This window comes from Acomys minous (assembly GCF_964271855.1).
Source record: "Acomys minous genome assembly, chromosome: 5".
NCBI lineage: Eukaryota > Metazoa > Chordata > Mammalia > Rodentia > Muridae > Acomys > Acomys minous.
In genome coordinates, this window is record NC_140494.1 from 108,358,102 (window position 1) to 108,425,573 (window position 67,472).

The following is a 67,472-nucleotide window of genomic DNA, read 5'->3' on the forward strand; positions in this document are numbered from 1 at the left end:
TCCACAAAATCAAGAGGAAAAAAGAGATGCAAGAGAATAAGAAACTGTATTTGCTATAGACGCAGCAGCATATTTAAAGTTGCCATCTAAAATATATTGAGCTAGTTTGAACCAGGTTCCCAGAGGGGCTGGGACACACACAACCAGCTTCAAACACCAGGAATGCCGACATTAAGCCAACATTTGAAATGCTAAGCTTCGAAAGTTAATTAAAGAAATTTAAATGCAAACAATTAGAAAGGGCCATTTAACACATATCAGATAAACAAGTATAAGGATAAATGATAAAATCCAGCACCAGGGAGACTTGGGAGATCGTTACTGGTAAAGTATAAATTAGTTCATTTCTGCAGTAGAGCCACAAAAAAACAATCCTGCCAGAAAAATGCACCCCATATAAGTAACTCGTGAGAACAACAGAACTTTAATTATAAGAATATTTGGAGCAGGGTTATTTATGCTAGCTACAAATGAAAGTGCCAAATCCCCAGTAGTACAGTAGCAAGGCGGATAATGCCACACAAGCCAATGTTCATTCCTTAGGAATGAGACGGTATGGAAATTCTGCAACCAACAGAAGCATGCCTACTGCCCGGACACTGTAGGCAGAGAGGACTTGGGCTCAGGAGACCTGAAACGAAGTGACCTTTACTAAGGACTCAACATGCACGCCGACCCTGATTTCTAACAAGATAATTTTCTCTTTAGTCAAGCAAAATAGCCTTAATATAACATCTAGCCTCTTTACAATTTGTGTGTGTGTGTGTGTGTGTGTGTGTGTGTGTGCGTGCATCTGTTCACTCAAGTGCATGTGTAACTACGTTTGCAGAGGCCAGAAGCTGACACTGAGTACCTTTCTCAATCATTTGCCACTTTTTTTTTTTTGATAGCCTACTTGCAGTTTCCTGATTCAGTCCAATGGACACTGTGCTCCAAGGATCTACAGAGGCATACCGCAGCGCCCTGCTTTTTATGTGGGTTCTGGAGATCTGAAACTCAGATCCTTGTGCTTGCAGGCAAGTACTTTACCACCTCCGCAGCCCCTCCCTTCACACATAACACAATATGGCTCATCTAACCCTGTCTTATTCAGGGGGTCTCCAGCACGCAGTGATCTTGCCTAACTGAAGTTTTGTCCCCTTCGACCAACACCTCCCCATTTCCTCTTCTCCCAGCCCCTAGCAACCAGCATTCCACTTTCTGTTTCTCTGACTTACACTGCTTTAGACTTCACATTTAAGTTAAATCAATCATACCTCAACAAAGTCGTTAAGGCGGAAAGAAAAAAAAAAACCCGAGGTAATTTTTGCATCTGGCTCACTGTAAGCAGGTGCTCACACCCACCCACACTAACAGTAATATTTGCTGATCTATTTTATTCTCTTCTAGTCTCTATCTCATTCCTTTCCAATCGGGTTAAACGTGCTTGCCATTAAATTGATTTCCAACCCACCAATATATCACAGCCAGCCATTCACACAATAATGACCTAATTTATAGAAGTGCTTGAAGCCTATTGCCACTGTTCTCCCCTCTCTCTCCACCCCCCCCCCCGCCCCCACAATATACCCAAAGAGCCTTAATAAAGGCCAGGTCCGAAAAGGAGCTATAGAGGAAAGTAATTACAGTGGGCAAGCAGTTTTATAGGACATGCACACTGGGAGGAGTAAAAGGATTGTTAATATAACTAGGTCAGTATGGGCATTTTTTCCTTCGATAGTATCAACAGCTCTCTTGAACCTCTCCTAAGCGATTTTATCCTTCCCTCAGCTCACCCACAGCTCAACCCTTCCCCAGCTCCAAGAAATCAGAGCAGATGCATATAAGTCACATGACCAAGCACATCCACCCCTGCTGGTTTGGCTGTGGGTGGGACAGGCCTAAAGGTGCCATGTGTTTAGACAAAGAATTGGCTGCTCTTCCTACCTCTGTCTTGGCCAAGTCAGCAGTGGGCCAGCCAGGCTCAGAAGCCAGAGTTGACTGTGCATGCTCAACATTTGCCTGCAGGGACTCTATGATGCAAGCACTCCAAAGCCATGGCTCTCAACCCTGTTTGTGGGTGACCCACGTATCCATTAAGCCGGCAAATGTTAAGTCTTATTATAGAAGAGCAACTTGAGGTTTGGGAGGTGTGGTAGTGTTCTAGAAACTGTGATTTGAAACACAGACCCTCACTTGAGGAAACTTCCCTGTGAGTCTCACTTCAGAGGCAGGGGATTAACCGTTATTTGAAATTGTTTGTCTTTGTCACTTCAGCCTTCCATATGGCATAGGTGACAAATCTTAGGGGTTTTTGTTTTGTTTTTGTTCCTTTTGTAAAATACAAGAAATATATTCAATCTTCGGGCCTCCTTGTTCTTTGTCTTATGACTGTCTGAAGAGCAAACAGTCAGGGAGACAGAGGCAGGCGGATCTATAAAGGGAGTCCAGGGCAGCCAAGGCTGTACAGAGAAACCCTGTCTCGAAAAACCAAAAAGAAAAAGAAAGAAAGAAAGAAAGAAAGAAAGAAAGAAAGAAAGAAAGAGCAAACAGGTCTTTTGAATACTGTTTCCAATGCTTAAAAAAACATACCAGTACAATCCAAGCATGGTGGTGCACACCTTTAATCCTAGCACTCAGGAGGCAGAGGCAAGCACATCTCTGAGTTCAAGGACAGCCTGGTCTACAGAGTAAGTTCCAGGACAGCCAATGCTACCGAGAAACCCTGTATCAATACATATAATGGAGAGAAAGAGAGACATATATATTGATGCATATATTTGTTTCCCCATTGTGGTAGAATTTCAGACTTTTTTTAAAAAAAAATATTTTTGAGACTGGGTCTCTCTATGTAGTCCTGGTTGTCCTGGAACTCCTTATGTTAATCAGGCTGGCCATAAATTCACAAAGATCCGCTTGCCTCTGCCTCTGCCTCTGCCTCTGCCTCTGCCTCTGCCTCTGCCTCTGCCTCTGCCTCCTGATTTCTGGGATTGAAGCCTGTGCCACGATGCCTGGCTCAGACACTTTTTCAGTGAAGCTATTGAAATAGTATTTTATCTTGAAAAAAACAGTGAATGTCTGTTCAGGGCCTGAGGCAGGAGGATCACTATGAATTTGAGGTTAACCTGGGCTACATACAGAAAGTATCTCAACACTTTAAAAGGTGAAAGTAATCATCGAAATATGGAAGAGGTGAAATAAGATTAGGCCTTTGGGGCTGGAGAGATGGCTCAGTATTGAAGAGCATTGCCTGCTCTTCCAGAAGACACACAGTTCCCAGCACCCATCTCAGGTGGCTCATAGGCTCACTGCTCTTCTGGAGGTCCTAAAGTTCAATTCCCAGCAACCACATAGTGGCTCATAACCATCTATAATGTGATCTGATGCTCTCTTCTGGCCTGCAGGTGTACATGCAGGCAGAGCACTGTATACATAATAAATAAATAAATAAATAAATAAATAAATCTTAAAAAAAAAAAAAACCTTGAGAAGAGAACTTTGAATTTGAGTAATGATCATCACAGCATTGGTGGCACCCCAGACTGATAGTACAGCAATGGACACAAAGGTCATTCTCATGCTAAGGCATAAGCAGATGATAGCAAAGGGAGTGAAGAGCCAGCACAGCAGAGGGCAGAGCTAAGACACGAATTGTTACTTTTATTCTCCCCCCCATGCCCCTGTCTTTTTCTCCCTACCCTGGGGTGTGTGTGTGTGTGTGTGTGTGTGTGTGTGTGTAGGTCAGTGGACAGTATGAGGGCATTGGTTTTCTCCCTTCATCATGTAGGTCCCAGGAATTGAACTCGGGATATCAGGCTTGGCAGCAGGCGCATCATTACCCATGACGTCATCTTGCCAGCCCAAGACACGCGTTCTTTCTTGCTAGAGTTGCCATTTGGAGAGACTAAAGTCTAAGCACATCATAAGTAGGCATCCTTAATCAGATAGCTTACTTTTGACAGGAGGAGAAAAGGACATAGGAATTTTTATGCACTGTTTCTTCACACGAAGAGCATCAGTCAGCTCCTAAAGACAGGCCGACATTATAAGCATTATCTTCAAAACGAGATAGGGTGGGACTTCCTCATGCTTCTGCCTCATTACCACCGCCCCCCCCCACACCCTCCACCCCCTCAAGTCTTCTCCTGCAAGGTCAGAGAAAAGAAAAGATTCTCTCCAGAGGGAGTGTAATGGTCTGGACACTGGGCACCCAGTTCCTCAATTCAGCCCCTTGATTACACTGTGTGTCCTTCCTTCCCTCACACAGTGGATCTCTTGATGGAGGCGGGCTTCACACTCCGTTCTAGAGATGAACAATTGGTCCAGCTCTGTGGCTGGTGAAAGAAAGGCAAAAGACCCGCGAATGTAGACGACAAACGCGTTTTCAAGGGATTCTGAAGAGAAACATCCTTCTTCTTTCTCGACCTAGGGACCTATTATCTTCAGTATGCGCCGGTGTGCCCCTGTGTGGAAAGCTACTGGCAGCCATCTTGTGGCCACTTGAGGAAAGACATATCCAAGGCAGAGGGAAATAGGAAAAGCAACCCAGACCTTGTTGGCTGAGTTGCTGTGTCCAGCCTAACAGAAAACAAGTTCCTCACGTGAACAAATACATTCCCTTTAGTGTTTAAGCCCAATTCCATGATTTCGTCTTTCTAATCGCCTTGAACTGTAACACATAAGCGCATTTCTTAGGCAGCCTTGCCTCTGCTTTCCTTCTTACCCGTCTAGATTTCCCAAAGACAAGGAGATGACCAGAATAGACATCGGATTTTTCTTCTGTCAATCACTACTTAAGCAAACCAAATGATCAAACATGCCACTTCTTCTCCCACAGACTAAAATGAAAAAAAAAAAAAGGTAAAGTGTTTGATATAGAGTAATTCAGCAAATCTGAATGGTATTACTATTGCTTTTCTAAATAGGCTTTGGTGTGTGTGTGTGTGTGTGTGTGTGAGAGAGAGAGAGAGAGAGAGAGAGAGAGAGAGAGAGAGAGAGGATAATTTTCAGGAGTTGGTTTCCATCTTTTCATCCTTTACCTTGATGAGGCAGGGTCTGTCTTGTTTCTGCCGCTGTACCACAGTCCTAGCTAGCTGGCTCGTGAGCTTCTGGATTGTTCTTTTGTCTCTGCCTCCTACCTCTGCATCTGGCTCTTTATGTGTGCTTCCAGAAATCCAACCTACATGTTCAGGCTTATGCCCAAATGAACCACCTTCCTTCAGACTGTATTTTTATTTTAGAGAAGCTTTAAGTTTACAGAAAATTTGAGCGAGTTGTACAGAGATTTCCCATATTCCCTGGCTCAAACACAGGCACAACCTTCCTTCCTCCCTTGGCATCCTTCCCCAGAAAAATACTGCTGACACAACTGAGAGAAATACATGCACACACCATCATCAAAGACCTTACTTTCAGTGGGGCTTAATCTTGATGTGCACTGCATTGTAGGTTAGACAATACATAATGCCTGCTCCCCATCATCACGGCGTCTGCAGAGTATTTTCACTGCCCCAAACACTGCGCATGCTCTGTCTAATCATCCATTCTTCCCACCAGCCCTTGGCAACCACTTACATTTTGATTTCACTCATACTTTTACCTTATCTAGAAAGATAAATATTTGGAATCATATAGGATATAGTCTTTTCAGGTCTCTTCAACCTATTATTTGTGTGTATGTGGTGTGTGTGTGTGTGTGTGTGTGTGTGTGTGTGTGTGTTATTAAAAATACACCACATGCATGCTAGGCAAGTGCTTTACCTGTGATCTATACCCTGAAATCAGTAGTATGTATTTTTTTCTCCCCGCCCCCTCCCTCATCTAGATACACTACAATGACTTTATTCACCAACTGGGAGATATCCTGAGTACTTTCAAGTTTGGAAAATGATGAAAAAAATATGCCATAAACATCCATGTGCAGGATTTTATGTGGACCCCAGATTTCCTGGGTGGGGTGAATGCCAGAGTGTGATTGCTGGCACTACTCACCTGCTAAGAGTAGTTGGGGTTTGCTGATTGTCTTGTAAATGACTCTGCGGCTTCAATTCCCCGCCAGCTCCAACTGAGAGCTCTCTCCTGTCATGCACCTTTGATGCTATCAGGGTCCTAGGTTCTAGAGGTGGGCTCTTCTTGTTGATGTCTTAGTTTGCCTTTCCTCGGTGCTATAACGTGGAGGATCTCTCCTAATCACTTGCTTCAAGGATCTGCAGTGTAAGCCCCTGAACTCGCTTTTATTTGGGTTGTTTCTTCTTGTTGACCTCTAAGGGTTTGCCCTTGTGTTTTGAACACCACTCCCTTATCAGATCATCTTTGGCAAATGTTTTCTCCTAGCCTATGGCTTTTCTTATTGCTCTTTTGATAGGGTTTCTCGAAAAGAGCAATCTTTAATTGTAATGAAGCCTAGCCTGCTCTCTCTTTACAATTCCAACAAGTCAACACCAACCTCAAGGGCACCCAGCCTTCTTCTTGTGTTGCTTCCAGGAACATCATGGCTTTCCTTTTCCCTGAGACCTACATCAGGTTACTTTTAGGACAAGCAGAGGGACCGTATCATGACATTTGGATGCCTGCGTGGTGTACAGGCTGCTGGGAGAACATTGCTGGTTTCTCACCAGTAAGGCATTACCTGTTGGGTTTTATATACACAGGATCAAGTTGAAGACCTTTCCCTCTAGCCTTAATTTGCTAAAAGTATTTCTCATTATCAAATGTGTATGTGCCTATTAATATGCTGATGCCACTGTTTCCCCCTTTACCCTGTTGTAATGACGGACTGATTTTCAAATGTTGAACCTGTTTTGCATATCTGGGATAAATCTCACTTGGCCATGATACCTAATTTTTTTTTGTATGTTGTTGGGTTCAGTTTTTCAAAATATTGTTGGGAATTTCTACAGCTGTCTTCCATCGATGACTGTGATTAATAATTTTCTGTTTATGGAAGGTCTTCGTCTGGCCCTGGTACTGAGGTGATGATGGATCACAGGGCAAGTTGGAGGCCTTCTCTCTGCTTATGGCTTCTGAGTTTATGAGGCATTTAGTAGAATTCCCCCTTAAATATTTGATAGAATTCACCAGTGGACCCCATCATAACAGATATGTCACTAAGTATTGATTAAGTTTCCTTTTGTAGATATGAGCCCATTTCAGAGCACCTATTTCTTCTTTGGTGAATCCTGACAGACCGTGGTTTTCAAGAAATGAGTCAATCAGCTTCCTCTTGGTCATCAGACTTGCAGGCAGAATGGCTCATGATATGCCTTGAAAGTCCATGCATTCTGTAATGACATCCCTTCTTCCATCTCTGATGTCACTAATTTGTGACACCTCTGTTGCAGGATATTTGATCACATTGTGACCCTGAGATGCTGAACTGTAAGAACATGTCTCTTGTTTGGCATGGTTCGGCCCTAACACACATCTTTAACCCAAGAGCTTTCTGTACACACGATTTAATAAAGTTAACCCTAGATCAAGAGGCAGAGCAAGAAACCAGCTGACAGGAACTGAAGAGTAGGAGGGACTTTGAGTTGAGGGGTATTTAAGACAGCGTGTAAAAGTAAAGGGGGCTTTTAGTTTTTATCTCCTTAGCTCTACAGCTCCTTGGCCTTTGGCTTTTTGGGCTTTGAGCTAGCAAGCCTTTGGCCTTGTTTTTTCATTTTTATTTTTATTTTTATTTTTATTTTTTGGTGTTTTGTTTTTGGGCCTTTCCTCCTGGCCTGTCAGCTGAACTAGTAAGCCTTTTGGACCTTTTCCATCAGGACATGTGCTAAGTAGGAAGGCCAGCTGGGTTCTTTCACTGCCTCTCTGAGCTAGCAGGATTTTCACATAAGTATCTGGCTCCTGAGTCTTTACTAGTAAAATAGAACAACTGGGATTTTCTTTAAAAACAACACATCTATCTCTCTTAGCCTAGGTAGGAATTTGTCAGTTTTAGCAGTCTTTTCAAAGGATCAGGTTTTGGTTTTATTGATCTCTCTAGATTTTTGTTTTCAATATCATTGCATGGTGCTCTAGTTTTATTGCCTTTGTTCTGCTTTGAATTTAATTTGTTCTTTTCTTAGTTTCCAGAGGTAAAAGCTTAATTGTTGGATTTTAGACTCTCCCAGTCCTATTTTTTAAAATGCACTTTTCCCTTTTAGTTTTGTTTTTCGTGCATCCTGTACAAGTTGGTAGGCTGTGTTTTTTTATTTATAGTTATTTTGAAATATTTTTGAAAATTCTTCTGAGATTAATTCTTTGAACTTTGTGTCACTTGTAAATGTGTTTTTTAACCTCAAAGTATTTGGGGGATTTTCCATCTGTTTTTCTTTTTGCTAGTTTAAGTTCAGCTGAGATTGTGGGATTCATATTTTTTTACATTTGCTAAAGCATATTTTCTGGATGAGACTATGCTGTCTGGGCGAGCATTTCATGTAAATTTGAGAAGAATGAACAGTCTGCCATGTTAGAACAGGTGACCTCTAGCTGCTTATTGTACCCAGCTGATTGAGTTCAACTAACTTCTTACTGGTTTTTCTGCCTGATCCAGCTATGTTTAATAGAAGGGTGTTGAAACCAACAACCACAATCACAGAATCATCTTTCCTTTTCCTTGAAAGATTTTTATTTGAAAAATGTGTGCGTGTGTGTGCATATGTGTGTGTGTGTGTGTGTGTGTGTGTGTGTGTGTGTGTGTACACGTGCACGCATGCATGCAGAGGACATCACATTTCCATAAGTTGGAGTTGCAGGTTCCGGTAAGCCTTTGGATCTGGATGATGGAAACTGAACTCAAGTCTTCTGCAAGAGCAGTGAGCCCTCTGAACAGCTTGGCCATCTTTCTAGCCTGTCCTTTCACCTTGTACATATATTTTGGTGCTCTGCTTTCAGGTGCACAAGCATTAACAACGGTTACATCTCCCTGAAGAACCGACTGCTTCCACTCTCTTTGTAATGGTCATCTTTGACACTGGTTACTTTCACCCATTTCCTTTTCATCGATATGTGACTTAAAGATTAAAGTGGGTTTGTTATAGCGAGCACATAGTTGGTTTTCTCTTCTTAACTCTCGCTTACAGACTCTTAACCATCCTTTTACTGCTGAATCTAGGCTGTTGGCATTCACAGTGACTGTCCTCATTGTTGTATTGACTTTTGTTTTGTTCTGTTAGTATTTCTTACTCATTACTCTTGTTCCTTGTTCACCTATGTTCTGTCTTTCCTGGGCTTGCCTGATCATTTGTTATTATTCCATTTTTCTTTTCTTTCTTTTTTTTTTGTATATCAGTTATACTTAGTGATCATCTTAGAGTTTGCTATGTACATGTTCAAAAATCAAATTCTGCTTCCAAATAGCTCTCTCTTACCTTATGGGTAGGACAACTAAGTAATTACTTACAACTAAGTAATAATAGTTCTTCCCCTGCCTTGTGTCACAATTGTTTCATTTATGCACAAACATCAGTATACATAATCAAATGTACTTCTAGTGTTGTTTTATACAGTTATCCCTTACATCAATTAAGGTTAAGAAAAGAAAGGCCTTAGGCCAAGTACAGTGGTTTATACTTCTAATCCCAGCACTCAGGAGCATGAGACAGGACAGTGACAGCAAGTTTGAGGTCAGCCTAGTTTACAGAGTGTGTTCCAGGTCAGCCTCATAAACATCTTAAAAGCCTTGCTGAAGGAGGAGAAGCAGGAGGAAGAGGAGGAAGAAGGCTGAGGAGGGAGAGGAGAAAGAGAGAGGCAAGAAGAAGAGGAGGAGGAGGAGGAGGAAGGAGGAACAGAGGATAGGAGGGAGGGAAGGAGATAGATGGTGAAGCATGAAAGAAAACTTTTCATTTTACCTTGAGGAATTGCTTTGAGCATTTGTTTGTTTGTTTGTTTGTTTGTTTGTTTGTTTTGAGACGATATCTCACTATGTAGCACTGGATGTCTTGGAACACTCTAGGTAGATGAGGGTGGCCTTCAGTTCACAGAGATCCACGTGCCTCTGCCTTTCAAGTGCTGGGATTAGAGGTGTGCACCACCATGCCTGGCTTTTTGAGTATTTCTTGACGGCAGGATCTACCCATCGCACGCTCCCTCCTTTTTACTCTACTGATGATTATTTTTGCTTTTGAAGAAAAATTCTGCTGAGAGTTTCTGTAGGTTGATGGATCTACTCCATCAACACTTTTAAAAACTTCACCCCACTTTCATGCTTACCTGGTTTTGGAGAAATTGGATTGACTTTTCAACTTTCATTAAAACAGAAGCAGCCATCATGAGTGTGTCAGGTTGGGGCGGAGACAGCAGGGGTAGACAAACACCTTAGTGACTCTGTGAAGACTGGCTGAGGCCTCTCCTTTTAATCAGTGATTTTCCTCACCCTAATGAAACCCAGACGCTTCCAATAAAAGGAATGGCTTGTGTTCAAGTCATTTGCTAATTCTGCCTAGAGGTTGAGGGAGAGAGAAAGAGACAGAGAAAGAGAAAAAAGCTGTGCTTCGCACCATTAATTTTAAATATCCCATTTTGTTTTATTTTCAGAATGAAATGGTACGGAACAGTGTAATGAGCAATAGAAATATGGAACCAAGAAGCAATTATATCTTCAAAAGAGCAAAGTGAGAGCAAATGAAAGGCCTTGCACAAGTTAGCATACAAACAGGCAGATCAGAACATCATTTACAGAGTCCAAATTCATGCCTTTTGGTTACGTCTGTAAATTATCTTCTGCAAACATCATGTTGTAGCACTGGGGACTCATTTCTGGGCTATAGTTAAAATTGGATTTCTTGAGAGGCCCAAAACATCTCAAATTTAATTTCTTCAGTATTAAGTATCTTTAGTTTGAAGCCATTATGCTGGGCACTGGGGCAGCCAGATAAATAGGGAATAAAATCTACCTTCAAAGTTCTTACAGTCTAGCTGCAAAGACATGGATAACTGTGATAGGGTATGTGTGCCAGGTGACAAAGATGGTAGCACACTTAATTCAATAAGAAGACATAGGTCAGGCTTTCTAAAAGGTACCAGGAATCGAGATATGCAGTACAAGAAGGAAAAAAATAGGGCCCACTAGATGTGCAGGCCAAGTCATCAGTCATTATGTGATAAAAAGTGGCCAAGCTCCCTGGGAATGAGTGTGTAATAGAAGCCAGAGCCCTGGGTAAAAAGATTGGCTAAGCTCAAGCTCTCCACAAGTGAACTTGGGGCTATCTCAAAATTTTATGATCATTTTTCTGGGACAATGGGAAACACTGACTATGATGTAAAAATGGGAACAGCGCCTTTGCTGTGCATAAGGATACCATTCAAACACAGTGCTCTACAGTGGAGCAAAGTGTCGAATCTCTGATAGAAAGGCACGTCTCAGATTTGGCATCTCAGAGGCTCTGTCTGAGGTGATTCTGAAAGCATCTGGCAGAGGGGAACAGTATGAGAAAAACACTCCCACGCGTGACCAGTTTTCAAATAAAAACTACAAGGCACATGATGATATCTACACTATTAAGAGCTGGTTGGCATATCCAGCAGACAGGACACAGTACATCTAAAGAAACAGGAAATAATGAGGCAACTTGTTAACAGACTTAAGGACAAATGTGTTTAGAATCCTCAGGCACAAATGAGAAAACATCATTCTTAGATAGATAGGAGGCTATTAAGTGTTATATATTCCAAACAATAGAAATTTGATTTAAAACTTAGTAGGTTACATTATATATAGAAGAATAAGTCTATTGGAAAAAAATAAAGCAAATATGATAAAAAAAAAATCTGGTTACATGCTAACCTCTTCCATTTACCCTCCAGAGCACACATGAGAATTCTATTTCCTGGATGTCTCGCACTGAGATTGAGGAAATAGGACTCAGCTGTGAGTGGAAGTGAATTTTAGTCCTGGCCACTACACAGCCCAAGTTCCCCGTCTTCCTCCCTGAAGGCCGTGATCCCCACCTGTTGACAGCAGCACCAACGAGAGAGGGAATGGGTCTGGAGTCCTCTGCCCAGAGCTCTGAAATCTGCAGCAAACTATGATGGAGACAAGAAAGAGACTCTCCTTTTGCTCTCTGGGCTTATCTGCTTTACAGCACAGCTTATCTTGAACATAGACAGACATCACCCTGAATCCAATGAGAAAAATGTACGGAAGAGTGAAACAAAGTTGGAGAGGCCCAAGCAAGAATCTCTAATCCAACGTATATAGAACTGGTGTTCCAACGGGAGAGGAGTAGTTAGGCAGGAGGATGCATAACAAGAAATACTAGGAGAATTCCAGAACTCAAAGAAGACAGAAATCTGTAGACTGAAAAAAGAAAAAGAAAAAGAAAAAAAATCTATTAGGTGTATTGACTCACCGGCAGTAGAAAATTTCACCAAAATTATTATTTTTTAAGTAACCAAAGCTTAGAAATACACCATCAAATTTTTTTTTTAAAAATTCATTCATTCATTTTTTTTCATTCATACAGATAAGGAATGCTTCAAGAATTCAGTATATTATGTTGCTTGTAAAGAACTGACAGTTTGTTTGTATTCCTGTAGTTCAGAGAAGGCACCGCTTGGCACAGTGTAGAGAAGAGAGAGGCTGGATGAAGGGCTCTCTGAAAGGATGCACTGAAGTCATGTTAGAGCAAAAGGCACACGCAGACAGAGAGCTAGAAGCAACACTAGAGCAGTCGTGAGCTGCCACCTGAAGATCTGGACAACAGCGTGGAACCCCAGTAGTGTGCTCGCTGCTCAGAATAGGGCATTGCTTTCTTTAAAATTATCTCTTGATTCATGCGACTGTGATTCATGCGACTATCTCCATCAACGCAGCTCTAAAGAGCCAGAGATTTTGACTGTGCAAAACATGCCACGTTCCTCTCCCTGACAGATGCTTAAGAAAAGCAGACCGGGCCCTGGGGTCCTCCTCAAACTATGGCACCAGCCAAGGAAAATATAGGCAGTAAACTTCAAACCCCTACCCAGTCTAGCCGATGGACAGGACATTCTCCACCGTTAAGTGGAGAAGGAGATCTGACTTTTACACAAACTCTGGTGCCCCATATTGGGCCATGTCCCTTGGATGGGAGGCCTGGTGGCACTCAGAGGAAGGATAATAGGTCACCAAGAAGAGACTTGATACCCTATGAGCATATACAGGGGGAGGAGGTCCCCCTCAGTCACAGACATAGGGGAAGGGAGTAGGGGAGGAAGCGGGAGGGAGGGAGGAATGGGAGGATACAAGGGATGGGCTAACAATTGAGATGTAATATGAATAAATTAATAAAAATAAAATAAAAAGAAGGAAAAAGAAAAGAAAAAAGAAAAGCAGACCGGCAATACCAACTCACTTTCATGTCTGTGACATAATGCCTCTATAGCAGCTACTTTTTGCATTGCTGTAATAAGATGTAAAAGAAGGAAGTTAAGAGAGGAGAGGGAGGGGAGGAGGTCAAGGGGATGATGGGGGGAACAGGTCAGAGAGAAAAAATACAATGGCAGAAATGGGGAGGAGCAGTTGGGTAGCCAGGCTCTAAGGAGTAAAGGGCAGTCAGGTGGGCAAGGCAAAAAGTGATAAGGAAAGAAAAACAAAGAGGGGAAGAGGGAAGTACTCGCTGCTGTGAGGAGTGGGAGAGACTCGCAGACACAAGTTTTAGGGCATCAAGTCATGCTGCACAACAGGTCACATGGATGCCCCAGATCTACAGTACCTGTTGGTGCGTCTGGAGTAAGAAGTTGTCTGCTTCATTTAAAGGAATAATGGTGCAGTTGCCTATACAGGGCCCCAGTTTTACTTGAGCCACATATTTGCACGCTGTTTTCTGATCATAGAAGTCCTGGGATACAGTATGCCAAATTATAAAAGGAACCTGTTGCTGTTGAGGAAGGAGAAGGGAAAGGAGGAAAGGGAGGAGAGGGGAGGAGAGGGGAGAAAAGGGGAGAGGAGGGGGGAGGCGAGAAGAGGGGGAGGAGGGGAGAGGAGGGGGGAGGGGAGAGGAGGGGGGAGGCGAGAAGAGGGGGAGGAGGGGAGAGGAGGGGGAGGGGAGAGGAGGGGGAGGCGAGAAGGAGGGGGAGGAGGGGAGAGGAGGGGGAGGAGGGGAGAGGAGGGGGAGGAGGGGAGAGGAGGGGGAGGGGAGAGGAGGGGGGAGGGGAGAAGAGGGGGAGGAGGGGAGAGGAGGGGGAGGGAGAGGAGGGGGGAGGCGAGAAGAGGGGGAGGAGGGGAGAGGAGGGGGGAGGGGAGAAGAGGGGGAGGAGGGAGAGGGGGAGGAGGGAGAGGAGGGGGGAGGGGGAGAGGAGGGGGGAGGGGAGGAAGAGAGGGGAGGAGGGGAGAGGAGGGGGAGGGGAGAGGAGGGGGGAGGGGAGAAGAGGGGGAGGAGGGGAGAGGAGGGGGGAGGGGAGAGGAGGGGGAGGCGAGAAGAGGGGAGGAGGGGAGAGGAGGGGGGAGGGGAGAAGAGGGGGAGGAGGGAGAGGGGGAGGAGGGGAGAGGAGGGGGGAGGGGAGAGGAGGGGGGAGGGGAGAAGAGGGGAGGAGGGGAGAGGAGGGGGAGGGGAGAGGAGGGGGGAGGGGAGAAGAGGGGGAGGAGGGGAGAGGAGGGGGGAGGGGAGAGGAGGGGGGAGGCGAGAAGAGGGGGAGGAGGGGAGAGGAGGGGGGAGGGGAGGAGGGGGAGGGAGGGGAGAAGGGGGAGGAGGGGAGAGGAGGGGGGAGGGGAGGGAGGGGGGGGAGGGAGAAGAGGGGGAGGAGGGGAGAGGAGGGGGGAGGGGAGGGGGAGGAGGAGGGGGGGAGAGACAGAATGCCATAATTCAGCAGTAATGATCTAGAGGAGAGTTGTCGAACTCAGGCGGCTGTGGAATTAATGGAGACAGATTTCAGCCACTCATCATTTTGATCAGCCCATGTTTACTGCACAAGTGGTCTTGGGAAAAATCAGACAAGTGCTACCTAATACAAACCAGGATCAAGGGAAAATTTGCTTAACAGGAACACGGTAGCTGTGGTGCTGTGCGAAAGCTTCAGCATCCGGTACGACGGGGGTGGGGGTGGGGGTGGGGGGTGAGTTGAGATGTGGATCTTGAAGAAGCTAAGTGACCTTAGAAATTCTGCGGGTAAGGGAGAAGTTTGGCTCTCTCCAAAGATGAAATCATTATAGCCAGGCCAGCCAGGCAGGCAGGCCATTAGGGGAAAGCAGAGCACAATCTTTAGTCATCTTATGTGAGGTGACCGAGTCAAATGCCCGGCAGGCCCTTGAGGTATAAAAATGTGCACATAGGCAGCAGCCAACCCCTCTCTGGAGAGTCTGTTCTTTCTGTGTTTGGAAAAGTCTGACAGCCTGCTCTGAATTATGGAAACAGCTTTCACTGGGGACATCCTTGTGTCCTTCCAGGCACAGACATTTTAAGCTGGCCTCCTTGTCTCCTGTGGCCATGAGGAGGACTCATGTGGGGCTGGTAAGCAGCTGGCCCTGAGAACTGGCTACAGCTCTATTGACAGACAATCTAGGCCTCAAATAGAGCTTTGAGAGGGTAAGAGTTCTCTGAATGTCCCTGAAGCTGAGGTGATATTTCTCTTTGTGCTTCCTCAAGCCCTGTGCACGCAGCCATCTCTCCACGGTTCAGTACTGAACATGCCCACCAAATTATGGCGAACAACTCAACGGCTAGTGATTTGGCCCATTTCCGAGTTAGCCTTTGCTTCAATGCTAGTTACACTCCTAGAGGCAAGTACTGCCATTACTGCCTAGCCTTGATTCTCCACTTGCACATGAGGAATAATGACTCTCCAGGGCTCTTGCAGGCATTGCATGGGAAAATGCACATGGAAAAACCACTCCGCGGCATCTCCTGTGTTAGTGTGTCATTGACGTTGTTCCATGGTCTATGCTACCTCTTCAAGTGCACTGGGTAACCAATAAATTCTAGGGGAAAAAGGATACAGGAGTCATTCACTTCAATTCAGAGTAATAAATGCTACTGCAGGAATCCAGTTGGTGGTCATTATTCATGGATTCAGTATGTGTGGATTTACTTATTCATGAAAACGCGTAAGCCGTACATCAATATGCCACCATCACTGCATGCTCATGGACACTTGCAGAGCGCTGAAAACTTTGAGTTGCCCATTCTTAGCTGAGATCAAAGAAGGCAGCCTGTCACTTCCAATCCTAGCTCTGAAACTGTAAACAAATGTCTTGTCATGGTCTATCTACTGACATGATTTTCACTTTTTTGTCCTTTGTGACCCCCTCGAATAATTTTATTTAAAGTAACATTTTTAAAGGCTCAACATCTATTAGCAATTTTTTTTAAACCACAGAAGATACCTAAGTGCTGACCGTTGTTAGAATTTGCGTTATTTCTTCCCAGTCTTCCGTAGCTAACTCCTCCTCAGAGCCATCCTCGGGATGGTAGATATTCAAAGGGCACAAGATTCAACACACCTAAGAAAACACAGCCACAAACTTGTAAGGAAAATGGCAGCTTTGGCATGGGAGCCATGACTAAAAAAGACTTTTCTGTCTCTAATACACCACACACACCAAGTTTTTTACAATTTAAAATAAGTCCCCAACCATAGTTCCAAAATGATGCCTTCTTCTTCTTCCTCCTCCTCCTCCTCCTGTTTAAAAAAAAATGTGTAGATACATGTGTCTCTGTGTGTTTGTGAATGTAAGTGCAGTGTCCATGGAGGGCAGAAGTGGGCACTGGATCCCCTGGAACTGGACTTAGAGCAGGTTGTGAGCTACCTAACATGGGTGCTGGGAACTTAACTCAGGTCCTCTGCAAGAAGCTCCTGTCTTCACCACTGAGCCATCGTTCTATCCCTATATGCCACCTTCTGTTCTGAAGCACAAGAAGGCTGTGGTGTGCCCTATCAGGGACACAGGTTTGTTAGATAAGCTTCCTTCAAGTGTGTGTTACAGTGCTGTCATCAGGAGCTCAATGTTAATGAATCAACACTGCGTATTAAGTTATGGAGAGCAGTAATGCGGTATTTGCTGACTCACCCTTGTGGTGAACAGAGATTCTCAGTGGAGCCAGGAACAGGTCAAGCCCAGGGAGCCACTGAGGTAGACCCCCAAAGGCATCCCTCTATTCTTTTCACTTGACAAATAGTTATGTGATACTTTCTAATTGTCAGGTACATTGAATGAGGGCTGAGGTTTGGGGCGAGGTGGGTGGGGCTGTTAAGAGGGGATGTGGAAGAGTGGGGAGACCATATAGTTGGTAAAGCTGATTGCTTTACAAATGAAAGGATGTGAGTCAGATCCCCCAGGAACTGAACTCAACAAATCCATGCATGGTGGTGGACACTTGGGATCCCAGCAATGGCAAGATAGAAGAGAGAGAGAGAGAGAGAGAGAGAGAGAGAGAGAGAGAGAGAGAGAGGTGGGACCCTGGAGCTTGCTGCTTACACTATTTTGGTAAAGTTCCAGGTCAATGAGAGGCCCTGATTCAAACACAAGGTAGACAGCACCTGAGGAGTGACACCTGACTGCTGACTTTGACATGGACACGCATTCATGTGCACATGAATCTATACACAAATGTACCCATGGACATGAACATACACCCACTCCCAGACATACACACCGGGGCTATGGATGCTGAGTCCAAAAGCCTTCAGCCTTTGTATCTCTTTTTAGAGCCCCTTCCTCAGTTAAGCCCTGCAGAACAGCTCCAGAGAATGCCGTCCTTCCTTTTTGAAATCGAGCCATGCTCTCTGGTTGTCAGGTCCTTGGTGTATTTCATCTGGGAATGAAATGCCACCGTTCACCTCCCTGCCCCATCTGTGCACCCTGCACCCCCCCCCCCCACCTAACTGCACACCTTGCTAGGTTTTACTCATCCCAAGATCTGAGCTCAAAAATCTTCTGGGGAGGATTGGAGGTGGGCGGGAGCAAGAATGAGCACCATCTAATGATATGCATATGAAAGTACCATAATGAAACATCATGACAACCACAAATAAGTAAATTTAAAAAGTCTTTGGCAAGGGTGGGGGCTGGAGAGATGGCTTAAAGGGTAGAATCTCTTCCCATGCAAGCCTGAAGAGTTGTTTCTAGAACCCGAGTAAAAAAGTGAGATGTTGTGTGGCACATCCGTAACCCCTAGCACTTCTATAATGAGATGGGAGGCAGAGAAAGGAAAATTGGCTGGAAGCTCATTGGCCAGCTGACCTGCCATATACAGCAGCAGAAACAAGAGAGACCCTGCCTCAAAACCCAGCGGAAGGAGAGAACTGACTCCTGAACTTGTCTCCAGCCACCACATATGTGCCACGGCACTTGTGCTTTTGCTTCCCCCCCCCCCCTCTCTCTCTCTCTCTCTCTCACACACACACACACACACACACACACACACAGAAGCATTTGGTGAGGGCCCTCTTTCTGGTTTTCAGATGGCCCTCTTCTAATGCTGTACTCACATGGCAGAGAGCAGAGCCCAAGGGTGAGTTCTTGTGTGTCTTTTCACAAGGGTACTAGCCCAACCCATGCATGAAGGTCCCATTTTCATGATCAAATTATCACCAGCAGACTCGTCTCTAGCAGCTGTTGCAGGATTGGGCTGGTCCACACGGGTCCCCACCCCACATTCTTGGGGGTCTCTGTGAAAGAGTTTAGAGGAGACATCCTGAATATACTATAGAAGACAGACTGCATTAGAGTCAAGTGAGGCCTTCTCTAGAGGTGAGAGTGGGCAAAGCCAGAAGGACCATTGCAGAAGGAAACACTTTCGTGGGTGACAGTGGCCAGAGTCTATTGTGCCAGTCTACATTTTTAGGTAAGTTTTATTCTCAAAGTCCCCAGTATTTTTGGATTTTGTTGTTGTTGTTTTTTGTTTGTTTGTTTTGTTTTGTAGGGGTTGAGAGCTGTCTAGCTGGTTGACAAGCCCACCTGGATTAACTCTTTTTTGTTTGTTTGTTTGTTTGTTTTTAAAGTAATTTATTCAGATTACATCTCAGTTGTTATTCCCTCACTTGTATCTCCCATTCCCCCTCCCTCCCTCTTTCATCCTATTCCCCTCCCCTATGACTTCCTCCCCCACTATATACAGTCACAGCCTACCAGGTCTCATTCTGGTAACCTGCTTACTCTTCCTCTGAGTGCCACTAGGTCTCCTCACCAAGGGGAAGTGGGCAAATAGAGGACACCAGAGTTCATGTCAGAGTCAGTCCCTGCTCTCCACACAACTGTGGAGAATGTGGTGTCCATTGTCTAGATCTGGATAGGGATTCTATGTTTACTGCATGCATTGTCCTTGGTTGCTTCAGTAGTTTGAGCAGACCCCCCTGGGTCCAGATCCTCCAGCCTTAATGGTCTTTTAGTAGGTTTTTAGGACCCTCTGGATCCTACTATTTCCCCATTCTCCCTTACCTCTCTCACCTGGAGTCCCAATAGGAAGTCCCAGAATCTATCCCAATCTCCTGCTAAGTGAGACTTTCAGGAGACATCTCTGTTGGGCTAGTGCCCAATTATAAGTGAGTATATGCCATGTGTATCTTTCTGGTCTGGGTTAACTCACTCAGGATGGTCATTTCTAGTTTCATCCATTTGCCTGCAAATTTCAGGATTTCCTTGTTTATAATAGCTGAGTACTATTCCATAGTGTAAACACTTGAGAGGAGACAATGGAATTTCTTAGTCCTTTACCAGAAGAGACTGTTACTATGTGGATACGTAGTAGCTTGTGAACTTTTGGACAGTGCAGAAGTTATTTCTCAACTCAAGGCCAGAAATGTAACTGCTGACTATGAAGGAGGGGCCCATCTTCAGTGACCTTCAGGCCTGCTAACATCTGACTAGCTACTTGGAAATATCACCTTGGGTTAGATGTCAACACATGGATTCAGTCTCTATCATTACCCCATAGCATTTGCCAATAAACAAGTGCTCTGAGAGGATGGGCCATGTATGCCGGATTTACTGTTCATTTCTCTAGTACCCAGTACCTGGCATTTACTAGTTGCCTGTGAGACCAAAGGAGAGGAGAAAGCAAGTTCACCCCCAGGAACTTGAACATTCAGCCCCCATAAGCGATGGATCAGTGGGGTGTTCTGTTGTATTAAGGTGGACCACTCCATCCTCCAATGCCCCTCGATGCTGGTTTCCCTCTGTCTCACATTCCTCTAATGATAATTGAGTTATCAAGGGTGCCAAGCTTTCCCTGCAGCCAGCATGAACCCTCTGTGAACTGTGAAACATTTGATTCTTCTCAAATGCCCTAAACACACTTAACTGTCTGTAATTAAAGTTGTGTTTTCTAGAAGGGCACTAATTATCTTTAATTCATGGATTATATTCACTGCCCAGGAGCAAGAAACTGAAAAGCTCATTGCATAGTGAAGAGGAGTTCCGTGGGTTTGCCTCACGGTGAGTTCGACTAGAGTTCTTTCCAGGCATCTTTCAGGTCCAGCTCCCAACCTGAATCATGGGATGGTGGTCATCATCATTCGCCTCAATCTATAGGGGGTAAAAGAAGGAAGGAAAAACATTATATATTTAGGGTTACGTTTCAGGGATTGTCCATGTCTGGATTTAGTGTCTGGGCATATAGGTTCAGAAACAGACTTTATCATTGTCTTCAAGGTGGATATAGTCACTACTCACTAATGGATCACATAAGAGACTAAAAGCAGACTCTCTTTTTAAAAAAAAAAAAAAGATTTATTTATTTATTATGTACAGTACTCAGATCACATTATAGATGGTCATGAGCCACCATGTAGTTGCTGGGAATTGAACTCAGGACTTTTGGAAGAGCAGTCAGTGCTCTAAACCGCTGAGCCATCTCTCCAGCCCCCCCCCCAGACTCTCTTTTTTTAATGATTTATATATTTGTATGTGAATTTGTATTTTCCCCGCATGTACATCTGTGTGAAGGTGTTGGATCCACTGAAGCTAAAGTTTCAGACAGTTGTGAGCAAAGCAGACTCTCTACTTGATGTGAGGTGTGGTAGGCATTTGTAGGCCTTAGTCTCAAACAAGAGGCGATGCTCCAGCTCGAGTTAGGCTTTCTTCTGCATGGGCTGTGACAAAGCAGAAAGAGCACAGATTATTATTCTTGCTTTTTAAAAAGACTGAGGCTCAGAAGGATGCCACCCAGGTGCTATCATGTCTCATGATGCCTTGGTGTCTTTACTTGTAAAATCAGGAGGGTGGATAAAGGCAAAGATTAACTGTGACCCTGGAATCAAAAACATAATTGGCTGTATCACGGAGGAAACTTATAAACAAGGTGTTTTTTAAATTTTGTACTTATGTGTTTGGGTGTGCCTGTGTGAGTTTATATCCACCACATGTGTGCAGGTGCCTGTGGAAGCTTGTGGAAGGCATTGGATCCCTGGAACAGGAATTACAGAGAGACAAAATAACATGATAAGAGCAGAAATCCCCCCCATTGGATTAGGATCTTTAAAAAGCTGCCTTTTGTTGATGCTAGGAACTTAGCCCTGGTCAGAGAAACATTTTTGAAAGCAGCAGTAACTTAAGTCAATGAAAACTTCAAATCATGTTCCCATGGCAACTTCAGCCTCAGGAGGCCTCCCTGTGGGCTACCTTTAAAACTGGTTTCTCAGAAGTCCAGTCCAGGGATTTGAGATGTCATGTCATTGTTGTTGTTGTTGTTGTTGCTGTTATTGTTTAAGACAGAATCTCTATATGTAAACTAGGCTGGCATCCACCTCTAGGAGATCTGTCTGCCTCTGCCACCCAAATGTTGGGAGTAAAGATGTGTGCTGCCATATCTGACCCCAGCGACCACATTTAAGGGTAACTAGCAAGGGAAATGGGAGAGACCTGGCAAGGCTGTGATGTCAGGTAGACTCTAGTGATGGCTGAATTGATGAGGGCAAAGGCGCGGTAACAAGAGCTGCATTAACAAGCGAGCTCCCTTCCGGAGGTCATGCTGTTTAAACCTTCTGGAACTTGAGGACGATGGGAGCTGCCTTGAGGACAGTGGCTTATCACTAGATGGCTCCCATCAGCTAAGAGCACATCTCCTGAGAAGAGGCTGCTGTGTGCTGTGGACAGTAAGAGCAGCCAGGGGCTAGGTGTGTAAGTTCAGTGTGAGTGTGTAGGGTGTCTGGGTGCACACTACAACATCTTCTACAGTTACCAAGCCTGTGCACTGTCTCCTTCTCCTCTGCATGTTCTTATAGGGGGCATATTATCAGAAAATCTATCCTCTTCTGAGGAAGGTTGTACCCAGGACAATGTGTTAGGGAGACCACAGCCTTGTTGACTCTGTTTGGAGATGGAGTAAGTGTTGTTTAAAGCAATGCATTTGTAGGATGGATTGACAAGAGGTGGTCTTGTGGTGTCTGACTTGGGTTGTTGTGGTTAAATGGAAATGCCCCACATAGGCTTATAGATAGGGAGCTGCACTACTGTGAGGTGTGGAGTAGATGTGGTCTTGTTAGAGGAAGTGTGTCACTGGGGGGGGGGGGGCTTTGAGGTTTCAGAAGCTCAAGCCAAGCCCAGTGTCTCTCTCTCTTCCTGCTGCCTGCCTATCCATACGGTAGAACTCTCAGACACCACTCCAGCACCATGCCTGCCTGTGTGTCACCATGCTTCCCACCATGACAGTAATGGACTAAACCTCTAACCCCAAAAGCCAACCTCCTTTAAAGGTTTTCTTTTATGAGTGTTGCTCTGGTCATGGTATCTCTTCACAGCAACAAAACCCTGACTCAGACACTTTATTAACTTTGGAATCATCATGGCAGGGATGCAGATATTCTAAAAAGACACGTGTGCCCTTCCTTTTGGCTACCCGATGATTGCAACAACACCCCCAAGGAACTGACATTTCTATTGTTTTTTAAAATTACATGTATTATCTATAGGCCCGGCTAGCAATCAATCAAGGCATAGATACTTGTTATATTTTAAAATAGCCTTAGTTAACCTGGGGCAGGGCAGATATCAATCCTCTAAACTACCTCCCATAGTGGGGCAGGCATGGGATCCCTGCCTCAATCCCACGCCATCTGCTCTTAATAACTTCTGTCAAGCTACTTCTCACCTATAATCCCATATACTTGTTCATGTTCTTCATTTGGGCCGGGTTCTCCATCAACCCTGGCCATGTGTTTCTCCTCCATCTAACCCATGACAGCCTTCCTTTCTTCCCTTCAGGTCTCTCTCCTTTCTCCTCATGGCCATCCTTTCTTCTTCCCAAGATTCCTCTCTCTCTAAGCCCCACCTATCTCCTTTGCCCTGCCCAGGTGGGATGGCTTTTTATTAAGCAAAAGGTGGGTCACACAGACAGCAAGCACTAATTAGCATCAAAATACATCAGACCATCCCCCCAACACATTTCCCCCCAGGAATCTTGTGCTGGGAGAAGGAAAGGCTGAGGCCTCCATGCCAAACAATCAGGAACTTGTTTGAGATTTCACACAGTTGTGGCACTTGTCAGAGCACCTTGCAGGAGGTCCAGACAGCCCCCCTATTTAGACCTAAACTTTGCATCAGAACTCCAAAGGCTGACTTGGGAGTGAAGGCCAGGTCACTGGCCTCTTGGGTCATTTCCAGCATGGCTATATCGAATAAATCTCTGCATTTCCCCCAATCACTTCAGCTCCCTAGTTGGCCTGTTGAGGTCAGGTGGCCCAGGCTTAGGGCTGTCAGGGTTCAGGCTCTAACCCTGATTGCTCCAGTAACAACTGCACTGGATTAAAGAAATTTGGTAAGATGGCTCTGAAAGATGTATCTTTGAGAGTTTTTTGTAGAGACGAGTGCCATGAAGGTGTGTGAGCTGACGGGGGAGACCCTACAGAATGTGGGTGACACCATCCAGCAATCTGGGACGAAGCAGAAAGAGCAAGCTTGAGCTCTCAATCCTTTTTTTCCCCCATACAGAATATTCTAGTTATGGTTTCGCGTCCCCCAGCTTGTTCCAGATCCTCCCCCACCCACCCAAATTCACATTCTTTCTTTCCATCTCTCATTAGAAAACAAACAGGCATCGAAGAAGGAAAAGGAGGAGGAAGAGACAGATGAGGAGGAAAGGAAAGAAGGAATGAAGGAAAGAAAGGAACAAAACAAACAAAAAGGGGGGCAAAGAAAAAGAACAAGAAACACATATAGATGCAGAGACACACACATTCGCTTATATAGAAATCTCATAAAAACACCAAATCAAAAACCATAACGTAAAGCAAAAGACCTATAAGGTTAAAATAAAAGGCCCAGACAAAGCATTATGAGACAAAAGCAATCCAACAAACACAAAATGCTCCAAAAAAATTATCATTGAGTTCATTTTATTGTTGGTTTATTTTATTCTTGGTTGCCTACTGCTGGGCACAGGATTGCCTTAGGTGTGGTTTGTAAACCCAATGAGACTCAATTGGAGGAAACTAACATTTCCTTTGGTAGTTTCCTGCTTAGGGATGGGGGCTGCGTTCCCTTCTCCTCTTTCGGGATCTCACTCATGAACGTTCTTGAATAAGCTCAGGTTTTGCTGTGGCTGAAGTTCACAGACACCAGGTGCCTAGGTTCTTCAGCCTTTGAGCCCTGAGTTGGGCTAGCTGGGCTAGAGAGGCCTTCTCCTCTCATCCTGAGCCTGCATCATTGGTTCCTCTTTCGAATGTTCCCAGCTTCTCGCAGAGCAGCTCCTGCTTTCCGTGGCTCTGCAGCCTGCACCCAGCTATCGCAGGATGTTCCAATCTCTGCTTATGCATGGCAATCTCATCAGCCCCCTCTTATAATTATATACATTCCGTCCGTTCTGCTCCTGTAAGGAACCATGACTAATGTAGATACCGAGTTTAAATTGCTTCCGTTATCCAGTGGGAATGAGTCCCATTGTCTTGAAATCTTGAAGCTTTGGTCAAGCCAACAGCCTAAGTATGCCATAGCTAGGAGGATCTAGGACACCATAGGATCAGGAGGACTCTGCTCAGAGGTTGTGAGATGCGGAAGACCAGGTCATGATTAAAAAGAGATGATTCCGCCTGTCTCCACCACCCTAGTGCTGGGATTACAGGCACGAGCCACCATACTAGATCTCATGTGACACCCAGGGCTCTGTGTACTAGGAAATCCTTCTACCAACCGAGCTACAGCCCCACCTGCTTTACCTGAATCTTAAAGGATAGGATTAATTCAGGTAGCTTTCGTGTTAGAATTCTATTTCAACAGGCATGGTTTTTAATTCACACGAACACACACGCATGCACACACACACATACACACACACACACACACACACACACACACACACACACACATACACACACACATACACACTCATAGAACGCAGGGCCTTGTGGGTCCATAACTCAACCTCTCATTTTGCAGTGGAAAACCAGGGTTTTCAAAGGTAAAGTGCTTTGCCTTGACCTCAGCCTCAGCTCTTCAGCAATTAAACAAGAGGTGTTAGCTTGTCATTTTCCAAGTCTTCATTCATATTAGAAGGACATAGTTGATATATTGACAAGAGCAAAGGCTATATTAAGCAGATGAGCTTTCTCACACTTACCAAGTTACAGAGGGTGGGACAAGTTAAGGGGGACAGAAACCTCAGCACTGAGCGGTTAAGGGGCAATCAACTAACAGCTTGTTTTAGAACTGCCTGTTTTCCTCCCTGTGTTCTGCATTGCTTACATGCCTGCCCCTGGAGGGCATGAAGTCACTTGGATGAAAACAACCTACCTGTTTATTAAATAGCCAACAGCTTTTTTTTTTCCCTGAAAGGGGAAAGATGATAACTAGGCAGGAGAGAAATTATTTTCTGGGTTCTCAACACTTAAGTCAGAACAAAGCTAATATTAACTCAATGATCTGTGGAAAGTTTGAAGTTCAGCCCAAGTCTTCCCTTTAATTTGCCAGACACCATTAAAATTAAAATTATAATCTGGAGCCTCGTCTTTTGGTCAGCAACCAAAGCCACGGAAAGACTTCTTGATTTTTTTTTTTTTAATATTAAAAGATTTGCAAAAGCACAAAAACTTCTTGCCCCTTTGTTGAATAAACAGGAAATAGAAGGTGATGATAAGTTAACTGCATAATCTAATATTCAAGATTTCTCATGCTAAACTGGCCCAGAGCCTCTGTATGGGTTATTAAAATTTGCATTTTGTGTATAGACCCAAAAGGGGAAAAAATTTAAATGTGTAAAAGTAATCACATATTTTTTGTTAGAGAAAAATGTGCTGAGCTCTCTTCCCCTTTTCTTAGCAACCTCATACGTTGGGTGTCCAAAGGAAATAGGTTTCTTGTTTCGGAAGGTTTAATTTCTATTTAAATTCCTTCTGGCCTAAATGGGCCCAAGCTCGGAAAGGCTTTTGTAAGAACCGTGTGCGCCCTCTGCTGGCCACACCGAGGTCAAGCAATGCGCTTCCACTCAATGCGTGAAACTGGACAGCAAGGGTGAGAGAGATGGAGGACAAAAAAGTTGAGATTCTTACTCCCACTGGAAAATACGAAGCAGGATGTGCCAGTGGTTCCGCTCACAGTAGCGTTTCTCTTTGCTATAGTGTTCAGAACAAAACAAAACGCAGTGTAGAAGCTGACATCTTTTCTGACAGAGTTGAGCTACACAGACCTGGCTATCCACAAAAGCTGTGAGATAAACCTGTCGTGTCTTGTCTGGATGGACTCTGTCAGAAGAGGCTGGTGATTTCTGGGGACCAAAAGATCCACTTTTTGATAGTATAATTTTGTTCTGTTGCTTGAGGAGGCACTCTGAAAAATCAACTTAAGGGATGACATTTCCAGGTCCACCACGGATGGAAGTCTGGATGGGAACCTTACGCAGAAATCATGAGGGAATACTGCTCACTGGCTGCTCGCTACTTTATGCTCATCCATCTTTCTTATACCATCCAGAACCACAATAGATGCCTGTAGGTTCAAGTTTTAAAACCAAGTATAGTTTATTACAAACTTATTAACCGACAGTACCTCACTTATAACCTGACTAACTTAAACAATAGGAAAAGAAGATTAAAGAATACAGTAATAAAACTGTAAGGATACCAGTTCCGAGGAACGTTTCTCCTGGCATAATCAGCAGGATTTCTTCTGCTGGAACCTGGAGCAACCAGAATCTGGAACCTCAGCTGGAGCCCCGAAGCCTTCCCTCCAGCGGTTCTTTCTAGAAGCATCTTGAAGTAGAGTCTCCAAAGGCGTTGCCTCTTGTTTTTGGCTCATTTTTATACCTCCTCTCAGAATTTGTTCAAGGATGTTTCTCAGCTGGTTAATAACCAATCTCCCCCACATGGTGGTTCAACTTCTAAGGGGATAAACATCAACTGTTCTCTCACAAGTCTTTTCTCATCCCCCACTTGTGATCTAAACAAGTTTAATGTTTATCTCTCCTTCAGATGCCTCGGGAATGGTATTGCACACAGTGGGCTGAGCTCCCCTACATCGATTACCATTAAAGACAATCCCCCACAGACATGCCCACAGGCCAATCTGGTGTAAGCAATCCCTCAATATAGGCTTTCTCCTCAGATGACTCTAGCCTGTGTCAAGGTGACAATTAAAGCTAACTAGTACATAAACTTCCTAGGAGCTGTGAGACTCCATGACCTCTGTCCTTCCCCAGGGCTTAAGGCCCATGAAGCCAGAGACAAGACTTAGAATCTAATGTGATAAATATCTTCTGAGTGAATGCCTCTCTCCAAAGAAGATTGGATTCCAAGTGTCCCTGGTGCAGACGTGGATAAAAAGACAAAGCAGGTTTTGAAGACCACACTTACCTGTGTTCATTAAGAAAATCTAATGACTGCAGCAGCTTGTGTTTCAATGGCTGTCCTGGAGGGACTGCAGATTTTTGAATATAGCATAGCAGGTTTTAGAATGGCTTTCTGGGCATCTCATCAAGTCCTGAGAGATGCCTGTTGCCCCTGTTTTCGAGAAGGACCACCAGCCTGATGAAAGTCGCGTGGTACCCTAAGGATGATAATGTTTTCTGTTCTCAATTCCCAATGTTCTCCCCATCCATATGATTTACTAGTTGCCTCGCATCCTTGAGTTGGCCAGAAGTTAAAATTAGGGAGGCAGTCACAGCCTTCAAAGCGGAGCCTGGTAAGCCATATCACAAACATCTCCTTTGATTACTCTTGACAGCCAGATGATAGGAAATTACCAAGGCTGGGCTGCACAGCACTAAATAGGCTAACCACCTCTTTAATAGCTTTCTTTTTCCATGGTCTTCCCCAGGGCATTACGCATAGCCATGCAGCCTCCTACATCGCACAAGTTTAACTCAGGGTGAACCTGGTCAACACCTCCCTCAGGTAGCCCGCCAGAAGAAGCTGAGCGGGGTCAGCGGTCAAAGACATTTACAAGTTGGGACCAGAGTGACTCCCAAAGTCTGTGTTTGCTCATGACTTGGTTGGTCTGTTTGATTCCCGAAAAGGCAAACAAGCAAGCAAACAAACAAACAAAAAACCAGAAGCCAACTGTTTGCTTAGGACTGTGTGTCACTGAAAAAAACAATGTGGTAAAGGGTGGCGGCGGTGGGTTTGTCTGCCACTAGAAGGGTCATTTCATGCTTTGACACACACTGTCCCCCAGGCTTCTCCTCCCTTCCTAGTTGCCAAACAGATCCTTATTCAGCCAGCAGGACCCAGAACACATACTATGCTTTTTGGAACCCTCCCTTCAAGCACGCAGTGCTACCGACACTCCATTTGAGGCCTTCTCTCACCCATGGTGTTATAGTTGTATATAAGTTTCTCCGAGAGACTAAGCATTCTTTAGGAAGCAGCAGCCACCGCAGCGGCATATTTTGTCTCTGCATGAAAGAAAAAAATGTGAGTTCTCATAGTCCAGTCTCCAAAGCCCAGAGTACAGGCAGCTGGTCTCCCAACTTTCTGGCTCCAAGCCAGTAGCAAATGCTGTATCATGCTGTGTCGTAATCCGCCAACAAATAAGCAAGTTGTGATGCTTGGCCTTCATTGTCAACTCGACACCTAGAATGAATGGCTCACTGAAGGGTCATCGACATCACCTTGGCCTGTGTACATGACTGTGGGGACATTGTCTTAAGTCAACCAATGTGGGAAGAGCCAGGCCAGGGTCTGCAGGGAGTCCTAAACTATGTAAGAGTGGAGAAACTGAGCCAAGCAATAGATCAAGAAGCAAGTATTTGGTCATGTGTACATTCGTTTCTCTCTGCTCCTGATGGTGGAGGTGGTATTAGCTGTTTGAAGATCCTGCCTTGACTTTCCCACAGCGATGGGCTGTAACCTGGAGTCGTAACTTGAAACTCCTTTCTCCCATAAGTTGCCATTTGTCGGGGTATTTTATCACAGCAACATAAAGGAAACTAACACAGCAGTAACAGGAATGTAATAAATATCTTTCAGATGGATGCACAGCCAGAAAGCTAACTCTGGGTGGAGGACGCCTACAGTGCTAACTTAGCTGTGTCTAAGTGCAGGTCAGTATGTGAGCAGATGGGAATGCAGATTTGTAAAGCAAAACTTCATAAAATATTGTTGCATGGCACTCTATTATCAGGATATTTTTGCCAAGATTGTTCTGTGGGTTTTATAATGTGTGTTGTGGTGCTCTCAACTGAGTTTATGATACTCCAATGAATGGCAACTTTCAGTGTGAAAATATTGATGTAGTGGACACTTCACCTGGCATTGTTTCCCCATTTTCTGTTTGTATTTATGGAATGCCTTCAAGCTTGGAAGTTTTGATTTAGAGGAACAGCAATAAAGATAATGAAACAGTTTGGACAGAGTGTAGAAGAAACAATATTCCACCTGTCCCCTGGCCTGACCCTTGTATAGGGTTCAAACCCTTACAAGTAGGACTGAGTATTTCATGCTATACCAAGTGTCCCCAGGATACTTCAACCTGAACCACAAAATAAAGCTGCTTCCGGAGGCAGCTCAAAGTCTACCCACCACAAGCCATAGTCCAAATCTACCTATCCACCTGTTTCAGGGAGTGAAGTTGTATTTTCATTTACATGTCATCTGTGGCCAATTCTGCTCCAACTGTGGGTTCACTAGCTGTGATCAAGACTATCTGAGCAAGGCTTTCATCCCAGCACTTGGGAGGCAGAAGCAGGTGGAGCTCTGTGAGTTCCAGGACAGTCAAAACTACATGGTGAGACCCTGTCTCAATCAATCCATCAATAAAGAAAGACTGTATGACCCACGATGCCAGAAAGCATTTGCTCTGGCCAACTTTGATATAGACAGTAAGAGCTCTCTGCCCAAAGCCAGCATGGCTCTGACATATAGGCAGGGCAGTAGCTTTCTCTACGTGACCCTGCTCAGAACTGTCAGGCTGGACAGCCTGAGCAGAAGATACTAAGCAAGGGAACTCTGGGTAGGGACTTCAGAGAGGACTGTCTTTGGCAGCATCGGGGAGCACTTGACATGTCACTGTATCTGCAAAGATGAGGGCTCTTGAGCCAGCTGACATTGGGACTTCATTTATATCCCCAGGACCTGGCACAGGAAAGACACATGGAGGGTGCTAAATACATGTTTGCTGGATAGCTCTTGAATCAGAAAGGACCTGGTAGTGTGTGGTGTGGAAACCATTTTCTCATGGATGCTCTTGACAAGCCACACCAGTGGAGACCCCCCCCCCCCGAGAAGGACTCCTCTCCTACTTGGAGATAAAAACATCTCTCCTCAGCTGCTTTGGCAACTGACAACAAAGACGGGAAGATGATGGTTGTGACAATAATGATGACCTAACCATCATCATTCATCAGATGCCTAGTGTGTAACGAGCATTCTTCTGGATTCTTTCGAGCTTTTAGTTCATTTTCATCACCTTGACAAGCAGTTCCATCTCAATTTCACTGTGTGGGTGAGGAAACTGAGGCACAGAATGGTTAGATAACATCCTAGGGAGAGACATCCATGAGCGATAGAATTTGAAGATGAGATGAACTTTAGAAAAGAAAAAGATTGGACCACTGGGATGAATAAAAAGAAGTAACTGACCAGCCGTCCTTGAACCTTGAAGACAGACCGGTGCAGGTGTTTGGGGTGAGCATCCATTAGAGACTGGATGAGCCCAGAGTAGATCTATCAGCATCAGAGGCTGGGGTGTGCCAGTCTCTGCAGGAAGAGTACAAGAGAAGGATGCAGCAATTCCCTAGGAGGCTAACAGTGGAAAAACTGATGTTTCTGTGGTGTGAGCTTGACTTACGTGTGATTCCCAGGTGTGGTAGTGTCTGTATGTCTGTGGTGGTGATGCCTTCTTCTGTGAATATACAAAAGAAGGGAGCCCAGATTTCTAGGTTACTCACCTGAGCATTCCATAGCATTAATATGTGTATGGAACACAGAACAATGGTTCAGGAGCTCAGCCTAGACTGCCCACCCATCCCTGAACCATGAGACCCCACTAGTCAGCTTCTCACGGAGAGCACTGTAGTCAGAGTCACAGCCTGAAATGAACCAGCAAGCTTTTAATTGGGACCCAGGGTGTCATTCAGATCTGTCTGGTTTGCGCCCCACTAGGAAGTACAGCCCTTCATTGTTGGCTGTGGCAGAAGAGTAATTTTGAGAAATCACCTCAAACTGCTCAATGGTGTAGCCAGCCTCTTCCACAGCATCCCGAACAGCCTCCCATCCCAGGGGAAGGCTAGAAAACCTCTGCTCTCCAATCATGTAGTAGCTACTCTTAAGGGCATCCACCATCACCAGGGAGCCCCCTGGCTTGAGCAGGCTGCTCAGGTTCTTCAGGGCAGCTCGGTAGGTGGGGAGGTCAGGGCAGGCAGCATCCAGGCACAGTGTGCTGAGCAAGCAGTCAGCAGGAGGCAGTGAGACCTCACCCAGAGGCTGGCTCTGGGTCACATCACACTTCAGCACTTGCTTGATTGCCTGCCTCAACTTCTCTTCCTTCTCAGGTCCTTTGGTTCTGAAAAACAGGCATGGACCAGCATCACTCACTGCTGTAGCTATGGGGACCCCAGATCTTTTTGGTCAGGGCTAAGGATGTCAGTGTGGTCCATATTGTAGACCTTAAGTCATCTTAATCTGGTGTCTGGGAATGTTACCCTATTAGCCAAAGCTGGGTCAAATCTCCTTATAAAGTAAATAATGACATGAAATTAATCACAATAATCCTATCTCCTTCTCCCAGTCTTTTATTATTATATGTTTAAAATTATTAGTGCTGTCCTTGAGCTCTGCGATACTGCAAGATGGTAGCAAGTTGACCCTCACACAGAAAGTAGTCATGGGGCATAAATGCTGACTAATTGTCCTTATAGTAGTTACCTATTAATGGGGAAATGGGATCTAGAACAAACAGGTTTAGAAGCTGTTGATCACAGGGCCTGGGGATTTGGCTCAGTTGACAACAGAGTGCTTGCCTAACAGGTACTACGCCCTGGGCTCCACCCCCAGCAGCTTGTAAATTGGATGTGGTACTGCCTGTCTCCAATTCCACCACTCATGAGGTGGAGGCCGGAGGATCAGAAGTTGGCTGCCTAATGAGTGCAAGTCTGGGCTACAAGAGCTTATGTGCAACTCTGGCTCAAAGAAAGAAAGAAAGAAAGAAAGAAAGAAAGAAAGAAAGAAAGAAAGAAAGAAAGAAAGAAAGAAAGAAAGAAAGAAAGAAAGAAAACTTTATTGATTATCTTATCATGTGGCTAGGGTCTGGAGTCACTCTCTTTCTCCTGACTGCAGATACATGTCTATTTCCTGTGTATGGTCCTATAGTTTACATCTGGAAAGTCCCTCAAAGACAGTGGCCAGCTCGGTTCTGTTGAGAAGTGGTGGAGCCATTAGAAGGTGGGGGCTAGTGAGACGGTTCTGTGGGTGTGTCCTCGAAGGGGAGCATAGGGCCCTAGTGTCTTCTCTCTCTTTTAATAGAGTGGCTTTTCTCCATCACGTGCTCCTACTGTGATACTCCACCATAAACCTCTAAACAACATGAACGTGTGAGCTAAAATAAGTCTCATCGCAAACCAACTGTCTCGTAGAAATGAAAAGCTGACTGACGCACGGGATCCATTTTGAGTCTGTCAGGGGAGAAAAGAAGGAATAAAGTAGCAAAGTAAATAAACACGCCAACCACACTAGAGACACTGGAGTTGGGGACCAGAAACTAGCAGAAAGCTGGAGAGAAAGGGAAGAAGGGTCGTGACGTACGTACCCAAGCCCTGAGCTCCACTAAAAAACCTTGTCACCGGTACAGAACCCTCTGAGGGAACTGCTTGACAAAGAATCCTGGCACACGCACAGATGTAAATTACTCAGGGAACACAGCCGCTCATCTGAAACACGCCCAGGAGATGAGATGGCCATCTGAAGGCAAAAGTTGATGGAGACAGTTGAAGGTGGTCCAACACCAGTCGAGAAAGAAGAGCTTAAGTTCTTAAGTTGGAACAACTTCTGGTCATGAGCAAAAGTCAGTGGTTTGAGGAAAACTTAAATCTGCCCCTAGGCAGAATGACTCTCAAGGTGGGGGAAGTTGTCTATGACTATGTAGTTTGACTGTTTGATTAAAAAATATTAAGCCTGAGGCTGGGCATGGTGGCAGATGTCCTTAGCCCCAACAGTTGGGAGGCAAAGGCAGGCCGATCTCTGTGAGTCTACAAACAGAGTCCAAGACAGCAAGGGCTATGCACAGAAACCCTGCCTTGAAACACCCCACCCCCAGTCTTAAGCCTGGCACATTCAGTTAGTTGCCAGCGGGCTTTGAATTTGCTCTAACTTTTCATCTGAGAGGCTTGACTATGGGCATAGGAAAGATAGTGTCACCAGCCCTCAGAGAAACATGCCCCAACCACAAAATCATATTTCACACCCACTGGGAGAGCCAGCGCCTGAAAAAGACAGGTAACACGTGCTGGCAAGGAAGCCGTATGCACTTTTGGTGAGAATCTAAACTAGTTCAGCTCCTTCAGAGAACAGTCTAGAAGTCTCTGAAAAAAGAAAATTAAAAACTTTCTGCATGGCCCTGCACTCCATTCATAGGCATATACCCAAGAGAAAGAAAACATATAGCCACACATAAAAGCCTATATCCTTGTGTATATATGTCCTTAAATGACCCAAGATGATCTAAATGCCCATCAGCCTATAAATCAGCAACTCAATTGTGGGAGAGACACACCGGAGAGTACTAATTGCCAACAATGGGCTTTGATATGTGATACAACATGGGTATCATACAACATGGGTATCATGGTTACCAGGAGACATCATACTAAGGAATAGAAGCCAGAAACCAAAGGCTATGTGTTACACAGTCCCACTTACATGCCATGTCCAGGAAAGCTCTAGAGATTGAAAGCAGCACAGAGGTTTCCAGAAGCTGAGGGATTTGGCAGGGGCTGAGGGGTGAGGAGTTAAAGCAATTGCCAGTGGGTACAGGGTTTCTTTGGGGACCTAACAAAACTACTCTACAACAATTCCAGGTGAGATTACAGAACTCTGGATACATCGAAAACCTCTGGGTCCTGCTTTAAATGTATCTATTGATGGAAATGTTTCCAGCTCAGTAAGCTGCCTTGTCTGAAAAGGGGGCCTGGAGGAATGATGGCCTACACCTTTGATCCTTGCTTTCACAAGTGAAGCAGGGGGATTGTGCGGGTGATGTGTGAGTCCAGGCCATCTTGGGTTGTGTAGCAAGATTGTAGAGCAGAAAGAGGAGGAGGAGGAGAAGAGAGGGGAGGGGAGCAGGGGGGAGGGGAGCAGGGGGAGGGGAGGGGAGAGTGAGAAATGCACAGAAAGGGGTAGAGGCTTAGCCAACTGCTGTTATCAGAGAGTTTCTAGAACAACTACATGGGGGCTGGAGAGATGGCTCGGCGCTTTAGCCATTCTGCTCTTGCAGAAGACTTGAGCGTCAGGTCCAAAGGAAACTCCAGTTCCCCGATGTCCAAAGGCAGTCCAATGAGATCAACCTGGACTGCAGGAGGGGAACTTGTGAAACCGATTCCCATCAGAGCCATTTCCCTGACCTCTGGCAGGAGGGACACGCGTCTCCCTGTGGGCCTAGCAGGTACATCAAAGCCCATGCTGGCCTCCAGGCTCCCTCAGCAGCCCAAGAACCTGTTACACATTTCCAAGTCCATGCTAGCAGCCCAGCCCTTCTCACCTCCTCCCAGATCCTGAACTTCATCCAGTTCCCAGGCTTACAGGCCGCAGCTACTCATCCTCCTTATAACCCTGCTATTCTCACTATGCACACTCTGCCCCCGTGTGTGTGTGTGTGTGTGTGTGTGTGTGTGTGTGTGTGTGTGCGCGTGTGCGCGCACATGCATGCTCTGTCTTTGCTTCTCTCACTGTGCTTTCTCTATTCTCTACCCCCTGCTGTTCTCCCTTCTCTTGCACACAGCCCTTGCCGTGTCCAGTCAGTGTACTTCTACCTGTAACTCCAGCTCAGGAGGATCTGACATCTCTGGCCTTCATGGGTCCCTGTACCCACTGGCATATACCCAAACACAGACACATATACAAGATTTAAAATAACAAAAATAAACGTTTTTTAAAAAATTACCCTCAATGGGGTCTACCTGCTCCTTATCAGGGGTGAAGACGGTCCTATGGCAACCATTTTGTCCTAATCTGTCTTTGATTTTTTTTCTAGTTAAAAAAAAAAATCTCCTATGAGCCAGGCATGGTGGCACACACCTTTAATCCCAGCACTCTGGGAGGCAGAGGCAGGTGGATCTCTGTGAATTTGAAGCCAGTTTGGTCTACACAGCAAGTCCTGGACAGCCAAGGCTATACAGGGAAAACCTGTGTCTGAAAAAAAAAAATCTCCTATGCTAAAATCTCCTGTGCTGGGTTCTCTGTAGTACTGGGCAAAATACAGCAAGTGTCATCCTAATGGTAGAAAGACTTGTTCCAAGGCTGCCACCCAACCTCACTAAACACAAATAATTTGACAGAACATGTTAAGAAAAACTGAAAATTCAACAATAGAAGCCTATGAGTAACAGACTTGAAAGTAGATCAGAGAAGCTGGGATTGCTTATACTTAAGGGGCTCATATATATAACAAACATATAGAAGAAAGAGGCTTAGGGGCTGCAGCATAGTGGGTTGGTTTGGTTGGGTATTTTTGTTTTGTTTTGTTTTGTTTTTTATGTTTTAAAATGTTCCTCTAGGTTGGGGACATCGTGAGAATGTGTTCTTAAGCGATTACGTCAGAAGCAGAGTGGACCTTTGTGCCCTATTGTGTAGTAAGCTATTTTAAAGACGCAAATTACCACAGAACTAGCACTTGCCAGTCAGACGATGATGGAAATTGTTCTCTCACTGTGAAGCCCACTGTGAAATCTCGAAAGCTCACAGGAAATGTGCCAATCTGACGAGGGGGAATTTGTTAGGCTCTCCCACCTCCTCGGTACCTGCTTGTCCTTGGCCGCATAGCAAACATTGGTGAACTCAGTTGCCAAGGCAGCTGTGTAAAGATTACTCCTCAGGACTCCTTGAGCACTGCGGATAACACCCACAGGGAAATGGACTCGCCTGGAGGCCGAGGCAATTACCACTCACACTCACGGTTAGCTCAAGGAGAAGGCGATAAACACATTGGAGCAGCACGGCGTCTGGTTTACAGAAAGCTAACTGCAGCATGGCCATTGCTCTTCTTGTGAAGTTGGACTCTTTCAAATAGAGGCTGCCATTTCCTTTTTTAAATATGCTATCTACGCAGGCCTAGGGGACACGGCAGAGAAGGAAAGGAAAGGTACAGACTCCTGGTAAGAACTCTCTGTGAGGCTATCTTCCATACCCAGTAACCATCTCAAGATTCTGCCTATCCGGAGAGGCAAGGTGGCCGCTACATCAGACTCTCCGACTCTCCACAGAAGCTCTCCTGCCCCAAGCACATGTTCTCAATACCAGCTTTTGAGAGGTGGACGCAGGAGGATCAGGAGTTCAAGGTTATCCTCAAAAACTTAAGGAGCTTGAGGCCATCGGTGATATACAAGAGCCTATCGCTAAACAACAGAAAGAAAAGTCAAATAAACTTGGTAAGAGGCAGGAAGAATCGTGCAGCACCCTTTGGCACAGTCCACACCTGAATCAGATAGGAAGTTTAGATAGGGTATAGAGTCTGGCAGGCAGAATCTATTCATTCATTTATATTTGAACCTCTCTTATGTGTTGGGTTCTGGGGGACTCAAAGGTACTGGGGACTCAGGGGAGAACAAAAGAGAAACAGAGGGGAAGAGAGAAAAATAGTTTATCTAACGATCACCCATCAACATGTAAAAGACATGGATACACTCACGGAGGAAAGGAACATGGGACCTTGGGATCCTAGCTTGATCTATTCTATAGTGGGCCAAAAAAGGAGCCATGTACACAGGGATGTGAAGGACACATACATCATCTCTGACCAGGCCAAAGAGGAGGCAAGGGGAGGAAGATGGTCCAGCATGAAAAGACAGTATGTGCAAAGGCCACCTGGTAGAAGACGTAAGGAAGAGCATGCCCATGGGCTTAGACTGTCAGGTGCCAGACAAGACAAGGCTTTGCTGATTATGTTCAAGATTTTACCTTCTGGACCAGCTGTGGTGGCGTATGCCTCTGATCCCAGCACTCAGGAAGCAGCAGCGGGCAGTTCTCCCTGAGTTCAAGTCCAGCCTGGTCTACAAAGCAAGTCCTAGGACAGCAGAGCTATGGAGTGAGAATGATTCACAAAACTGGGAGTTTTGCCTTCTACCCTAGGATGTCTAAACGGTGCTGTGGAAAGGTATGTCATGACTCAGTGTGGTGGCGCCTGCCAATAATCATAATACCCTGGAAGCAGAAATGGGCTAGCCTGGGCTACCAAGTAAGACCTTGCTTCAGAAGAGGGGGAGGGTTCTGGTCAGAAGTGTATCTTGGGATGATTACCAGGATTATAGAGAACTGGGTGTAAAGACAAGTAGTGGAGGTACAAGTCTACTTCCTCAGGAATGGTAGCTTGGATAAAGACGTAGGTAACTATTTTAAAAATAAAACTGACTCAAGGGAAATGCGGGAAGAAAAATGGATGGGAAGCCAGGCTTGGGTTAGATGAGCCATGACAGAGAAGGAGATGACAAGGTTGACTTCCAGGCTTTGCAGTCATCCATCTACCCAACTAATTGTCTGATGATATCATTCAAGGAGCTGGGAATACTAGCTACAAATGAGATCGGGCTGGGTCATCACTTTACTCTGGGTACACTGAGTTCCAGATCCTTTGGTGGAAATGGCTAATTGAAGACTTCCCAGCCAATGCCATGAGTAGTCCCAGAGAGATGATGTACTTGAGGGAAGAGAGAGTATCTATCTGAAAGAGAAATGCCTCCGGTCACCAGATTGCCACCATGGCCATTAAGATCCTGAGTAGCAGTATCTGTGAGCTTTTGTGGCTTTGAAAATTCAGAGACAGTTGCAACAAAGACAGAACACTGGATTGAAAAACAAATTTGGCATAGTTGTGCATATTTTTGAACAATATACCAACATTTTCTGTGTGATTAGTGTTTGTTTTATTTTGTTTTGTGACAATCTTGTCTTTTGGGTTTTTTTGCTTTTTAAAATATAATATATTAAAAATAAATAGATATATTTTATTTATTTTTCAAGTATAGAAAATGTGTTTGTATAACTAATGCATATAATTAATATAATATATATTAGATATTAAAATTTGTAATGATAAAAAGCATCAGACAGCTAGATTACTATAGTAATGAAAAGAAATGCATGCTTTGCAGCTCTGGCTAGGCTGGAATTCATTTTGTAGTTCCAGGCTGGCCTTGAACTTGATAATCCTGCTGCCTCTGCCTCCTGAATGCTGGGTCAACCAATGTGCAGCACTGTGGCCAGCCCTTACCAGCCTCTGTGCAGAGAGCTGTGGCTTCAGAAAACAGCCATTTTTTTTTCAGTGTTCCACCTCTTTCCTTGGCAGGCTCAGTGGAACAACTGCTCTCTAGAGAGGTGCCTGGAAGTCTCTGTCCTCTCCAAGCCCGCACTGGCTATATGGGAGGTGGAGAAGGAGAGCTTGGACAACACACCCATAACTCACTTCTTTTCCCCTGCAGGTCCCAGTGAATCTGCAGGACTCTTAGCTTTAGACATAGTTCTCCACCCATCGTCGTGGTCACCTCAGCAGAGCTCATGGGGCACAGTCAGTGGGGCCTTTGTAAAAACAAACAGCCAAAAACTCAAAACGAACAAAAAACAATGTACAGGTGTTTTGCCTGAATGCACCAACATGTGTGCCTAGTGCCTTCAGAGGCCAGGAAAGGGTGTCAGATCTCCTGGAACTGGAGTTACAGTAATTAGCTGCCATGTGGATGCTGAGAATTGAAACTGGGTCTTCTGGAAGAGCAGCCAGTGTTCTTGACCAGTGAAGCCATCTCTCCAGCCCCAGAGTCTGCATCTCTAACATGCTGCTACATGATACATTGAAGCTGCTAATCTAGGGATCCCAAGGCTAAGCAATGTGTTCTGAGGGGCTAAAAACAAGGCTAACTCTTGTTATTTCTAGGATTTCTTTTCTTTCTGTTCTAAGTTATTTTTTCTTTGTGTGTGTGTGGTGTGTGCGTGTCTGTATCTGTGTGTCTGTGTGTCTGTGTTTCTGTGTCTGTGAGATCCCTTACAGGAGTTACCCAAATGTAGGTGCTTGGAACTGAACTCAGGCCCTCTGCAACAGCAGCAAGGGCTCCTAAAGCTCCCAACTACCTAGGAAATAGGCCAGCTCCTACTTCTATAATTTCTTAAGGAAAGAGTTTATTTTCCTTGCTTATGACAGGGTACTTACATCACTATCTCACTGTTTAAGGTGAGGGTTTGGTACTGAATGCTTAAACCTTTCAAACAATTGTGAAATGAATGATTTTTTAAATGTCTGAGTTGCACTCCCAACGCAGCAGAAGAAAGCAGCTAGCTCATATTGTCCTTGGAAGTCATCAGCACAAGAAATATCTTCAGATAAAGAAGAAATAATCTTGGGGAAAATGGACTGTAGGTTGATAGAGGTACTCGAAGATGTGAGAGAGCCGAATGGGATCACTATCATTCTGAAAATAGTCGAAGCTGCTGGATCTGGTATGAGGATAAGGAAGAGATGCAGGCACCTCCTGCCAAAAGTACAGTTCCTCATCTAGGCCAAGTGATGGGCACGGGAGGGCGTCTGAAGAGGCAATTGTTCTGAGCTGATGATTCTGCCTGGAGATAAGTAATTCTTTTAGTATCTTGCCAGACTGAAGGGTTCATTTTTGAATGAGATGTGGGCTGTGATGTCTAGGGAAAGTGGGACTGCAGCTCCCAGAGCTTTCTGGACATGTGCTTTGGATTTCAGAAAGATATGCTGTCTCATAGTGGCAGAGAGTTTCTGTTTAATAAACTTTCTCTGAAATTCTATCAAACCTCGTCAATTCTGTATTTGTTTAATACATTTTGATAGTGTCCAAACCCTCACAGCAAACGAGGAACCATGTACTTCATATAAAAAACGAGTAGCAAGACTCATGCCATTTTTAAGAATGTATCTTCACTTCTGCTAAATGTGTAAGAGGTTTCTAAGTTAAAGTGACAGCCTCTCAACTTCTTACTAAATGCCATGGCCTCAAAGGCCCTAAATGCGCAGATGTATATCTGTCACCTGTTAGGCACTGTAGGACAGAGGGGTCTCCTCTGTTTCATTCTCTGCTCTGGCCTAAGGACTGGTATTATGTGGTGCATCACATTTACTCAACCTAGGTTTGTTGGATGGATGGGTGGGTGGGTGGATGGGTGGATAGATGGAAGGAGGGATGGGTGGGTGGATGGGTGGGTGGATGGATGGGTGGGTGGGTGGGTAGATGGGTGGATGGGTAGATGGATGGATAGGTGGATGGTTGGTGGGTGGGTGGGTGGGTGGGTAGGTGGGTGGTCAGATGGACAAATGGATGGATGGATGCTAGTTCCCTTAACCATCAACCAAGAATCACTAATTTTTCATAACCCTCATCTAAATAACAATGCCCCAGTAGGGAATTATTTGAAACAGAAATCAAAAAATGAACCATATTAAAACAGCTACAATAAATAAATAAACAAGTAACCTCAAAAGGAATTTAACTAAAACAAGCTAATGGCCTCTACAATGAAAACATCAATGGAGAAGAATATCCTAGACAGCAAGAAAATGGAAAGATGTGTTTGCTGAGCTGAAGAACCAAGATCATGAACATGTCCGTATTACCCAAAGCAGTCTGTGGAGCCAATGCCATTCCTGTTAAAACACTAGCAATAGGGCTGGGGGAAAACAATCCTAAAATGTGTATGCAATCATACACACACAAAGCCCAAATATCGCCAAGGAAAGAAACCAGGAATCACACACTACCTCACTTCTACAACAACTAAAAGGCTATAGTCACCAAACAGCACAGCATTGCCACAAAAACAAACAAGCAAACAAAACCAGAGGACACAGAATAATGGAGTGGAATAGACAGCCTAGGACTAAGCTATGCCTCTGCAGTCTGCTGGTTTTCCATCAGGATGCTAAGAAGACACATTGAAGAAGGGCCAATATTTGAAATAAATGGGAAGGGATCTGAACTCAGGCCCTTGTGCTTCCATGGCAAGCACTGACCACTGAGCATCTGCCAGCTCCCTTTAGGTTCTAGCTTTCTGGATGGTAAATAAGAAATTATTTTCCCATAATTGCTTCGCGTTGCTTCTGTCAGTTAAAAAGCCTGTCAACGTTTTGCTGAATCTGGTGGTGTCAATGTTAGGCACACACAGAGCCACCACCTTTCTGTTGGATGACTATCAATAAATTAGTACTGAGAAGGTGCATTTGGCACCCAACATATTCTCCTGAGCCCTCATTCTCCATCTGGAATCCCCTTTGCTCTCTGTCTTTTGAGTTTCTTTTGTGGTTTCCAACTGGATTTTAATGATGTTTCTTGGCTAACAGAGACATCAGGTCCCTTCAGAAAGTCGAAGAACAGGTACCACTGCTCTACCTGTTCCCTTCAAGATCACACACATAGGTGACCACTGGAGACCAGTCAAAGGCCCCTGGGTCCCTCTTCAGCCACCTCTGCAGCTCCCGAAGGTTCTGGTCTGTGTAGTCAGTGACAACGATCTCCTTGAAGGACTCACAGGCAGAGAGAAGCTGATAGATGGTGGGGCCAGAGCCAATGTCAATCAGGAGGTTTCCCTTCACACCACCTGGTACAGAAGAGGGGATGATCAGGCATCATAAGCAGACAGGCAAAGCTGAAGTGGCACTGTCTTTCCTGGGATAATGCCATAAAGGCACACCAAACAGACAGCCACGCCACTCACCGCTCACCACTCTCCATTATCAGCACTTGCTAAGATATCTTTCTACTTTCTATCCCCACCCCACCCCCAGTCAGGAATGGAGGCATGCTGTTTGGGCTATTTTGATATCCTGGGAGTGGGTAAGGTCCACATCTGGTATACAGACACAAGCCCCAGGTTTAGGAAGAGACCCTGACTCAAAGGAATACATAGAGGGAACAATGGAAGAGGACACTTGATGCTCTCTTCTGGCTTGATGCATGCACAGGCATGCAACACGTGCACACATACTTACACAAACAACAAAAATAAATAAATAAATAAAACACTGAGATTAATAATAAAGCACCCAGTTCTTAATATTTGGGGAGGTCTCTACCTCATGAATAAACATTCCTTTCAATCAAGAGTAGAATTAAACTTGCAATTTCCTTCCTTCCCTTCTTTCTTTCTTTCTTTCTTTCTTTTTTTCTGAGACAAGGTGGGTTTTTTTTCGGTAGCCCAGGCTAACCTAGAAAAAACCCAACCGTGTAGTCCAGACTAGCCTCCGAATCATGGCTATCCTCCTGCCTCAGTCTCTTAGGCTCTCTAGCTCTCTTAGACTCTCTAAAGTGTCCTGAGGGGTTGACTGGCTCCTTCAAATTACCTAGAAAGTCACTGGAGCTACAAGAACAGCACTCAGGACCTCTGGTTTCCTTTTTCACAACCACACAAAAGACAATGGATATAAAGGGACTTTGTAAACCATAGAATAGCTGAGGCAATATTAATTTTTATTCTCATTAAATAAATGAGGGATGCCAAGAGACTGTCCAGTAGTGATGGCTAGACACAAGTCTTGTCATCCCTGAGATGCAATGTGACTCATATTTAAACAGACAAACTTACCCAGGCCGAATATCTTAAAAAGATTTTTCAGCAGATGCCTAAGGATCTCGTTTTCCGCACAGGGTCTGGACCCAAAGCTGTAATATTTTTCCAAGTAAGCCCGGGGATTAAAATGATTTAGATAAGTGTCCTTGGAGGTGAAGCCAGATTCCATCGTGTCTGTGCTCTGTGCCACTAGCCTGCTGCTCGCCTTTCCCCTCCCCCAGAAGCCAGGGTGTCACTCTGTGAAGTTGGCTTTTGGAATCTTGAGCTATCAATCTTCCTCCAGGCCCTCCCATTCCCTTAGAGACTGATGTTTGTTAAATACTAACAGTGAAATAGACCACAGATGTCAGGCTATTCCAGGAAGTGATGAAATTACTGGAGAAGGGAGCTTAGGAGATGTGGGGCGTGGCAGAGGGAGGGCCATGACCTGCATGCAACTCTCCACCCAGCAGTAAAGGTCGGCTGGCTACAAAGACTGAAGATGGGAGAAACTCCCCCCCCAACCTCCACACCCCCAGCCCACCACACCTCCACCTGCACCCCTGCTCATCGTGGAGATTAACTCCTGGAAGAAGCCCTGAGTTCGGAGGGACAGGTCATCTACAATCCACTCTGTCTTCTTGGTCTTGTAAGGATTCTTCCAAGAAAAACAGAGAGAAAGAAAGAAAGAAAGAAAGAAAGAAAGAAAGAAAGAAAGAAAGAAAGAAAGAAAGAAAGAGTCCCAAAGAATGGTTTCAGTTTAAACATATAAAAGAAAGAAAAGGGAATGTGGGGAAAGGAAATAGGCTCATGGCTAAGGAATGTTGGCGGCTTAAAACAGAACCTCAGATGGAGTTTGGAAAGATTAATTTTTTAAACATGGACACTGTCTTCCTAGATAAAGCACGGCTGCTGCACTCATGAGCTCATTGCGGTTATGGTTACCAGCTCAAGGCCAAGCCAACATGATCAACACTCCAGCAGGCAGCACCACTTGGACTCAATGAGTTAGTTATAAAGGTGGGGTGAGGTGGGGGGGATCCTGAAACAGAAAGGGTATGTGTAAGGGGTAATTGAGGTCGGGTATAATCAAGATGCATTCTGAGAATGTGTGAAATTGTCAAAGAATAATTAAAAGGTATTCTAAAAATGTTTGAACATCGAATTAACCAATCAAAAACATGGTTAAGGGTCGAAAATATAACTCGGTTGGTGGAGTGCTTGCCTATATCATGTGTTCAGCCTGAGACTTGATCCCCAGTGCTGCACAAATCTAGCCTGGTGCTGCATGCCAGCAATTCCAGCCCTTAGGAGTCAGAAGCTCAGGTTCACCCTTGGCTGCACAGAAGCTCAAGGCCAGCCCAGTGCATCTGTGGTTTCCCCTCACACCTGCCACTACTCAGCTTCCCCAAGCTCCCTGCTGCTTCCACGGAACCTGAATCCTGACAGCGCTTTCAAAGTAAGCCTGAAACCTCAATTCCCTCAAAGAATTTCCTCTGTTTCCATTTCTGGGATCACATTGCCAATTAGAATTCACCCTGCCTAGCCAAGCACTTGATTTTTGTGCCAGCATATATTTGCTCTTGGTTTTTGTCTGTCAATTATTTCTCTTAAAACTATTATAGAAGTGATAAACAAACTGAGCAGTAGGCTAAGGACTGAGCCTTGAGTCTGCATTTCCTGCTCTGCATCACAGGCGACTTCCTGGAGTCACTGCTCAAAATACTGTTTGATTAGCCGAGTCTTTGCACCAAGTGCAATAGGAGTGAGTGCCTGGTATCTCATGACTGAGCAAAGGCTCTCTGGTGACAAAGCCCAGGAACTGGAGAGATGGTTCAGAGGTTAAGAGCACTGTCTGCTCTTCCAGAGGTCCTGAGTTCAATTCCTAACAACCACATGGTGGCTCACAACCATCTATAATGAGATCTGGTGCCCTCTTCTGGTGGGCAGGCACACATACAGGCAGAACATTGTATATGTAATAAATCAATCTCAAAGAAAAAAAAAAGACTCTTCATTAAGGTTTGGAATGAAAGGTGGTCCATAGGTTATATAGGTAGACCCCATCTCAAAAAAATTTTTTGGTTGATAATGTTATAAAAACACAGTATGGGAAATCTAACTGGTTGATGTGAACCAACCCGCCCCTCCCTGCAGTCAGCTAAATTCTTTTCCCTTGTTTCTGTGTCATTCTGCCTGTTTGGGGAGCTGGAGGCCTCTATTCTCTACACATAGGCTTCTTTGTTCATCTACTGAATGCAGCTTCGTTCTGGCTTTTCCAAATGGTCAAGGGGATAAAAGAGCCAAGTTCCCTGCATCGGTTGTCAGGAATGAGACTAGGATTCCACCATTGCACTAACCCATTAGGGGAGAGGTGCCTCCCGACGTGTCAGATACACAGGTACTCAAGTGATGTTTTGGAGCAATGCGTTATAGCACTTAGAACTTAGGTTTATAAATTCCTAAGTGAAGGTATAACACCTACACATTTTAAATAGTCCTGTAATTATTAAATAAGTCAAACTGAAAATTACATCCAGTCCTGGTGAGATGCCTCAGGTCAGCTTGCCTCTAAGCCCAACAATCTGAGGTCAACCCCTCGAGCCCACGATGAACGGATAGAAGCAAATCCCTCAATTCGTCCTCTGCCCTCTGCACGTGTGCTGCAGCATGAACACACGTACATAGGAAAGAAGGAAGGAAGGAAGGAAGGAAGGAAGGAAGGAAGGAAGGAAGGAAGGAAAAAAGATTAAATTTTATTCACACATGATTCTTCAACAACTATGCTTATAAGTTTAGGGAAAATCCAAATACCATGATTATTTGTGAAGTAGAAAAATTACAAAGTAAAACTCACTCATGCAAAGTTTCTAAATTAATTACTGTCTAGTCAGTAAGACCATTAACACTTCAGTGGTGCATAAGATGTCCCAAGAGCTGACTGAGGCATTTTGCACACATTACTAAACCTTACAGTAGTTCTATGAGTTAGGACAATTATCTCCACGTCCGCATTTGAGGAGACTGAGGCATGGACAGGTTCAGTTACTCCCCTGAGCCACCGCCCTGTTTTAGAGCAGCCCGAATTCAAAGGCCTGTTCTTGTGACAGCTAGACTACAACCAAAACAGTCTATGCCAGTGACACACAAGGATCTAACAGCTAAAAGTTCAGTGAGTACCAGCCATCACATTTGCACATTACAGGAGAGCTCACCGGATTTATTCAATGGATGCACAAGAAATAAGAAAGCTCAGATTCAGTATCCATGCAAGATAATAACAACATTTCTGATACTGAGGACAGAATAAGGCTTCATTCATCTACCAATAAAGATCTTGAAGAGAGCCAGGTGTGGTGGCACACTCAGGGAGGCAGAGGCAGGTGGATCTCTGAGTTCAAGGTCAGCCTGGTCTACAGGGTTCCAGGAGAGGCAGGGCTACACAGGGAAACCCTATCTCACTAAAAGAACAAAAACAAAAAACAAAAAAGACAGAACCAACAACAACAACAAAAAGATCACGCACAGACATTTTGCCAAATGATGCTGAATTTGAAAGCTTTCTCTTTGACTTGAGGTCAGAGATACATGTGTTAACATTTATCAGGGTTGTTTGTCTGTTTTTGAGATCGAGTCTCACTATGCAGTCCTGGCTGTCCTGGAACTTGCTGTGTGGCCCTGAATTCATAGACAGCCACTCAACTCTGTCTCCTGATGTACTGGGATTAAAGGTGCACACAACCTCCCTTGCAACAGTTACCAATTTTAATAAAAATTCTACCAGAAATATTGGAAAGATAGGATAAGAAAAATAAAGAAAAAATAGATGGATTGGAAAGAAAATGGGAGGTTCCATTACGAAGATGGTGCTCTGTATAGGACATGAAGAGCAACTACGGACCTGCCAGGATGAACACAAGAAGCCAAACTTCTGGGTACAAAATCAACTGGCAAAATTAACTTCCTTTTCAGTTAGCCACAGTTACAAAATGAAGTGCAAAATCAGCTTTTCCCACGGTGGCGTTAAAAAAATATGAAGCACCTACAACAAAATATATACAGGGCATTAATGGAGCAAAGCACCAAGTTTTATTGAAAGACATTAAAGAAGACCTAAATAAGTGGAGGAAAACACCACTCTGTGGAGTAGACAGCTTAACACTGTAGAGATGTCATTTCTCTCCAAATTGATTTATAGGCTCAGTAAAATCCCAATTAAAATCCCAATAGGTTCTTTTCTAGGACTTGACAGGCTGGTTTTAAATTTTATATGGCAGTGCCAAAGGCCAAGAGTGGGTAGTCTTGGAGGAGAAGAAGAAGAAGGTGGGAGGACTCTCTGCACCGGATACAGATACGTATTAAAGGGCTGTCACCATTAAGCCTGAGCCGTATCGGCACCGGACTTGATAAATAGACCCATCCATGGGCCGGAGTGGAGGGGCTGGGGACAGGCGTTCTGTGCACCTTTGATGTGTGCTAGAGTGGTGGCTCGGATCAGCAGGGAAAGAGAAGGGCTTGCAATAAATAGTTCTGGGGTAGCTGAGCATCCTAGGGACGAGAAGAAGACGAGAGCCCCACCTCACACTGTGAGCAAGGTTCAGTTAGGTCGTATTAACCAACTATATACACAGAACGAGGGTCTGAAGATTCAGAGGGTGGTAGAGAAGGCTGTCTTCATAGCCTGGGGTGTAGGGAAGGCCTTCTTAAAACGGACACAAACGCCATTAATAAGTGAGAGGCTTATAAATCTGAGTGTGTGCCAGTTAAGAATGTTAAGGGACAGGAGGACCACTTGGCAGATAAGAGAAGCTATGCATAAAGCGCTGACGAGGGACCGGGAAGTCATGTATTTACTTATCGTTGGGTTTTTGAGACATGGTCGAACTATATAGACAAAGACTGGCCTCAGACTCATAGAGGTCTGCTTGACTCTACCTCGCAGGTGCTGAGATTAAAGGTGTGAGCCACCGTGGCGGGGATACAGAATTTAAAGGACACTTTTGAAAACCCAAAAGAAGATAAAGTTGAAAAGGGAAGACTCAAACAGACCTTTTATAACAAAGGAATGGCCGACAAACCTATAAAATGGCACCTAACTTAATCAACTAAATGTAATTTAAACCATAGTGAAACATTACTACACGTGCATCAAAATGGCTCAAGTGATAATGTGACCAGAACCAAGGACCTTACCAAAACACATTACCCTGCATTTCCGGAGAAGAGGAATTAACCATAGACACCAGACCCAGAGAGTGTTCACACCTAGAGAAAACCTGTACATAGATGGCCACAGCGTTCTTTACAGCATTGTTTGGGATAGCCCCGTGACTAAATAATTGACAAACACAGCTTATGGGAGGGGGTGTCTACTTTGGCCCACAGTTGGAAGGGATACAGTCCATCACCGTGGGAAGGCTTGGTGGAGGAGTGCAATGGGGCCGCTCATAATGTAGCCCGATAGGAAGCAGAGAAATGAGTGCTGGTCTTCACTCACTTTCTCCCTCCCCCCCCCCACTTTTTTTTACTCACCCCTCCCCCAACAAGCCAATGGGATGGCGCTGGGCACACCCAAGGTGAGTCGTCTCTGTTTAGTCGAACCTCTCAGGAAACGGCCTCAAGGACACGGCCGGAAGTACGTCTCAGGAGTGGTTCCAAATCCAATCAAATGGAAAATGAAGATGAGCTGTGGTGGCCCCAGCTAGAAACAATGTAATTGCCGAGCAATGAATGGTAAAGGAGCTCAACTGAGAGGAAAGCTACAATGAACTGAGTACTTGAGCGCTACAGGCATCAGCTGGCGAGTCTCCAAATGATGTGGGGTGAAAGCGGCCAATCACAAGAAGACCTTGTAGGCTCCCTTTCTATGGAGCATAAAGCAGACGAAAGTAAACTTGTACTGTTTACGGAGAAGCACTGAGTGTTGTGTCAGCTGCCGCCATAGTGGAAACCCAGCTGGAGGAAGGAGGAGGGGACTGTGCCCCACCAGAGGGTGCAGGAGAAGAGGAGCCACCTGCAGCATGAGCCAGCATCCACTTCATAGCCATCTTTCTGGGGAAATGCTGTGAAACTCTTCATCTCATGCTCTCTATTTTATAGAATTTTTTTTTTTAATTCTATAAATTAAAACGTCTCCTGTGTGCAGCGGCTTGCAAGCCTGCACAGCCAAACCTGCCTGCTTTTCTGAGATGTGCCTGGAAAGTGCTAGCATTTCTCTGTCTCTTCCTTGGATAGCAATCAAAGTCATAGGCATGCTGGTCCTACTTTGCTTGGGCTTCCTCACGTGGGATGTTGTCTGCAGAACCCTCTCACCACGGCCCACTTTCTCCATACAGCTCCTCTCAGACCCCCATTGCTGACTGTAACTCAACACTACGACTTTGTCCTTTCCCCATCTCCCTCTGCCCAGCAGCTACTGGGATTTGCAGCTTGCCTGCCCTGTAGCTTTTCCTCTCAAACTCTAATCAAATGGTTCCTGTGCATTAAGAACAAGCAAGTCACCCCCACCAAAACCCAGTCTGTCCAAATGCAGTCATGCCAACCAGCTTTGCAGTTCAAGGGTACAGACAGATAATATAGGTCTCCACCCACGCTCCCTCCCTGCAGGATTCAGCATGCTCCTTTTTACAGCATGGAGTAACTATCTCAATAAACATGGGGCCACTTGGACTGGAAAGAGGGCTCACTAGTTTAGAGTGTGCATTTAACAGAGGACCCTTGTTCAATTCCCCCCAAATTCACCTTGAGAAGTTCACGGTCACCTCTAACTCCAGTTCCAGGGAATCTGATACCTTCTGCTGGTCTATACTCCCCACCCCACCCCCAACACACGTATACATATAAATAAAAGTAAAACAAAAATTTTAAAACATGACGGGGATGGAGGGGGGAACGGCACTGAAAATGCAGCTCAGGCAGAGAGAACCAATGCCTGCTTTAGACTAGAGGCCCCAGACGGTGTCCAAGTAGATACAGGTCCCAGGGGAATGATTTCTCTTTTGATATTCCATGGTCTCCCACTTATTAAAAAAAAATCCACATCTCAGGTGCACCTCAGCAGTTGTGAGGCTGCTCAGTGGAGGCAGTGGTTCATTTCTATGGCAGAGACGTGTCAGCGAAGACTTCTTCTGGTAAACTATAATTTTGTGTATACTATAATTCATGCTATATGCAGGCCAATGTCAGAATTCCAAACCAGAGCCAGATTAAATAACTCCTGAAATAGAAGAGCCGGCAATCATGTGGGAGCCAATCAGAAGAGGCAGCAATCTTGGAGCTTTTCTTTCATATGCTTAGCTGTTAATGATGAATAATTATAAGAATGATAAGTCATCAAATGTGACGTGGCCCCACAAGGCCTGACGCGGGGTTTGATGGATGCATTTGGTGACAGTAGCCTTCCTTGCGGGGTGATAGGAAACCATATTTTGCAGTCTACAAGAAGGTGCCTCATCAGACCTAGAGGAGCCATCGTGTGTCCAGAGACCACTGCCTTCTCATGGCTCTGACAGCGCACACTCTCACAGTGCTCAGGTTGAGGATGCACAGCCACAGAGATTCAGCCAGAAACTCTAGGTATCTGACCGGTGATTACATATCTTGAGGTTTTAAACAGGCTACGGACTGCACTGTGTGAGTTTCAGTAAGCATTGAGCACGATGCCTGGGAGGGTCTGTGGAGGAACGGTGTTGGTGGACATCTGCTTGGCTTGCGAGTGGAACAGCTGAGGGCTGCTTAGGAAAAATAGCTGAGCTAAGCCAGGCCAGTTTCCAGATGCACATGGCTTGTGACCTGTAAAGAGGACAGCTGGGGTCAGGGTGTTTGGCCGAGGCTGGTACCAGCTACCACGCTGTGGCTGGTGGCCAGAGAACTACGTGTGCTTGACCGAAGAAATACCAAAGTCCAGAGCAGCCCAGCAGAGCTGCCTCAGTTCCTGGACTTCTGAGTTATTTAGATTGTTCTGCCCTCCTCTTCCTCCCAGAGTGACACTGTTGCCCACACTTACACAACACACACTATTGTTCAGCTTCCGTCTCTGCTCTAAAGATTTCTATCAGCGCCCCACTTCTTCACACACACACACACACACACACACACACACACACACACACACTTTCTTTTCTCCTTTCTTTCCAAGACAGTGCCTCCTGTAGTCCAAGCTGGCCTCAAACTTGTTATGAGGCTAAAGCTCATCATGAACCCCTCTTCATACCCGTGCCTCCTAACTTCTGGGGTTACAGGCAAATGCCACAGAACCTGGCCTTATGCTGTGCTCGGGATGGAACCCAGGGCTTTATGTATGCCAGATAAGCATTCTACCACCCGAACCCCAGCTCCCGTTTCAATAGTTTCTGTCTTGCTTCCTGCTAATTACTGCAGTGGTAAAATAGCAATCGGGAACATCTGTGCTCTTCTGAGGACTGCTGCCCAGACACAGGGGTAGCTCAGTGTTTTCTCTCTCTCCGTGCTGTCTGTGCCAAGCGCAGACAGTTTTATAATCTGAGTAGATGTTGGGAACAAGGTTGGGTTTTATCTTGCTGTTCCTCTTTTATTGTTTTGTTTCTGAAAAAAAATATATATGTGGTCAGATGATTAAAAGAAAATGGCTATTAAATCAGAAAAAGCACTGAAGGCTGAACACGGGCCTAAAAAAGTCAGGTTCTATGAAGAAAACCTGTGACTGTCTCACAAACTCCTGTCAGAGTCAGAGCTAATGAACTAAGAAACTGTAGAGTAGAAGGAAACACAGCCATTTGATTTTTCTTTTCTTTTTTTTTTTTCTATACCAATTCCATTCTGATCCAGATAGGCAGTCATTGTGAGATGTTATGTATATATGTATATATATAGATAGATAGATGAGAGAAAGAGAGAGAGAGGATACTTTTTTTGAGAGACAGATTTTTAAAACATGATTATAATCCATTGTGGTGTGTGTGTGTGTGTGTGTGTGTGTGTGTGTGTGTGTGTGTGTGTGTGAGCGTGTGTGTGTTACTAGTGTGGAGATCAGTGGGCAACTTGAAGGCATCATTTTCCCCCTTCTACCATGTGGGTCCCAGCAACCAAACCCAGGTCACCATGCTTGACTGCAGGCTCCTATACCACTGGGCCATCTTCTAGGCTTCCTACATTGTTGCTTTTGAATGGTTCTCTGTGCGCAACGTTCACAGCTTCCTGTCACTGCACATCTCCCATGATTTGCACCGTCCACCCATTTATCCAGCCCTCGAGTCACGGACACGCAGATTGTGTCCCAGGCCCCAAAGCAAAGATTCCACAGACTTCCATGTCTCCTCTGCATGGGAATGTATACGGGCCAGGTTGGCAGGACGGGAAACGCTGGTCCCTGACATGGCCACCCGATTGCCCCTGTAAGGTCACCCCAGTCAACGTTCCCACCGGCTGCTGCATCACTGCACCTCCCAGCCTCTGTTCTTAACACAACCTACTAGTTTTTGCTGATATAACAATAAAGTCATATAGTTTATTTGTTTTTCTTTTCTCTGAGAAGTTGGACCGCAGCTAACCCCACATCTCTGTGAGTTGAGCCAAACAATATGACGAGGCCCGCAGACCACTGGCTTCACAACTAAGTGCTCGTTTTTTGTTCCCATCACAGACCAGGGGGTGGGTAGAGGCTTGGGAGGCAGCTGTGGTCATTAGGCACTCAGATGTCTTCTCTTGTGTGGCTCTTCCATCAGCTAGGGACCCAGAGTTAGGGCCAGTAGGAAAGGGGAGAAAATGGGGCTGGATCAGGAGGTGGCAGAATCAAGCCCAAGCAGTGGGATCCACTGGTTCCCCTAAGACAAGGGGTTAAGAGAGAGAGAGAGAGAGAGAGAGAGAGAGAGAGAGAGAGAGAGACTGGCTGTGCACCCCCTCCCTCCAGTCCCTTCTCAGAAACGAAGAAACTGGTGGAAGTTACTCTCTGCCCCTTCCCCCAAAATTCTTGCTAGTTGTCAAAATTTCCTCTGTAAATTTCCCAGCCATACCCGCCCGCATTCCTTTTGGTCTTTGCTTATCCTGTTGCTGCTGGGACCGGCAGTCCTTCTCCAGGCCTTCTGGTGTCAGGTCACTGGGATTTATCTGTTGCAAGCATTCCTTTTGACCCGTCTGCCTACTCAGTTTGACTTCATCAAAATGATGATTCTCTCTAATCAGGAACCTACTTTTGACCTGCCCTAATTAAGCAGGGGTTTTTTGCTTCTGAAACTGTGTTTCTTTTGAATGAGGTGCAGGCATGTTTAAGCAGCTCAGCCCCCTTTGTCAGTTTCACTGTTGGCTCCCAGTGTGTAAAAGCCTCACTTATTTGGGCGCAGGAAAATGGAAACGCGCGCGCGCGCGTACACACACACACACACACACACACACACAGAAGATGACCCTTTTGAAAATCAATTCCCTGGCCCTCAATTCTCCTTCCCAACCTCCAGTCCCTGCTGCCCCACACCTGCAGTCAGCCCTCCAGAGCACACATGGAAAAAAAAAAAAGTACCAAGTCGTTTGGAAAGCCCTTTCAACTGGCTGAAGAGGCACAAAGCCAGCTCACGGAGCAGGAGTCTATTCTTGGTTGCAACACCGAGGGCTTGCCTCTTTGAACTGGAATTCTCAACGCCCATGTGGTTTCTTGGCTTTAATCGCTTGTTCACACTGCCTGGCTCCTTGCCTGAACCTTCCCACCACCAACCACCACTTGACTTATCCTTTAAACCTAGCCGGGGCGTTAGTTCCAGGAAGCCTTCTCTGACAACCTTCTCCTCTACCGTTGGGCTCCCCAAGTGTCCCGAACAACTCTCTCATCATACTTAATTAGGCACTGCATTGCAATGGCCGTTTCCCCATCAAATGAACTTTTGGAGGAGCCTATCTTTCGAGACCTCACAAAGCACGGTGCACTTGCTGGCCTTAATAACTGGCTACGCCCTACCCACTGAGCTCTCTTGCCCCAAGTTCAAGGTCTTTGGGAGGTTTAAAGGCTGAAAAACTTTCTCCTGCAAAGGTCAGAGGGTGTGACTGTGCTCTGGTGTGTCACCCAGGATACATTTTCAGCAGGAGAAGAGATTTCCTGGGCCTTAGCTTCTGCGGCGGAGGCAGGGGAATGAATACTGGAGATCGGGATGCTCTGCGCTGCCTGCAGCGCTCCTCTTCCTGATTACTCTATTCAGAGGTTGGGATCCAGGAGGACATAGCAGGCAGTGGACTAGCAAAGGAGGATGGGAGGAAGAATCCTCCAGCCCCTATTGCCCCTGCAGCCTGCTTAACTCGGAGCTCTGCTGCCCCCTTGTGCCCAGAGAAAGAAGAACAACGAAAACTCCAGATCAGGTCCTGCTGGTCTGAGGAGGAACACAACTCTGCCTTCCAAGGACATTCTGTCCTGATAGCTTTTCCTGGAAAGGCGTCCAAGCACCCCAGGAGGGTAACAATGGAAGATCAAAATATTATTTCACCAAAATACAAAGTGGTGAGACCAGTGTGTGATTTTGTGAGTTTTTGTTTGTTTGTCCGTTGGCCTTTCTTACAGAACACAGGTAACAGGTTACTTAGAGGCACATAAGTGGCCTCAAACAGCTTTGTCACCACAAAAGTTACAGCTCATCATGGATAGTGACCTCGTGGAAGCTGCGTTATCCTCTCCCAGCCCTACAACATCCCCCCAAATCACTTGCAGCTAGGAGAGAGAGTGCTAGCTAAACTACCAGGCGAGGTCTTCCAACCCCACCCCCACCCCCCACCCCTTAGGGAATGTCAGGGGTGTCACTATCATCCCACAGACCTGGCTACCACTGTATTGTACCGCTCTGGTTGCCATGGCTACAGAGCAAAGTCCAAGCGGCATCTTGTTATGGCCAGAAGAAAAAGCACCTTCCAGGCCAGTATCTACAACTAGAGACAGATATTCAAGAGGGGAAGAAGGAAGGGTTGATGAGTTAAAAGCCAAGTCCTCTGTGGGGGCGCTCAGCCTGGGCCATTCTGGGAGAAGCTCCATCCTGCCTGGAGATCCTGCTTCTACAAGCATTTTTTTTTTCTTTTCTATTTAAAGTGTGTGCGTGCATGCGTGCTCGAATGCATGTGTACTTTCATGAGTTTGTTTGTACTACATGTGTACAAGTGCCTGCAGAGGCCAGAAGATGGTGTCAGAGCCCTCAGGAACTGGAGTTACAGGCAGTTGTGAGCCGTTTAATACGGGTGCTGGGAACTGAACCCAGGTCGTTCACAAAAACAGGAAGCACTAAGAAAGTGTTGGTCCATCTCTCTGGGGCCTCTCCCTGCCCTCTCTGGACAGACTCTCACACTATAAGCCAGGCTGGTCTGGTATTTGCTATGGAGCCGAGAAGCAGGCTTTAAAAATCTTTTTTTAAAAAAGATTTATTTATTTATTTATTATTATATATACAGTGCTCTGCCTGTGTGTATACCTGCAGACCTGCAGATCACATTATAGATGGTTGTGAGCCACCGTGTGGTAGCTGGGACTTGAACTCAGGACATCCGGAAGAGCAGTCAGTGCTCTTAACCTCTGAGCCATCTCTCCAGCCCCTAAAAATCTTTAAAATCATGGAAATCCTCCTGCCTCAGCTTCCTTGGTGATGGGCTTGCGGTCATGAGCCAACACAGCTGGCTTCTGGAAGCAATTCCTGTTCTACTTCTGAGGGGTTCTACCACGGAGCAAGGAGGACTTGGGCTCAGCATTAGTACTCCTGGCCCTCATGCCATCCGTGTATGTGAATTCAAGCTCGGATGAGTTTCTACCAATTCCCAGTTCACAGCCCTCCCCCAGCCTCTGCCTCAGTTAGCCCTGTGGCACCACTCTGCTTATTATTTTTCACGGATCCCCACATGAAAGTACCAGTTTTTATTATTATCTGCTATCTCCTCCCCTCTCAGCTAGACAGAGGGCAGAGCTGTACACAGCACATACTCACTCCACATGTTTCTTCCTTAAGAGACCTCCCAGAACAAAGGGACAGCAAGTGGCACAATCAGTAGCTGTGTGTATGCGTGACTCTGTCATGGCCCTGTAACATAATCCAGTCAAAGTCTATGTTGAAGGGACTGGTGTTCTACACGAGACAAGTTTCCAGCACAAGGGAGATTTATTTGCGCCAGAGGGACAAAGGGCAGGAATAAGAGACAGAGACAAGAGAGAGAGGAGAAGGGAGAAGAGGAAGGGAGCAAGGGAGGGGAGAAGGGATATTTGTCCCCGAGGTACCAAGGACTGCCTCTGGATAGAGAGGAGACAGATGTGGCCCATGGGCAAATGGAGGGTTATAGGGGTAAAAGGGGAAACCCCGCGTTACAGTGAGGTGTTTAATTTTAATTGGGCAAGTTATTTAGGTGAGCCAAAGGGTTTCGTTTGTTTGTTTTTGTTTAAGATTTATTTATTAAGTCTGGGTGTGGTGGCACACGCCTTTAATCCCTGCACTTGGGAGGCAGAGGCAGACAGATCACTGTGAGTTCAAGGCCAGGCTGGTCTACAAAGCAAGTCCAGGATAGCCAAGGCTACACAGAGAAACCTTGTCTTGAAAAAAAAAAAAAACAAGCAAACAAAATATTTATTTATTATGTATACAGTGTACTGCCTGCATGTGTGCCTGCAAACCAAAAGAGGGCACCTGATCTCATTATAGATGGTTGTGAGCCACCATGTGGTTACTGGGACTTGAACTCAGAACCTCTGAAGAACAGCCAGTGCACTTAACCTCTGAGCCATCTCTCCAGCCCCAAAGTAGGCTTTTGATTGCTGGACTTTAATACTTTGATAGTTGGACCTCGTGGTCAGCCTCAGAGAAGGAAGTGGCCGAATAAGAAAATAATAGGCCTTGGGGCTGGCTTTAGGGGTGTGATCTAACAGTTCTTAGCAAGGCACAAGGAGTAAGGGAAGGGCAAGACCTGCCAGAGTATGTTCGCCATGCTTGGGCTGGCTCAAGTCCCTGCATATGTTACCATATAAAGGAGACAAAGGGAACTAAAGAAAAATAGAGAAGGTTATGCCCTGCTGCTCTTGGAACTCGGTCCTCAGATGCGAGTCTGACAAGTCACAGCTGGCACAAGTTAGCACTACTTCCTGGCTCAAGGCCTTAGGGTCAGGTCTCTCTGTACAAGAATCTGGCAACATTTCCCTTGGTGTCCCCAAACATGCCTTCAGTCTGTCTATGACTCCCACCTAAGCTACACTGTTTCTTCCATCTGCAATGCCTTGGATCCATAGCCCACCTCCTCCACCACACAGTCTGCCCATATAGTAGCCCAGTACCTCCACTTAGCTCAAGGGTCTGTTGAGACTACTCCCGGGGGAAGTATCCCACATCTCAAGTTAGGTGTGTGCACTCACACCTCCTATAGCAATGCTGCTGCCACTCCCTGCCAGCCCAGAGAGGATGGTGGCTGTGTCCACTACTTATTCTCACATTTATTGTGTCTGGCAGATGTCAGAAGCAGAATAAATATTTACCAATGGACTCTGGTTACCCCGGAGCTCGGTGCTCTAAGCTGCCTCCCTGGCTATCTCCCTCTGCTTTGAAATCTGGAGCTGTGTAGCCCTGTCTGTCTGTCTTGGAACTCACTTTGTAGACCAGGCTGGCCTTGAAAATCAGAGACCCACCTGCCTCTGCTTTGAGTGCTGGGATTAAAGGCCTGCGCCACCACACCTGGTAGCTTCCCCCGCTGCCCTCCTCCTCCTCCCGCCCCAATCCCTGAACTTTCTCAAGGTCCTGTTTTGAGTAGTATCAATCCTTTCCATAAAAACGATGGCATTGTATAGGGGTACAGGAACAAACTCAGGAGTCCACCGCTGCCTCACGGCTCCTCTGACTGAAGCACTGGCCTCTTCAGCCACATCAGGTACACCATATATTAGCAGCGACTTGTAAGACACTGTCCCTGTATGTGCTCATGTGTTCCTATAACAAAATGCCTGAGCCAATGAACTCTGAACGAGGAAAGTAAGTTATCCCAGGCACAATTACAGAGGTTCTTATAATCCAAGACCAGGTGGTCTCCACTGACGGTATTGATGGCAACGATGAACATGAGACAGTAACGACCCAAGAGGCCAACTGCTCACCTCCGCAGCCAAGAAGCAAAGAGAAAGAAGGGCCCAGAGTCCTGCAGTCTACTCCAAGAGTCTAAAACTTCCCACAAGGCTCCACCATAGGTTCCACCTAGGGACAATGGTTAAACGAACAGGCATTTGGGAAACACGCAACATAGAATTATAGCAGAGCTTTAGGCCCAGTCTCAGCACGGGTTGCCAAGAATTTCTGATCTTCACCACACCTCCTACTCCCCCACCCACGCCCGCACCCCACACCCCTGGTACCACCCTCACCCGCGCACCCTATACACTGCTTCTCTTTAGCCTTCTCAAATCACATCTCGCGAGAGTGGTGCCCCCTCCTGAGGAAAGCTCTTTCCCCAGTGCAGTCACGTGGATTGTATTAGACCAAGAAAGAAAATTGCCTTTCATACCTACTGCAGCTGAATGTGACAAGTCTCCCCATAGGTCCATGTGGTGCGGTTTTAGAAGGTCGTGGAACCTTTAAGGGGTCGGGCCTCACCGAGGAAAAGAGATGAGGCCTCTCTAGAGATTTTGTAGCCAAGCCTGGCCCTATCTCTTCCTCTGCTTCTGGGCAATAATCCTGTGTGACCGGCTGGCTTCTTGTCCCTGCCACTTCATGTGACTTCCCTCTTGCTGCTTTCCCTGGCCACGACAGAACGATCCCCCTCAAAACCATAAGTAAGAACAACCCCCTTTCTCGTCAGGTGTTTCATCGGAGCAATAAGAAAAATAACTAATCCACTAGCTCACCTTAGAATCCTTTGTTCATGCACATGCATGAGGCGGGCCCTGATCTTTGTATCGAATATTGTATATGTATCTACCACCAATGTGCCATTGGGAGTGTGGGAAAGTCAATCCTGCCTCAACAACACGTGTAAAGGCCATGTGCTTGCTTCCTCACGCCCCCTCCTCCCGTGAGTCTCTTTATCCTCCTTATAGCCCTGCTTTCCAAATTAGCCAATTGGGAGGAAAGCATGAGGTCATCTTGTCCATGCCCGGTTGCTAGCCTGGTTTGGGTCATGGGTCACACTTTCGCCAGATTACGCTCGTTTTGTGTGTTTCTTTGTCCGACACTGAATGTATTCATTTTCAGTAGGACTATCATAATATCCCAAGAGGGCTGTTGTCATGGCTGCAGTAAAACACCATGACCAAAAGCCACCTGAGGAGGAAAGGGTTTATTTTGCTTATGCATCCACATCATAGTCCGTCAGTGAAGGAAGTCAGGGCAGGAAACTGATCCGGGGAGGGATGCTGTTTACTGGGTTTTACCCATGGCTTGCTCCGCCTACTTTCTTAAGGCAACCAGGACCACCAGCCCAGGGGGCGGGGCATCATCTACGGTGGGCTGACCCTCCCATATTATTAATCAACAACAACAACAAAAAATGCTCCACAGGCTTGTTTATAGCTTAACCGTATGTAGGCAATTTCTCAGCTGAGGTCCCCGCCCCTCAGATGACCATAGCTTGCGTCAAGCTGACGTAAAACTAGCCAGCACAGCTGTTGTTTCCATTTTAGGGATGAGGAAACCGAGGTGCTGAGATACTAGCATCACACCACAGATCACGAGGCATAGGAGAAAACTAAAGATGAAAACCCATACCTCTCTGTGCTGAAGACTGTCACTTCATTAGGCAAGCCCCCAGCCTTAGAAGGGGTGACAGTAGAAGACACAGGGCATGAAGCCAGAAACTGCAGATGCAGCTAAGTCTGATGGCACAGGTCTGCAAACCCAGGAGGCTGAGGCAGGAGAATCATGGGTCCATGGCCTTTCTGCATGAGGGAGTGAGTTCAAGGTCAGCCTGGGCAACTCAGTGAAAGCCTGTCTCTAAGGCTGGGGATATGGTTTTGTGGTTCAGTATTTGCCTAGAATTTGTAAGGTCCTAGACTTAATCCCCAGGATCATTAAAAACACTGCAGATTCCATATTACTTTTAAAGGGAGATGGTGGGAGCTCCTCCCTCTTTATTCCATGTAATCTGTAGAGCCCTTGGAAGGAAGGAGAAGTGAGGTTTTACGTCTCTGGTCCGACTCTTTTCTCCATCCCGGGCCATTAGTGGAGCATATTGTAAATTTCCCTGTTTGAAGTAAACATCTCTATTTACCTAGCAATCACACATAATAACCTGGAAAGCTTCTGCTGTGAGGGCTCTGAATAAAACAGGTTAATGGAGAGAACGAGGTGGCAGAGCGATGGTGGGAAATCGATTTCTTGGGAGTCCATTGTTCCAGTAGTGTGATAACCAAAGTGAGGGAGGGACGAAAGCATCACTTAGAATATCCCCGTTTCTGTCAGGCCATTTACACTATCCGAGTCCCTGGTGGTGGCACTCTCTCTGGAAGGGAAAGAGTGTCCAGCTGCAGCACGCTCAGCTCATGGGACACACGCAGGCTCCTTGTCACTCTACATTCCCTCCCTCTCATAAACTCCCAGGGTCTTCATCACACATCTCACAGATAAAGAGAGCAAAAACCCCCAGGAAGACATGGTCATGAGGCCAACTACTGACCACGCCCAGGGCCCACTGACCCCGCGCCACATTCATTCTCTCTGTAGGGGATGCCTGATACTTAGCCCGTTTGTCCCCGCCTGACCCATGGCTTCAAAGAACTGAAGCAAGTACAAGGGGAAACAGGCTCTTCCTGAAGCCGACAAATCTTCCTGGTGAGCCTCCCGTAGCCTTTGCTAAAGCCCTACAGTGACTCCATTCCCTTTCCTGTCAGCGCCCCCTGCCGCATGACCTACTCAGCCACCACAAGGTCATGAGCATCAACTTCCTACGGACACCCTTCTCAGGATTTGTGTTGAAGTAGAAAATAAAACAGGTTCTGAAACCATCTCCCTAGTTCTGTATTTATTTGTAAAGTTGTAGCTGTAAGCTAAAGGCATCGGAATCTGAGGTCAACTTCAAGTGCCTTACATTACTGGGAAGGATCTATCTGAGGAATGGAGGCACCTTGGTGGCTCTTCCTCTGTCCTTGAAATTTTATGACCGTCGAGGGATTCTACTCCACGCACATGACTGCTGATTCCATGCCCCAGTCCCGACCCCAGAGAAGGGCACGTCTGTGTTTTGCAGATCTCAACAGTGAAAGGTCGCCTTGTGGAGCCCATGGAGATTCCTCAGGTTTGATGTGAAGGTTCTGGGTTTTGTGGTTGGAGTTACAGTGATGCTGACCCATCAGAGCTGAAAACTCACTCATGAGGAGCTGGCTGCTACCCGGCTGAGTCTCCTTGGCCCTGCACCATGAACCTGGAGCAGTTTCTTTGTGGTTCCAGGTTTGTTTCTAGCCACCTGTTTTTGTCCCTTCCTTTGCTCAGGAGTCAGGCTCAGCCATCTTTCCCTTTCCACCCTGTCCCATTGTTTCCCTTTCTTCTTCATCCTCCTCTCCCTAGACAGCTTCTATGGGATGCTCCTGGAAAATCCTTGCATGTAGCTATGTACTCGGGAGGTGCAACCCAGGTCTCTCCCTCTCCCTTTAAATGCGCACATTTCATCCCTGAAGACCAAATGCTGCTGTCTTCCTCAGCTGTGTTCTCAGCTTCTGAAAGTTCTTATCCATGTAGACAGTGACCAGGACTTCCCAGAAAGCTCACAGGCACAGAAGAGCTGAACAATGGAGTGAATGGATGAATGAATGACAGCTGATTTAGACTACAGAATTCCTTTACATCCACCTGCTCCAGAACATTCTGTGTTAATTACTTTTCTCCTCACCAAATCCCTGACAAGGTGAAACGTAAAGGAAGACTTCTTTGACCTCATGGATTGAGTGCATACAACCTGTCATGGAGGAGAGGGTACCACAAGGGGAACAAACAGCTGTGGCTGTGGCTGTGGTTGTGGCCGTGGCCGTGGCTGTGGCTTGGCTGTGGCTGTGGCTGTGGCAGCAAGAGTGTGAGGCGGCTTGCTCTCTGCACATCTGGGCAGACCAAGAAGTAGAGACGATGTGGAAACAAGGCCAGGAGATGACCCCCCAGTAACCTACTCCTCCTACGTAGGTCCTGCCTCCCAAAGGGTCCACAACTTCCTCAAACAGTGCCATTAATTAGCACTGGGGATCAAACATTCAAACACAAGGACCTTTGGGGGCAACACTTCACATTCAAACCAAAACAGCGCTATCAGAACCAAAGCCAGGCTCTGAGGAGCACATCTCCCCAAAGGCTCTAGCTTGCTAACCCAGCTTGAGACTTGCTGGCACTGACATCAGAGAATGAACAACCTGGAAATATAAACTGTGGGTTGAGGGATTTCATCTACACTCAGAGCCCTGGGTACCACCTGAAGTGCTCAGGACTCAGCATGGATGCTGAGGGCAGAAAGAGTGTATGGAAACAGGAGTGCCCTCGTGGGGTCACTGGCTTCCCTCCTCTCTTCACTCTTCACTGCCAAGTGGTCCTTTCGAGATCATCTAACACTCCAAAAAACAATCAATGAGCATGAATTAAGCATCAGCTGTATTTCCAGAACCTTCCTTGACAGAGGAGGAGAGGGTGACCAGAAGGAAAAGGCAGGACCTGCTCAAACAGCACTTCCAGCAATCAGAATTGACATAAAATTGCAGCAGCATTTGGACCCTGGTAAGAGACGTGCAAGATGAAAAGAGCATCGAGGAAAGAAGACTGCCTGGGCCCAGGGGTCCTGTTATAACCCTGCCTCTGGCCCAGCCTCTAACCTATTGTTCAGTGGGGCAGCGATTCTCTTGCCTGAATCCATCTGCCTACCTGCAGGCTTTTGCCATCTGATGCCTGAGCAATTAACTGCTTCTTAAACATCTTCAGATGGCGAAACGCCTGGAAGTCTTGGTCCTTTTTGGAGCACACTAGGCACTACTTGTCTCTGTAGTTCTAATAAACAAATTATGAATAGTTTTGCAAGCAGGAAGCACGCTGCCGTGCTGCTTGGATGTACGTGTGCTTCAGAACAGAGCCGCATGCCCACAGATCCAGGGAGAAAATGGGCTACTGAACTTAGCATGCCGTTAGTTGCTATTTGCTCCCTGCTCATTTGTTTCATTCAGAGGGTAGAGCAATACACAAATTGATGCAGGCATCAATGACATAAGAAAACTTGATGGCAGGAAATGTTTAATTGGAGAATTATATTGGGGCTTTTCTTCTACTACTACTACTTCTTCTTCTTCTTCTTCTTCTTCTTCTTCTTCTTCTTCTTCTTCTTCTTCTTCTTCCTCCTCCTCCTCTTCCTCCTCCTCCTCCTCCTCCTCCTCCTCCTCCTCTTCTTGGAACTGTGGAAAAACACCTGCCATTTCCTTTCTCTTGCTCTGATAAAACACTCCAGACAAAAGCAACTTAGGGAGGAGAGAATTTACCTCAGTTCATAGAGGTCACAGTCCATCATGACAAGGGGGAGGGACCACAGAGGACCACAGCTTGCTGGCTCACTCTCTCACTTGCTGTTTGGCCTATGCCTAGCCAGATTCCTCACATGGCCCACGGCCACCTGCCTAGGGTCAGTGCTGCTCACAGTGAGCTAGACCCTCCTACATCAATTAATAATCAAAACAGTCTCCCATCGATATGCCCACAGGTCAATATGACCAGTAACTCCCCAACCAAGCTGATGGTTTAAGCTAACTAGGACAATATTCATTATTTGATTTTAATGCTCCAGCCTGCTTTGTCCATTCCCCCTCTAGGGACAAATCTGAAAGCCACTCACTATGACACTCTCCCAAGTCGCAGGGACAGCCAGGTAGAACAGTAAAGGCTCCCGCTGTGTTTGGAAGGAGGCTCCCTACACTTCCTGATGCCTTTGTAGCTTCCTCTGCTAGGAATGAAGAGAAGATGAGTCTGCTCAGGACCATCTGACGTTAGCAACTTAGGGGTGTTCCGGGTCTGCCACCATATAGCTAGCACACATCAGGGGGCAATGACTATCTTCCTTCAGGGAGGATCTACACTCTGAAGGTTACCAGTTCCTTCCCATAACATATCTTAGTGTTGTTTCCTGTAGCTGTAGTAAAATACTCAACAAAAGCAACCCAAAGGGGAAAGGATTCATTTTAGTTCACAGCTCCAGGCTCCAGCCCATCGCTGTAGGGGAGTCAAGATGGCAAGACCTTGACTTGGCCAGTTACATCACAATCACTGTCAAGAGCTGAGGGACAACCAAAGACAATGCGTGCAGAAAACCAAGACCCCCTGTTCGAATGTAGCAGATGGATAGCTGATTCTCCATGGGTGGCAGGGGTAGGGGGAGGAGGGCGGCAGGGGGGGGGGCGCGTTCTGCTGAACCTCTGACATGCACTCTGGTGCCCACAATTTGGTCACCGCCCCTTGACAAGACAACATTTCAGACACACAGAGGAAGGGCATACAGGCTATCTTCATGAAGACCTAACAGGCTGTGGCCAGACAATGGAGTAAGGCAGGTCCCCCCAATCAGAGGTCTAGGGGACGGGAATAGGGTAGAAGAGAGAGGAAGGGGGAATGGGAAGATGACATCAAGGGCATAACAATTTGGATGTAATATGAATAAAATGTACATTTATAATAAATAATATATACATTTTTCAAAAAGGCGCTGAGGGCAACAAATGGATGCATGCACACTAATTCTCAGCTTGGTTTCTCTACTCTTACACGTCAGAAGCCCCAGCCCATGGAATGCTGCCACACAGAGTGGGCTGGTTGTCCCACACCAACAACATAAGTAAGATCATCCCTCGTGAACATTCTCAGAGGCCTTGCCCTCTGGCGGCTCTAGATTGTGTCTAGTTCACAATTAAGCCTAGCTACTCCCTTCTCCCGTGCCACTCCCCAGTCTGTGCTAGGTGAAGGACTGAGCATCTGACATGAGAGTGCCATGGTCCTCTACTGTCCCCCAAACCTCACCTGGGCCGAAGAAGCCCTACATCTCTCTTGACAAGCATTAGTTCAGAAAGTAATGAGGGAATCTGCCTTCTGGGGGATTCTGGCCAAGCATGGAATCCAGGTAGGTATCTACTGTGAGTTCAAAACTTGCCTGCAAGGCATCAGGTGCTATGTGAGATGCAAGGGGCTTCCCAAAGAGCCATGGAAGGGAGTGGGCCTTCCCAGAAGGACAGCCTGGTGCCCTAGACCCTTGCCGATCAAAGTATTCTCAGGATCCCAGCCACACCTCCAGGCCCACCCCTAAACAACTGAGTGAAGGACAAGGCAGCCAGTGAGGGGATTTTCTTGAGCCCTCTTCCCCGTGGCTACTTGTCTCACCTCTCCTGCCTAGTCACCTCCCAGTGCTTCCCTCCTCAGCCCCCAGGCTTTTCAGTGGCTCTGGCTTATAGGTCAGAGCCCCAATCTCTTGTATAGAAAGCCTTCCAATGATGTATATAGCTTGCCTGTGAAACCCCCTGTGAGCACCCAGAGGTACCCGCAGTGAGAAGATGAAGATGTTTGACTGGGTTTTGTTTTTATTTTTGTGATAAGGTCTCATGTATCTTAGACTGCCTACAAACTTGCTCTGTCACTTAGGATAACCCCTTGCCCCTACCTGAGAGTACAGGTGTGCACCACCAGACGTGCTATTTCTGTGATGCTGAAGGCTGAACCCAGGCCTTGTGCCTGCTAAGCAAGCTCTCTACTAACTGAGCCTCAAGTTAGGTTTTAAACTTTTGTGTACAACCCTTTGGTTTCTGTCCCAGATCACCAAAAGATGATACTAGTACTGTAGATGCAGGCAAAATAGCTTTACTTAGAGGGTATGGGGTATGGGAGGATGAGAAGTGATGAGTTTGGTTCTGAGCGCGCTCAGCTTGACGCTGAACAACCCTAAGAGAAATCTGGCAGGTCTGGGGCTCACAGACAGAGTGCGCCGAGCTGGAAATGGATGCTGTGTATGGAATATTTGTCATGTGACTAGACTGAATTTGTTCTTCAAGCGCTCATTTGAACAGGCGGAGACGTGTGTGAGATCTGATTTAGGGTCTCCCCTTGATGAGGGAAGGCATCACACCTCTCTTTTCTGCTTCCTATTTCCATCCCCCATCAGCAATACAGACTGAACGGTATTGCTCCCAGATTTATCCGCTGGCTGAAGCTTGAACCACAAATGTGAGTATTTGGAGACGGAGACTTTTGTCCTAAGGATATAGGACCCTCATCTAACAGGACCAGCATCACTGTAAAAAGGAGGCCTGAGATATAAACATATGGGGGGGGGGTTGGTGGTTGAGAGCAATGAGATGAACATGGAAGGGGGTGGGGGGGCGGACAGGAAGGAGGTCATCAGAGGACACAGTCACAAAGCAGCCACCCACAAGCTAGGGAGAGATGCCATGGGAGAAACCCATGCAACTAAGACCCTGACCTTGGACTTGCAGCCTCCAGACGGTGAGAAAACAAAATTGTATTGCTAAGGGTGACCAAGCGGGGCCTTTTGTTATGTCAGCACCAGCAGACTGATACACTTACTCAGGGACAAGAGGAACGATTCTCCCATCCTTTCCTCGTGTGTGCTGGGCTGTGAAATAATCATAAAACAACTCTTTGCTCTGACACTGTAGAGCCAATCCAGAGGGAAAGTAAAGGTTCCCTCTGCCCATGCCTCCTGAAATTATTGGGGAAACAGGAAACAACAACAACATCAGGAAATGGCTCAGTAGGTAAGACCCCATGCTCTGCAGGCATGAGGACCTGAGTTCAAATCCCCAGCACCCACATTAAAAAAAAAAATCCAGGCCTGGCTACTCATGCTTGTAATTCCAGCACTAGCTGACTAGGGCAGGCAGATTTGGAGAGCTCACTGGCTAGGCAGCCTGACCAAAATGGCAGCCTACCATTTATATAATGAGCCTGTGTCAAGGCAGTAGAATAGACAGAAATTGAGGAAGGTTCTAGGGCACCCTGCTCTGACCTCTGCATGGGCATGCATGCATTATTGCATCTGCACACTTACATGACTGCAACACAGATCGCACGCGCGCGCACACACACACACACACATACACACACACACTCACTCCATCTCTCTCTTACACACACACACACACACACAAACATGTGGTTAATAAAATTTAGCTAATTAATGCAAAGAGCTTTATAATCTGGAAGTAGTAAATATCCACTCTCTCTAAGCTACCAATGGAACAGACATGACACTTCACTGCCCAGGCATGGATAAATTCTTTAAAAAAAAAAAAGAAACCCTCTAAATTAAGAATAATCCAGTATTTCCTCAAACCAAAGTGCTACAGAATAAATACTGAAGGCAAAACCAGAAAACAAAGGAATCTGCTCCCAGAAATATTATAATATTTCCACCTGAACACTCAGATCGAAGAGGCAACAAAACCAAACAGGAAATATCTGGGGGGAGGGTTGGGGGGAATCTGGCATGAATTAAAGAGAGGAAAATTCACAGCCTTAAACACTCGGTAAACAGGAAAAGCCATCAGCAGACGAGTTAAGCATCCAAATGAA

The 67,472-nt window shown here is 45.9% G+C and overlaps 1 protein-coding gene across 3 annotated transcripts; it reads right to left on the bottom strand.

Moving 5' to 3' along the window:
* Positions 1 to 20,754: 20,754 nt before the first annotated feature.
* NNMT (nicotinamide N-methyltransferase) lies at positions 20,755 to 48,475 on the bottom strand. 3 transcript variants are annotated; one of them, XM_084781370.1, is made up of 4 exons: positions 43,027 to 43,417; positions 41,835 to 42,042; positions 31,450 to 31,795; positions 20,755 to 20,961 (listed from the first exon to the last, which is right to left on the bottom strand). In XM_084781370.1, exons 1-4 carry the CDS (start codon positions 43,178 to 43,180, stop codon positions 20,941 to 20,943), a joined length of 729 nt encoding a protein of 242 aa, XP_084637496.1. In that variant the 5' UTR covers positions 43,181 to 43,417; the 3' UTR covers positions 20,755 to 20,940. The 3 variants fall into 3 exon arrangements, with proteins under 3 accessions (XP_084637496.1, XP_084637495.1, XP_084637497.1); XM_084781369.1 differs by lacking the exon at positions 20,755 to 20,961 and having other exon boundaries at positions 31,324 to 31,795; positions 43,027 to 43,414; XM_084781371.1 differs by lacking the exons at positions 20,755 to 20,961; positions 41,835 to 42,042; positions 43,027 to 43,417 and adding an exon at positions 48,364 to 48,475 and having other exon boundaries at positions 31,324 to 31,795.
* Positions 48,476 to 67,472: the final 18,997 nt, after the last annotated feature.

Excerpts from the sequence above, each read along its gene's own strand:
- NNMT (XM_084781369.1), bottom strand. The coding sequence starts at position 43,180 with ATGGAATCTGGCTTCACCTCCAAGGACACTTATCTAAATCATTTTAAT. Across the intron at positions 42,043-43,026 it reads TTTTAAGATATTCGGCCTGG|GTGGTGTGAAGGGAAACCTC; the intron begins GTAAGTTTGTCT and ends CTTCTGTACCAG. Across the intron at positions 31,796-41,834 it reads TGTGATCTTGAAGGGAACAG|AACCAAAGGACCTGAGAAGG; the intron begins GTAGAGCAGTGG and ends CCTGTTTTTCAG.